This window comes from Camelina sativa, chromosome 11 (assembly GCF_030686135.1).
Source record: "Camelina sativa cultivar CO46 ecotype springtype chromosome 11, ASM3068613v1".
Lineage (NCBI taxonomy): Eukaryota > Viridiplantae > Streptophyta > Magnoliopsida > Brassicales > Brassicaceae > Camelina > Camelina sativa.
In genome coordinates, this window is record NC_141890.1 from 31,601,100 (window position 1) to 31,671,874 (window position 70,775).

Consider the following 70,775-nt stretch of genomic DNA (forward strand, 5'->3'; position numbering starts at 1 on the left):
TTTTTTTTGTGACAATCCAATGCATTTGATTAATTGTAAGAATTCGTATGAATTTGGAGTGTTTAGACAACACTTATACCTATTTTGTCCCAAAACAGGCTAAAACCGAGAAAACATTGATTCGAAGCAGTAAACAGCTTTGTTACTGTTTCTAGGGTCAGAATGTGTGACAATTCAATGCATTTGACTAATTGTAAGAGTTCGGGATGAATTTAGAGTGTTTAGACAACACTTAAATCCGTTTTATCCCAAAGCAAGTTTAAACCGAGAACACAGGCTAAAACCGAGAAATCATTGTTTTGAAGCAGTAAACAGCTTTTTTACTGTTTCTAGGGTCAAAATATGTAACAATCCAATGCATTTGACTAAGTATAAGAGTTTTGGTTGAATTTGGAGTGTTTAGACAACACTTATACCCATTTTGTCCCGGAACAGGCTAAAACCTAAAAAACATTGATTCGAAGCAGTAAACAACTTTCTTTTGTGTGTGACAATCCAATGCATTTGACTAATTGTAAGAATTCAGGATGAATTTGGAGTGTTTAGACAACACTTCTACCCATTTTGTCCCGAAACTGGCTAAAACCGAGAAAACATTGATTCGAAGCAGTAAACAGCTTTGTTTGGGTTTCTAAGATCAAAATGTGTAACAATCCAATGCATTTGACTAATTGTAAGAGTTCGGGATGAATTTGGAGTGTTTAGACAACACTTATACCCATTTTGTCCTGAAACTGGCTAAAACCGAGAAAACATTGATTCGAAGCAGTAAACAGCTTTGTTTGGGTTTCTAGGATCAAAATGTGTGACAATCCAATGCATTTGACTAATTGTAAGATTCGGGATGAATTTGGAGTGTTTAGACAACACTTATACCCATTTTGTCCCGAAACATGCTAAAACTGAGAAAACATTGATTCGAAGCACTAACCAGCTTTGTTACTGTTTCTAGTGTCAGAATGTCTGACAATCCATTGCATTTGACTAATTGTAAGAGTTTGGGATGAATTTGGAGTGTTTAGAGAACACTTAAACCTGTTTTATCCCAAAGCAAGCTTAAACCAAGAACACATGCTAAAACCGAGAAATCATTGGTTTGAAGCAGTAAACAGCTTTGTTACTGTTTCTAGGGTCAAAATATGTAACAATCCAATGCATTTGACTAATTATAAGAATTCGGGTTGAATTTGGAGTGTTTAGACAACACTTATACCGATTTTGTCCCAAAACAAACTTAAAACGAGAAAACAAGCTGAAACCGAGAAAACATTAATTTGAAGCAGCAAACAGCTTTGTTTGTGTTTCTAGGATCAAAATGTGTGACCATCCAATGCATTTGACTAATTGTAAGAGTTTGGGATGAATTTGGAGTGTTTTCACAACACTTAAACCCATTTTGTCCCGAAATAGGCTAAAACCGAGAAAATATTGATTCGAAGCAGTAAACAGCTTTTTTTTTGTGTGACAATCCAATGCATTTGATTAATTGTAAGAATTCGGGATGAATTTGGAGTGTTTAGACAACACTTATACCCATTTTGTCCCAAAACAGGCTAAAACCGAGAAAACATTGATTCGAAGCAGTAAACAGCTTTGTTACTGTTTCTAGGGTCAGAATGTGTGACAATTCAATGCATTTGACTAATTGTAAGAGTTCGGGATGAATTTGGAGTGTTTAGACAACACTTAAATCCGTTTTATCCCAAAGCAAGTTTAAACCGAGAACACAGGCTAAAACCGAGAAATCATTGTTTTGAAGCAGTAAACAGCTTTTTTACTGTTTCTAGGGTCAAAATATGTAAGAATCCAATGCATTTGACTAATTATAAGAGTTTTGGTTGAATTTGGAGTGTTTAGACAACACTTATACCCATTTTGTCCTAGAACAGGCTAAAACCGAGAAAACATTGATTCGAAGCAGTAAACAACTTTCTTTTGTGTGTGACAATCCAATGCATTTGACTAATTGTAAAAATTCGGGATGAATTTGGAGTGTTTAGACAACACTTATACCCATTTTGTCCCGAAACTGGCTAAAACCGAGAAAACATTGATTCGAAGCAGTAAACAGCTTTGTTTGGGTTTCTAAGATCAAAATGTGTGACAATCCAATGCATTTGACTAATTGTAAGATTCGGGATGAATTTGGAGTGTTTAGACAACACTTATACCCATTTTGTCCCGAAACCGGCTAAAACCGACAAAACATTGATTCGAAGCAGTAAAAAGCTTTGTTACTGTTTCTAGGGTCAGAATGTGTGACAATCCATTGCATTTGACTAATTGTAAGATTTTGGGATGAATTTGGAGTGTTTAGAGAACACTTAAACCTGTTTTATCCCAAAGCAAGCTTAAACCAAGAACACATGCTAAAACCGAGAAATCATTGTTTTGAAGCAGTAAACAGCTTTGTTACTGTTTCTAGGGTCAAAATATGTAACAATCCAATGCATTTGACTAATTATAACAGTTCGAGTTGAATTTGGAGTGTTTAGACAACACTTATACCCATTTTGTCCCAAAATAAACTTTAAACGAGAAAACAAGCTAAAACCGAGAAAACATTAATCCGAAGCAGTAAACAGCTTTGGTTGTGTTTCTAGGATCAAAATGTGTGAATATCCAATGCATTTGACTAATTGTAAGTGTTCGGGATGAATTTGGAGTGTTTTGACAACACTTAAACACATTTTGTCCCGAAACAGGCTAAAACCGAGAAAATATTGATTCAAAGCAGTAAACAGCTTTTTTGTGTGTGACAATCCAATGCATTTAATTAATTGTAAGAATTCGGGATGAATTTGGAGTGTTTAGACAACACTTATACCCATTTTGTCCCGACACAGGCTAAAACTGAGAAAACATTGATTCGAAGCACTAACCAGCTTTGTTACTGTTTCTAGTGTCAGAATGTCTGACAATCCATTGCATTTGACTAATTGTAAGAGTTTGGGATGAATTTGGAGTGTTTAGAGAACACTTAAACCTGTTTTATCCCAAAGCAAGCTTAAACCAAGAACACATGCTAAAACCGAGAAATCATTGGTTTGAAGCAGTAAACAGCTTTGTTACTGTTTCTAGGGTCAAAATATGTAACAATCCAATGCATTTGACTAATTATAAGAATTCGGGTTGAATTTGGAGTGTTTAGACAACACTTATACCGATTTTGTCCCAAAACAAACTTAAAACGAGAAAACAAGCTGAAACCGAGAAAACATTAATTTGAAGCAGCAAACAGCTTTGTTTGTGTTTCTAGGATCAAAATGTGTGACCATCCAATGCATTTGACTAATTGTAAGAGTTTGGGATGAATTTGGAGTGTTTTCACAACACTTAAACCCATTTTGTCCCGAAACAGGCTAAAACCGAGAAAATATTGATTCGAAGCAGTAAACAGCTTTTTTTTTTGTGTGACAATCCAATGCATTTGATTAATTGTAAGAATTCGGGATGAATTTGGAGTGTTTAGACAACACTTATACCCATTTTGTCCCAAAACAGGCTAAAACCGAGAAAACATTGATTCGAAGCAGTAAACAGCTTTGTTACTGTTTCTAGGGTCAGAATGTGTGACAATTCAATGCATTTGACTAATTGTAAGAGTTCGGGATGAATTTGGAGTGTTTAGACAACACTTAAATCCGTTTTATCCCAAAGCAAGTTTAAACCGAGAACACAGGCTAAAACCGAGAAATCATTGTTTTCAAGCAGTAAACAGCTTTTTTACTGTTTCTAGGGTCAAAATATGTAAGAATCCAATGCATTTGACTAATTATAAGAGTTTTGGTTGAATTTGGAGTGTTTAGACAACACTTATACCCATTTTGTCCTAGAACAGGCTAAAACAAAGAAAACATTGATTCGAAGCAGTAAACAACTTTCTTTTGTGTGTGACAATCCAATGCATTTGACTAATTGTAAAAATTCGGGATGAATTTGGAGTGTTTAGACAACACTTATACCCATTTTGTCCCGAAACTGGCTAAAACCGAGAAAACATTGATTCGAAGCAGTAAACAGCTTTGTTTGGGTTTCTAAGATCAAAATGTGTGACAATCCAATGCATTTGACTAATTGTAAGATTCGGGATGAATTTGGAGTGTTTAGACAACACTTATACCCATTTTGTCCCGAAACCGGCTAAAACCGACAAAACATTGATTCGAAGCAGTAAAAAGCTTTGTTACTGTTTCTAGGGTCAGAATGTGTGACAATCCATTGCATTTGACTAATTGTAAGATTTTGGGATGAATTTGGAGTGTTTAGAGAACACTTAAACCTGTTTTATCCCAAAGCAAGCTTAAACCAAGAACACATGCTAAAACCGAGAAATCATTGTTTTGAAGCAGTAAACAGCTTTGTTACTGTTTCTAGGGTCAAAATATGTAACAATCCAATGCATTTGACTAATTATAACAGTTCGAGTTGAATTTGGAGTGTTTAGACAACACTTATACCCATTTTGTCCCAAAATAAACTTTAAACGAGAAAACAAGCTAAAACCGAGAAAACATTAATCCGAAGCAGTAAACAGCTTTGGTTGTGTTTCTAGGATCAAAATGTGTGACTATCCAATGCATTTGACTAATTGTAAGTGTTCGGGATGAATTTGGAGTGTTTTGACAACACTTAAACCCATTTTGTCCCGAAACAGGCTAAAACCGAGAAAATATTGATTCAAAGCAGTAAACAGCTTTTTTGTGTGTGACAATCCAATGCATTTAATTAATTGTAAGAATTCGGGATGAATTTGGAGTGTTTAGACAACACTTATACCCATTTTGTCCTGAACCAGGCTAAAACCGAGAAAACATTGATTCGAAGCAGTAACCAGCTTTGTTACTGTTTCTAGGGTTAGAATGTGTGACAATCCAATGCATTTGACTAATTGTAAAAGTTTGGGAAGAATTTGGAGTGTTTAGACAACACTTAAATCCGTTTTATCCCAAAGCAAGCTTAAACCGAGAACACAGGCTAAAACCGAGAAATCATTGTTTTGAAGCAGTAAACTGCTTTTATTACTGTTTCTAGGGTCAAAATATGTAACAATCCAATGCATATGACTAATTATAAGAGTATTGGTTGAATTTGGAGTGTTTAGACAACACTTATACCCATTTTGTCCCGGAACAGGCTAAAACCGAAAAATCATTGATTCGAAGCAGTAAAGAACTTTCTTTTGTGTGTGACAATCCAATGCATTTGACTAATTGTAAGAATTCGGGATGAATTTGGAGTGTTTAGACAACACTTATACCCATTTTGTCCCGAAACCGGCTAAAACCTTCAAAACATTGATTCGAAGCAGTAAAAAGCTTTGTTACTGTTTCTAGGGTCAGAATGTGTGACAATACATTGCATTTGACTAATTGTAAGATTTTGGGATGAATTTGGAGTGTTTAGACAACACTTAAACCCGGTTTATCCCAAAGCATGCTTAAACCAAGAAAACAAGCTTAAACCGAGAAAACATTGATTCGAAGAAGTAATCAGCTTTTTTACTATTTCTAGGGTCAAAATATGAAACAATCCAATGCGTTTGACAAATTATAAGAGTGCGGGTTGAATTTGGAGTGTTTAGACAACACTTATACTCATGTTCTCCCAAAACAAGCTTAAAACGAGAAAACAAGCTAAACCCGAGAAAACATTAATTCGAAGCAGTAAACAGCTTTGTTTGTGTTTCGAGGATCAAAATGTGTGACAATCCAATCCATTTGACTAATTGTAAGTGTTCGGGATGAATTTGGAGTGTTTAGACAACACTTATATCCCTTTTGTCCCGAGACAGGCTAAAACCGAGAAAACATTGATTCGAAGCAGTATACAGCTTTGTTACTGTTTCCAGGGTCAGAATGTGTGACAATCCATTGCATTTGACTAATTGTAAGAATTTGGGATGAATTTGGAGTGTTTAGACAACACTTAAACCCGTTTTATCCCAAAAGAGGCTTAAATCGAGAAAACAAGCTAAAACCGAGATAACATTGATTCGAAGAAGTAATCAGCTTTTTTACTGTTTCTAGGGTCAAAATATGTAACAATCTAATGCATTTGACTAATTATAAGAGTTCGGGTTGAATTTGGAGTCTTTAGACAACACTTATACCCATTTTGTCCCAAAAAAGCTTAAAACGAGAAAACAAGCTAAAGCCGAGAAAACATTAATTCGAAGCAATAAACAGCTTTGTTTGTGTTTCTAGGATCGAAATTTGTGACAATCTAATGCATTTGACTAATTGTAAGAGTTTGGGATGAATTTGGAGTGTTTTGACAACACTTAAATCCATTTTGTCCCGAAACAGGCTAAAACCGAGAAATTATTGATTCGAAGCAGTAAACAGCTTTTTTTTGTGTGTGACAATCCAATGTATTTGACTAATTATAAGAGTTCGGGTTGAATTTAGAGTGTTTAGACAACACTTATACCCATTTTTTCCCAAAACAAACTTAAAACGAGAAAACAAGCTAAAACCGAGAAAACATTAATCTGAAGCAGTAAACAACTTTGGTTGTGTTTCTAGGATCAAAATGTGTGACTATCCAATGCATTTGACTAATTGTAAGTGTTCGGGATGAATTTAGAGTGTTTTGACAACACTTAAACCCATTTTGTCCCGAAACAGGCTAAAACCGAGAAAATATTGATTCAAAGCAGTAAACAGCTTTTTTGTGTGTGAGAATCCAATGCATTTAATTAATTGTAAGAATTCGGGATGAATTTGGAGTGTTTAGACAACACTTATACCCATTTTGTCCCGAAACAGGCTAAAACCGAGTAAACATTGATTCGAAGCAGTAACCAGCTTTGTTACTGTTTCTAGGGTCAAAATATGTAACAATCCAATGCATTTGACTAATTATAACAGTTCGAGTTGAATTTGGAGTGTTTAGACAACACTTATACCCATTTTGTCCCAAAACAAACTTAAAACGAGAAAATTAGCTAAAACCGAGAAAACATTAATCCGAAGCAGTAAACAGCTTTGGTTGTGTTTCTAGGATCAAAATGTGTGACTATCCAATGCATTTGACTAATTGTAAGTGTTCGGGATGAATTTGGAGTGTTTTGACAACACTTAAACCCATTTTGTCCCGAAACAGGCTAAAACCAAGAAAATATTGATTCAAAGCAGTAAACAGCTTTTTTGTGTGTGACAATCCAATGCATTTAATTAATTGTAAGAATTCGGGATGAATTTGGAGTGTTTAGACAACACTTATACCCATTTTGTCCCGAAACAGGCTAAAACCGAGAAAACAAGCTAAACCCGAGAAAACATTAATTCGAAGCAGTAAACAGCTTTGTTTGTGTTTCGAGGATCAAAATGTGTGACAATCCAATCCATTTGACTAATTGTAAGTGTTCGGGATGAATTTGGAGTGTTTAGACAACACTTATATCCCTTTTGTCCCGAGACAGGCTAAAACCGAGAAAACATTGATTCGAAGCAGTATACAGCTTTGTTACTGTTTCCAGGGTCAGAATGTGTGACAATCCATTGCATTTGACTAATTGTAAGAATTTGGGATGAATTTGGAGTGTTTAGACAACACTTAAACCCGTTTTATCCCAAAAGAGGCTTAAATCGAGAAAACAAGCTAAAACCGAGATAACATTGATTCAAAGAAGTAATCAGCTTTTTTACTGTTTCTAGGGTCAAAATATGTAACAATCCAATGCATTTGACTAATTATAAGAGTTCGAACTGAATTTGGAGTCTTTAGACAACACTTATACCCATTTTGTCCCAAAAAAGCTTAAAACGAGAAAACAAGCTAAAGCCAAGAAAACATTAATTCGAAGCAATAAACAGCTTTGTTTGTGTTTCTAGGATCAAAATTTGTGACAATCCAATGCATTTGACTAACTGTAAGAGTTTGGGATGAATTTGGAGTGTTTTGACAACACTTAAACCCATTTTGTCCCGAAACAGGCTAAAACCGAGAAATTATTGATTCGAAGCAGTAAACAGCTTTTTTGTGTGTGACAATCCAATGTATTTGACTAATTATAAGAGTTCTGGTTGAATTTGGAGTGTTTAGACAATACTTATACCCATTTTGTCCCGAAACAAGCTAAAACCGAGAAAACATTGATTCAAAGCAGTAAACAGCTTTGTTACTGTTTCTAGGGTCAGCATGTGTGACAATCCAATGCATTTGACTAATTGTAAGAGTTCGGGATGAATTTGGAGTGTTTAGACAACACTTAAATCCGTTTTATCCCAAAGCAAGCTTAAACCGAGAACACAGGCTAAAACCGAGAAATCATTGTTTTGAAGTAGTAAACAGCTTTGTTACTGTTTCTAGGGTCAAAATATGTACCAATCCAATGCATTTGACCAATTATAAGAGTTTTGGTTGAATTTGGAGTGGTTAGACAACACTTATACCCATTTTGTCCCAGAACAGGCTACAACCGAGAAATCATTGATTCGAAGCAGTAAACAACATTCTTTTATGTGTGACAATCCAATGCATTTGACTAATTGTAAGAATTCGGGATGAATTTGGAGTGTTTAGACAACACTTATACCCATTTTGTCCCGAAACAGGCTAAAACTGAGAAAACATTGATTCGAAGCACTAACCAGCTTTGTTACTGTTTCTAGTGTCAGAATGTCTTACAATCCATTGCATTTGACTAATTGTAAGAGTTTGGGATGAATTTGGAGTGTTTAGAGAACACTTAAACCCGTTTTATCCCAAAGAAAGCTTAAACCAAGAACACATGCTAAAACCGAGAAATCATTGTTTTGAAGCAGTAAACAGCTTTGTTACTGTTTCTAGGGTCAAAATATGTAACAATCCAATGCAGTTGACTAATTATAAGAATTCGGGTTGAATTTGGAGTGTTTAGACAACACCTATACCGATTTTGTCCCAAAACAAACTTAAAACGAGAAAACAAGCTAAAACCGAGAAAACATTAATTTGAAGCAGTAAACAGCTTTGTTTGTGTTTCTATGATCAAAATGTGTGACCATCCAATGCATTTGACTAATTGTAAGAGTTTGGGATGACTTTGGAGTGTTTTGACAACACTTAAACCCATTTTGTCCCGAAACAGGCTAAAACCGAGAAAATATTGATTCGAAGCAGTTAAAAGCTCTTTTTTGTGTGACAATACAATGCATTTGATTAATTGTAAGAATTCGGGATGAATTTGGAGTGTTTAGACAACACTTATACCCATTTTGTCCCAAAACAGGCTAAAACCGAGAAAACATTGATTCGAAGCAGTAAACAGCTTTGTTACTGTTTCTAGGGTCAGAATGTGTGACAATTCAATGCATTTGACTAATTGAAAGAGTTCGGGATGAATTTGGAGTGTTTAGACAACACTTAAATCCGTTTTATCCCAAAGCAAGTTTAAACAGAGAACAAAGGCTAAAACCGAGAAATCATTGTTTTGAAGCAGTAAACAGCTTTTTTACTGTTTCTAGGGTCAAAATATGTAACAATCCAATGCATTTGACTAATTATAAGAGTTTTGGTTGAATTTGGAGTGTTTAGACAACTCTTATACCCATTTTGTCTCGGAACAGGCTAAAACCTAAAAAACATTGATTCGAAGCAGTAAACAACGTTCTTTTGTGTGTGACAATCCAATGCATTTGACTAATTGTAAGAATTCGGGATGAATTTGGAGTGTTTAGACAACACTTCTACCCATTTTGTCCCGAAACTGGCTAAAACTGAGAAAACATTGATTCGAAGCAGTAAACAGCTTTGTTTGGGTTTCTAAGATCAAAACGTGTAACAATCCAATGCATTTGACTAATTGTAAGAGTTCGGGATGAATTTGGAGTGTTTAGACAACACTTATACCCATTTTGTCCCGTAACAGGCTAAAACCGAGAAAACATTGATTCGAAGCACTAACAAGCTTTGTTACTGTTTCTAGTGTCAGAATGTCTGACAATCCATTGCATTTGACTAATTGTAAGAGTTTGGGATGAATTTGGAGTGTTTAGAGAACACTTAAACCCGTTTTATCCCAAAGCAAGCTTAAACCGAGAACACATGCTAAAACCGAGAAATCATTGCTTTGAAGCAGTAAACAGCTTTGTTACTGCTTCTAGGGTCAAAATATGTAACAATCCAATGCATTTGACTAGTTATAAGAGTTCGAGTTGAATTTGGAGTGTTTAGACAACACTTATACCCATTTTGTGCCAAAACAAACTTAAAACGAGAAAACAAGCTAAAACCGAGAAAACATTAATTCGAAGCAGTAAACAGCTTTGTATGTGTTTCTAGGTTCAAAATGTGTGACTATCCAATGCATTTGACTAATTGTAAGTGTTCGGGATGAATTTGGAGTGTTTTGACAACACTTAAACCCATTTTGTCCCGAAACAGGCTAAAACCGAGAAATTATTGATTCGAAGCAGTAAACAGCTTTTTTTGTGTGTGACAATCCAATGTATTTGACTAATTATAAGAGTTCTGGTTGAATTTGGAGTGTTTAGACAATACTTATACCCATTTTGTCCCGAAACAAGCTAAAACCGAGAAAACATTGATTCGAAGCACTAACCAGCTTTGTTACTGTTTATAGGGTCATAATGGCTGATAATCCATTGCATTTGACTAATTGTAAGAGTTTGGGATGAATTGGGAGTGTTTAGACAACACTTAAACCCGTTTTTTCCCAAAACATGCTTAAACCGAGAAAACAAGCTAAAACCGAGAAAACATTGATTCGAAGAAGTAATCAGCTTTTTTACTGTTTCAAGGGTCAAAATATGTAACAATCCAATGCATATGACTAATTATAAGAGGTTTGGTTGAATTTGGAGTGTTTAGACAACACTTATAACCATTTTGTCCTTAAACAGGCTAAAAAGGAGAAAACAAGCGAAAACCAAGAAAAAACTTGATTTGAAGCAGTAAACAGCTTTGTTTGTGTTTCTAGGGTTAAAATATGTAACAATCCAATGCATTTGACTAATTGTAAGAATTTGGGATGAATTTGGAGTGTTTAGACAACACTTATACCCATTTTGTCCCGAAACCGGCTAAAACCGAGAAAAAATTGATTCGAAGCTCTAAACAGCTTTGTTACTGTTTCTAGGGTCAGAATGTGTGACAATCCATTGCATTTGACTAATTGTAAGATTTTGTTATGAATTTGGAGTGTTTAGACAACACTTAACCCCGTTTTATCCCAAAACATGTTTAAACCGAGAAAACAAGCTAAAACTGAGAAAACATTGATTCGAAGAAGTAATCAGCTTTTTTACTGTTTCTAGGGTCAAAATATGTAACAATCCAATGCATTTGACTAATTATAAGAGGTCGGGTTGAATTTGGAGTGTTTAGACAACACTTATACCCATTTTGTCCCAAAACAAGCTTAAAACGAGAACACAAGCTAAACCCGAGAAAACATTAATTCGAAGCAGTAAACAGCTTTGTTTGTGTTTCGAGGATCAAAATGTGTGACAATCCAATGCATTTGACTAATTGTAAGTGTTCGGGATGAATTTGGAGTGTTTAGACAACACTTTTATCCCTTTTGTCCCGAGACAGGCTAAAACCGAGAAAACATCGATTCGAAGCAGTATACAGCTTAGTTACTGTTTTTAGGGTCAGAATGTGTGACAATCCATTGCATTTGACTAATTGTAAGAGTTTGGGATGAATTTGGAGTGTTTAGACAACACTTAAACCCGTTTTATCCCAAAACAGGCTTAAACCAAGAAAACAAGCTAAAACCGAGATAACATTGATTCGAAGAAATAATCAGCTTTTTTACTGTTTCTAGGGTTAAAATATGTAACAATCCAATGCATTTGACTAATTATAAGAGTTCGGGTTGGATTTGGAGTGTTTAGAGAACACTTATAACCATTTTGTCCTTAAACAGGCTAAAAAGGAGAAAACAAGCGAAAACCAAGAAAACATTGATTCGAGGCAGTAAATAGCTTTGTTTGTGTTTCTAGAGTTAAAATATGTAACAATCCAATGCATATGACTAATTATAAGAGTTTTGGTTGAATTTGGAGTGTTTAAACAACACTTAAACCCATTTTGTCCGAAAACAGGTTAAAACCGAGAAAACATTGATTGGAAGCAGTAAACAGCTTTCTTTTGTGTGTGACAATCCAATGCATTTGACTAATTGTAAGAATTCGGGATGAATTTGGAGTGTTTAGATGACACTTATACCCATTTTGTACCGAAACAGGCTAAAACCGAGAAAACATCTATTCGAAGCAGTAAACAGCTTTGTTACTGTTTCTAGGGTCAGCATGTGTGACAATCCAATGCATTTGACTAATTGTAAGAGTTCGGGATGAATTTGGAGTGTTTAGACAACACGTAAACCCGTTTTATCCCAAAACATGCTTAAACCGAGAAAACAAGCTAAAACCGAGTAAACATTGATTCGAAGAAGTAATAAGCTTTTTTACTGTTTCAAGGGTCAAAATATGTAAGAATCCAATGCATTTGACTAATTATAAGAGTTCGGGTTGAATTTGAAGTGTTTAGACAACATTTATACCCGTTATGTCCCAAAACAAGTTTAAAACGAGAAAACAAGCTAAAACCAAGAAAAAATTGATTCAAAGCAGTAAACAGCTTTGTTTGGGTTTCTAGGATCAAAATGTGTGACAATCCAATGCATTTGACTAATTGTAAGAGTTGGGATGAATTTGGAGTGTTTAGACAACACTTATACCCATTTTGTCCCGAAACAGGCTAAAACCGAGAAAACATTGACTCGAAGCACTAACCAGCTTTGTTACTGTTTCGAGGGTCAGAATGTCTGACAATCCATTGCATTTGACTAATTGTAAGAGTTTGGCATGAATTTGGAGTGTTTAGAGAACACCTAAACCCGTTTTATCCCAAAGCAAGCTTAAACCGAGAACACATGCTAAAACCGAGAAATCATTGTTTTGAAGCAGTAAACAGCTTTGTTACTGTTTCTAGGGTCAAATTATGTAACAATCCAATGCATTTGGCTAATTATAAGAGTTCGGGTTGAATTTGGAGTGTTTAGACAACACTTATACCCATTTTGTCCCAAAACAAACTTAAAACGAGAAAAAAGGCTAAAACCGAGAAAACATTAATTCAAAGCAGTAAACAGCTTTGTTTGTGTTTCTAGGTTTAAAGTGTGTGACAATCCAATGCATTTGACTAATTGTCAGAGTTCGAGATGAATTTGGAGTGTTTTGACAACAGTTATACCCATTTTGTCCCAAAACAGGCTAAAACCGAAAAAATATTGATTCAAAGCAGTAAACAGCTTTGCTACTGTTTCTAGGGTCAGAATCTGTGACAATCCAATGCATTTGACTAATTGTAAGAGTTCAGGATGAATTTGGAGTGTTTAGACAACACTTATACCTATTTTGTGCCGAAACCGACTAAAACCGAGAAACATTGATTCGAAGCACTAACCAGCTTTGTTACTGTTTCTAGGGTCATAATGGCTGATAATCCATTGCATTTGACTAATTGTAAGAGTTTGGGATGAATTGGGAGTGTTTAGACAACACTTAAACCCGTTTTATCCCAAAACATGCTTAAACCGAGAAAACAAGCTATAACCGAGAAAACATTGATTCGAAGAAGTAATCAGCTTTTTTACTGTTTCAAGGGTCAAAATATGTAACAATCCAATGCATATGACTAATTATAGGAGGTTTGGTTGAATTTGGAGTGTTTAGACAACACTTATAACCATTTTGTCCTTAAACAGGCTAAAAAAGAGAAAACAAGCGAAAACCAAGAAAAAACTTGATTTGAAGCAGTAAACAGCTTTGTTTGTGTTTCTAGGGTTAAAATATGTAACAATCCAATGCATTTGACTAATTGTAAGAATTTGGGATGAATTTGGAGTGTTTAGACAACACTTATACCCATTTTGTCCTGAAACCGGCTAAAACCGAGAAAAAATTGATTCGAAGCACTAAACAGCTTTGTTACTGTTTCTAGGGTCAGAATATGTGAAAATCCAATGCATTTGACTAATTGTAAGAGTTTGGGATGAATTGGGAGTGTTTAGACAACACTTAAACCCGTTTTATCCCAAAACATGCTTAAACCGAGAAAACAAGCTAAAACCGAGAAAACATTGATTCGAAGAAGTAATCAGCTTTTTTACTGTTTCAAGGGTCAAAATATGTAACAATCCAATGCATTTGACTAATTATAAGAGTTCGGGTTGAATTTGGAGTGTTTAGACAACACTTATACCTGTTTTGTCCCAAAAGAGGCTTAAAACGAGAAAACAAGCTAAAACCAAGAAAACATTGATTCGAAGCAGTAAACAGCTTTGTTTGGGTTTCTAGGATCAAAATTTGTGACAATCCAATGCATTTGACTAATTGTAAGAGTTCGGGATGAATTTGGGGTGTTTAGACAACACTTATACCCATTTTGTCCCGAAACAGGCTAAAACCGAAAAAACATTGACTCGAAGCACTAACCAGATTTGTTACTGTTTCGAGGGTCAGAATGTCTGACAATCCATTGCATTTGACTAATTGTAAGAGTTTGGCATGAATTTGGAGTGTTTAGAGAACACTTAAACCCGTTTTATCCCAAAGCAAGCTTAAACCGAGAACACATGCTAAAACCGAGAAATCATTGTTTTGAAGCAGTAAACAGCTTTGTTACTGTTTCTAGGGTCAAATTATGTAACAATCCAATGCATTTGGCTAATTATAAGAGTTCGGGTTGAATTTGGAGTGTTTAGACAACACTTATACCCATTTTGTCCCAAAACAAACTTAAAACAAGAAAAAAGGCTAAAACCGAGAAAACATTAATTCAAAGCAGTAAACAGCTTTGTTTGTGTTTCTAGGTTTAAAGTGTGTGACAATCCAATGCATTTGACTAATTGTCAGAGTTCGAGATGAATTTGGAGTGTTTTGACAACAGTTATACCCATTTTGTCCCAAAACAGGCTAAAACCGAAAAAATATTGATTCAAAGCAGTAAACAGCTTTGTTACTGTTTCTAGGGTCAGAATCTGTGACAATCCAATGCATTTGACTAATTGTAAGAGTTCAGGATGAATTTGGAGTGTTTAGACAACACTTATACCCATTTTGTGCCGAAACCGGCTAAAACCGAGAAACATTGATTCGAAGCACTAACCAGCTTTGTTACTGTTTCTAGGGTCAGAATGGCTGATAATCCATTGCATTTGACTAATTGTAAGAGTTTGGGATGAATTGGGAGTGTTTAGACAACACTTAAACCCGTTTTATCCCAAAACATGCTTAAACCGAGAAAACAAGCTAAAACCTAGAAAACATTGATTCGAAGAAGTAATCAGCTTTTTTACTGTTTCAAGGGTCAAAATATGTAACCATCCAATGCATTTGACTAATTATAAGAGGTTTGGTTGAATTTGGAGTGTTTAGACAACACTTATAACCATTTTGTCCTTAAACATGCTAAAAAAGAGAAAACAAGCGAAAACCAAGAAAAAACTTGATTTGAAGCAGTAAACAGCTTTGTTTGTGTTTCTAGGGTTAAAATATGTAACAATCCAATGCATTTGACTAATTGTAAGAATTTGGGATGAATTTGGAGTGTTTAGACAACACTTATACCCATTTTGTCCCGAAGCCGGCTAAAACCGAGAAAAAATTGATTCGAAGCAGTAAACAGCTTTGTTACTGTTTCTAGGGTCAGAATCTGTGACAATCCATTGCATTTGACTAATTGTAAGATTTTGGGATGAATTTGGAGTGTTTAGATAACACTTAACCCCGTTTTATCCCAAAACATGTTTAAACCGAGAAAACAAGCTAAAACCGAGAAAACATTGATTCGAAGAAGTAATCAGCTTTTTTACTGTTACTAGGGTCAAAATATGTAACAATCCAATGCATTTGACTAATTATAAGAGGTCGGGTTGAATTTGGAGTGTTTAGACAACACTTATACCCATTTTGTCCCAAAACAAGCTTAAAACGAGAACACAAGCTAAACCCGAGAAAACATTAATTCGAAGCAGTAAACAGCTTTTTCTGTGTTTTGAGGATCAAAATGTGTGAGAATCCAATGCATTTGACTAATTGTAAGTGTTTGGGATGAATTTGGAGTGTTTAGACAACACTTATATCCCTTTTGTCCCGAGACAGGCTAAAACCGAGAAAACATCGATTCGAAGCAGTATACAGCTTTGTTACTATTTTTAGGGTCATAATGTGTGACAATCCATTGCATTTGACTAATTGTAAGAGTTTGGGATGAATTTGGAGTGTTTAGACAACACTTAAACCCGTTTTATCCCAAAACAGGCTTAAACCGAGAAACATTGATTCGAAGCACTAACCAGCTTTGTTACTGTTTCTAGGGTCAGAATGGCTGATAATTCATTGCATTTGACTAATTGTAAGAGTTTGGAATGAATTGGGAGTGACTAAATGATGTTCTTTTTGATAGAACTCCTTGTGAATTTCGGGTTTGAGAGTTGTGAGATGGTGTAGGCCTCCTTGTATTAGATGTTTGAGGAGCACCGTTTAATACTTGGACCAGTTAAATCTTTTTCTTCTTCACCCTGTTTTACATATTGACAATAGTGACATAATTAGTTTAATATATTGATAAACAATGCTTGAGAATAAAGAAAATAAACTTACTTTGGAATCGAGTGTTTTTTTTTTTTTTTTGTGTTTGGAAGTATTGTGTTTGTTCTTGAGTAGAGGTCTGTATTTATAGAACTAATGGAGATAGTTTGGTGAAATGGTATAATTCTAGAATATGCTTATTCGATAATAACGATGAGATACGGTAATATATTTTTTTTACATAAATTCTAACTCTTAAATCCGTGTTAGTTGCTAAAATTTAGAGGATAAGAATATTTTAGTTGATACAATTTTAAAAGGTAGGAATCATAAAATATATTTTCAGTTATTGTTTTCCTTTGATAGTAAGATTATGTTTGATATAAACTGATTTTGAGAAGATTTATTGCTATCTTTAAATCAGAGATCATCGTTATGATAAAGTGATAAAGTCATATTTGGAAAGTTTTTACAATGATTAAGTCACATGTTTTAAAATAATATAGATTTAATGGTGAATTGGAGATTATGAAAATAATACAGTCCGATTTGGATGCTATAAAATGATTTTGAGAAGTTTGTGGGAATTTTCATTGCCATCTTTGTTATAAGTATTTAATGGTGAATTGGAGATAATGGAAATGATACAATCTGATTTGGATAGTTTTTGAGATGAATAAGTTTCCGGTATTTAAATTAATTATGAGTTAGGTTTGTTCTTCAGATAATTTCGGGATTGCTTAATTATTTACGTGTTTTGTTATACTTATTTCCTAATTATTTTATGAAATTTTTATAGGTTTCTATGACATAATCTGTTTGGAAACGTCTAAGGCCATGAATGGAAGATGGTTTTTAAATGGTTTTTAGATTATAGATTTTGGTTTTTAATTTTTGGTTTTTGATTTTGAGATTTTAGTTTTTTGTAACAAAGTTATTTTTAAAATAATTACATAAAGAAACATAAAAAAATAAAAAGAATCGTAATTTTTCCTTAAAATCTGTAATTATGTGGATTCTAGTTTTTGTTAATATTTGTAAAGAAAAGCTAAAAACTAGTTTTCCTATTTTTTAGGAAATCTATTTAATGTAAAATCTTGAATGGAGAAAAAATTGGTTTTTGAAAAACAAAATCCAAAAACTATAGTAGAATCTACTTGACATTGAAGGCCTAAAGCTTAATCAAGCTCCGAATAGTGTTATACGTAGTTGATAAAATCCGTATAAGGTCCGCGTCTTTTGATTAATATTTTTACCAATTTGTCCTTCTGTGTTTTTTTTCTTCTTCTTTGTTTATGTAAATCGTAGGGGCATATAATAGAATACTTGTTTTGTTTTTTTGTTTTTATTTTTTTATGCCTAGGTGTAGTCCCCAATAGATTTTCTATAAACCTTAGAAGAAAATAAATAACAAAACGTTTTGATTTTTGAAAATATGATTCCATTCAAAGAAAAATCATTCAATGGGTTTCTCAGCTCACTTAATGAAAACAGAAATTGTATACAAAATTCTCTCTCTCCCTCTCTCAATGGGTTAATGGGCAAAATGATTATGTGATGCTGAGTTAGAGAGTGAGGGCGGTTCGAGCCATGGATAAAGCGCCGTCGTAGGATTGGTTTCCGCCGATAAAGCCACTCATGTGGACGAAGACACAACCGGGAATCTCAGCAGCTTTAGAGAGTTCTTCATCCCTAAGGCCTCTCCATTTCTCAGGCAGAGGCTTCCGGTTCTCAAACCTGTCTGGTGCAACCGCCACTGCTTGAACTCTCCACTGCTTTGCTCGTTCGTCCTGTTTTTTTTTTCACATTTCAGACCAGTTTTAAAGATCTATTATTTAATGACAGATGCTATCTTAGAAGGTTGGTGTACCTGGTAGATGACGTATTTGATGAGAGGCTCAATCTTCATTTCTTGCTCAAGCTCGAACAAATGAAGCTTCCACTGCTCACAAGAGAACCAGAGTTATAATCTTAAGACTCCAAATAGTACTGGCATCGATAAGCGGAATGGAGGTATTGAAACACTTACAGGGCAGAATTTATTCAATATCATGATCTCACCACTGGGGTCTGTCTTGAATCTTTCTTCAAGGCACTGAATCACAATTGATCGAGCCGGTAACCATGATCTTGCATGAAACTGGACACTCTACAACACAATGTAAAAGAAGCTATCGTAAGTTTTGTTTATGAAACATGTTATGTCTCTAGGAAACTACCATTGCAGTGGACATAGAAAGCAAGCACATATAGTGTTATATAAAAGAGAACTTACTTCGAGGAACTCTTTTCCAGCTAGAGCCATTGCACGCTGGAAAGCTTCATTCTCCTTCTCTTGTGACTGGTCAGGGTCAATCCAATCCAGATTTAATCTCCCAACCCTTGGGGAGAGATGTGTGTTGTTCACATATCTTGGAGGCTGGTCTGTATCATACCGATTTATTCCGTTGTCCACAGCATCAATTGCCTGTTAATATTAAGCAACATAAAGTCATCAAAACAAACAAGAATTGATATCCATATGAAGAATAACCAAATAATGGCACTTAGAGCAAGCCAACAATGATAAAAGGAAACTAAATTTTTCAGTTAAAAATGGAAAATATGCAATCACCTCCATGAAGCTCTTGTAGACAGCTAAAAACAACCGAAGAACATCAGGGTGGTCTTGATCAACATTAAGCTCCTTAGCTATGATCTCCTTACCAAAATGCTGAAGTATAACCAACAACAACAACAGTAAGAACTTAAAAATTGAAATCTTAGTGAGAATTACAGCAAGCAAACACCATGGTGTACTGTAGGTTGTTTATAACCTTGTAAACAAGACCAGCACTACTGAGCTTAGTGTTGAAGCCATGCCCAAACACTTCTTCAAAACCTTTCTGGTGATGATCATAACGGTCATGCTCCGGATCATAAACACCTCCAACATCAAGCACTGCATCAAGTTCTGCCAATATCTACATGTAACATACAACAAACGAGAATCTTATCCACCACCACCTCACAAATGACCATAAAAAAAAAACCCTAATTCCAAAATCTGAAGAAGGCAATTTCTAGCAACTAATCAACGACTAATTTCTTAAACAGTCTGAGGATTGTTTTTGTGATTGTTACCTTAGGTTCACGAGAACGGACGATATCGGCGCCGGAGAATTTATCGACGAGGCGAATCATGAAGCAGCCGAGAGCTTCGTCGCAGTGAAAGCTTCCATTATGAGTACCAACTTTCTTGACGGAAAGCTCTGAAGGAGAAGGGGAGGTAGCAGTGGAGTAAACCCTAACGACGCTTGAAGGAGCCATTGCTGCTACGAGAGGAGGAAGACGAAGTTGGAACAAGGACAAGTTTCTGATTAAACCTTTCGTTACCGGAAACATCTCACGAAATCTGATACAATGTCAAATGGGCCTCTTCCACCTTTTTATACGACGCTTAATAGAATAGGCCCATGGGCCGCTGATGTTTGTTTTGTTTTTTTTTTTTTTTAATTTGCATTTAATTTGCAAAGTCATCAAATTCAAATAAAGGTTAATTACGTTGGTGTATAAAAAATTCAAATGTGGAAAAAAAAATTGATTTTGTTTTCGTCAAATTCAAATAAAGGTTAATTTGCATTTTGTACATGCCCTCAACTTTAACCTGCAGGAAAAGAAGTACTAATCAAGTGAGTTGCTCTATCCATGCCTCTTTATTCTATGTCATGTTTCAAAATCCCATTAGGAGTCATCTCCGAAATAGAATCAGTCATTCAAAAATTCTGGTGGGAGAAAAATAATCAGGACAGAGGAATTTCTTGGATAGCATGGAAACGTTTGCAGCATTTGAAGGCGGATGGAGGTTTGGGTTTCAAAAACCTAGAGAAATTCAATGATGCTTTACTTGCGAAACGAGCTTGGAGATTAATTCAACATCCAAATACATTATTTTCTCGAATTTTTAAAGCTCGATATTTCAAAGATGACTGTGTATTAGATGCAAAACAGAGAGCTCATCAATCTTATGGCTGGTCATCCATATTAGCTGGTTTAGAAATTAGAAAACAAGGATCGCGTTATATTGTAGGAGATGGAGAAACAGTGCGTGTAAATAAGGATAACATCCAACCAACTCATCCACCACAACCAATATGCAGCAACCCACCAAACGAATCTTTTACGTTATCAAACCTCATTTCATCACACAATGGATACCGATCTTGGGACAGCGACAAGATAAATCGAGATATCGATCCTGCAGACCAGAGAGTGCTTCTCAACACTTATCTTCCTTAGAAACAAGGGTCAGATAAATTAATATGGCACTATACCAAATCAGGTGAATATACAGTTCGTTCGGGATACTGGTTCTCTATGAACAATCCCAATAATCCATGCGAACTACCACCGAAACCACATGGTTCAGTAAGCTTGAAAAGACAAATATGGAAACTTAATATTCTACCGAAGATTAAACATTTCCTATGGCGATTACTCTCTAAATCTCTGCCTACAGTTACTCGTTTAATATCTAGGGGAATGAATTTAGACCTTGTTTGTCCAAGATGTCTTCAGAATGATGAAACAATTGATCATTTACTCTTTTTATGTCCTTATGCTGAGTCAATTTGGCAATTAGCAAACATTCCTATCCATATTTTATATTCTCCCTCTATTAACTGTGAATCTTTTTTAGAGGCTATTTTCACACTCCAAAATGATCAAGACCTCCCAACACATACAAAGCTTCTCCTTTTTTGGGTGCTTTGGCATATTTGGAAAACAAGGAATAAATTTATTTTTGAAGAAATATCGGAAGCTCCTGAACATATAGCATTACGAGCAAAAGCAGATGTAAGAGAATGGTGTCGACTTGAGCATGATTCATATCGGGTTAACTCAAACATTCAACAACCAAAGTCAATGCACTGGACAAGACCAACACAACCTTTCCTCAAATGTAACTATGATGCGAGTTATGATCCCATATCTCACAGGCGGCCAAAAGTGGCTGGATACTACGCAACAATTCAGGAATTTCTAATGGTTGGAGAGCATCGGACTTGGGACAGGCTTCTTCACCTTTGGAAGCTGAAGGCAAAGCTCTTCTATCAGCACTACAACAAACTTGGATCCAGGGAATAAGAAATGTTGTATTTGAAGGCGACTGTGAGACACTAACAAAAATGCTGAACAACTCAGTTTATATAGCTTCAATAGAAGGAGTTTATAAGGATATTTTTTATTGGTCACAATTCTTTGAGCAAATTAAATTTGTTTACACTCCAAGATCATATAATAATACAGTCCATGTATTAGCAAAGCTAGGTTGTACAACAAACAGTTTCTATTATGCTTGTTTTCATCCCCAGTCTAATTATCAGATTTCCTTAAAAACGATTACAATTTTTCATCAATATAAATCTTTTTTAACGAAAAAAAAATAATAATTAAATAGAAGAGGCCGACTGGACCCATTAAAATAAAAAAAAAAGGAAGAAGCCCATTGTCTAGAATAAAGAAGAAGAAACGAAGTAACCAACGGCCACGATTACTCCAACACAAGACCAAATCTGATTGGCTGACATTATAGATCGTCGTAAGATGATTGGTCCACGTAATCTCCGATGACATGAGTTATAATTTCTTCGTCTTGCCATAAAAAGCGACTACTTCACCATCACCTTCGGCCACTACTGGACCCTATTTAAAGGCATTCCCAACTTCTTCTGCGAAGCCTTAAATCAGAGAAAAAGGAAAAGCTCTGTTCAAAACTAAGTTTATACGATCGAAACAAGGAGAGAGTGAGATCAAAAGCTTAAAGTTTTCGATATGGCTCGCTCGTTCGGAGCAAACGGCGCTGCTGTGCTGGCGATCATCTTCTTCGGTGAGTGGTGTCTTCTTATTCGATTTAGATCTCTTTAGTCTGTGTAATTCGTAAAAAATCTCCTCTGCATTGTTCCGTGATCGTATTACTGGATGTGATTGTGCTTGTTTTACAATGTTGAATTGCGATCTCTAAGGTTAGATCTCGTTTACAGAGATAGTTTAAGATGTTTACTTAGAGATTCGTTTCGTGGATGACGAGATTAGGTTGTGGTTTGTGAGTAGTATCTTTGTGAAATTGGAATTGGGAGAGTTACTGTTTTGATTTTGTTAGTGTATTGAGCGGTTGGAGTTTTTTTTTTTTTTACGTTTCAGGATGTTTATTTGCGTTTTCCACTGCAAAAGAAGAGGCCACCAAGTTGGGATCAGTCATAGGGATTGATCTTGGTACCACTTACTCTTGTGTCGGTGTTTACAAAAATGGCCACGTTGAAATTATTGCCAACGACCAAGGAAACCGTATTACACCTTCCTGGGTTGGTTTCACTGACTCTGAGAGGCTCATTGGTGAGGCTGCTAAGAATCAGGCGGCTGTTAATCCAGAGAGGACTATCTTCGACGTCAAGAGATTGATCGGCCGAAAGTAAATACATGAGACCTCTTTCTCTTGCGTGGTTTATGTATGTTTCACTTGCATGAGATATTGATTTTTTGTTTTTTTTTTTTTTTTTTTTTTTTTTTTTTTTTTTTTTTAATTTATGGCAGATTTGAGGACAAGGAGGTCCAAAAGGACAGGAAACTTGTACCTTACCAGATTGTGAACAAGGACGGTAAGCCTTACATTCAAGTCAAGATCAAGGATGGTGAGACTAAGGTTTTCAGTCCTGAGGAGATCAGTGCTATGATTCTGACTAAGATGAAGGAGACAGCCGAAGCATACCTTGGAAAGAAAATCAAGGACGCGGTTGTTACCGTGCCAGGTTAGCTTGTTGTTAATTCGCCGTCATTATATGTGCTGGAGACATAGACTTATCTGGATTGGTGATTGATTGTTCATTTGGTGTTGAAATATGCGCAGCTTACTTCAACGATGCTCAAAGGCAAGCTACCAAGGATGCTGGTGTTATTGCTGGGCTCAATGTTGCTAGAATCATCAATGAGCCTACTGCTGCTGCTATTGCCTATGGTCTGGATAAAAAGGGTGGTGAGAAGAACATCCTTGTCTTTGATCTTGGTGGTGGTACCTTTGATGTCAGTGTATTGACCATTGATAATGGAGTGTTCGAGGTTCTCTCCACGAATGGTGACACTCACTTGGGAGGTAATATACTTGTGACCACGAAGGATTCGTTTTTAATCACATTTCGTTTAATAACGGAGGAGTGTTGTGCAATTGGAATCGCCCAAATATTCTAAACAAAACATAATCAATGACTTGTGTCAAAGTATAGACAGAGTGTCAGACATTGAGGGATTGCTTTAGTGTGATGTTGGTGCTGACCTTTTGTTGTTACGATCTGCGCAGGTGAGGACTTTGACCACAGGATCATGGAGTACTTCATCAAGTTGATCAAGAAGAAGCACCAGAAGGACATCAGCAAGGACAACAAGGCTCTTGGTAAGCTCCGAAGGGAATGTGAGAGGGCAAAGAGAGCTCTTAGTAGCCAGCACCAAGTCCGTGTAGAGATTGAGTCACTCTTTGATGGTGTTGATTTCTCTGAGCCACTCACCAGAGCTCGTTTCGAGGAGCTGAACAATGACTTGTTCAGGAAGACCATGGGACCTGTGAAGAAGGCCATGGATGATGCTGGTCTACAGAAGAGCCAGATCGATGAGATCGTCCTTGTTGGTGGAAGCACCAGGATCCCAAAGGTTCAGCAACTATTGAAGGACTTCTTTGAAGGTAAAGAGCCAAACAAGGGTGTGAACCCAGATGAGGCTGTTGCTTATGGTGCTGCTGTTCAGGGTGGTATTTTGAGTGGAGAAGGCGGTGATGAGACCAAAGATATTCTTCTTCTTGATGTGGCACCACTCACTTTGGGTATTGAGACTGTTGGAGGAGTGATGACCAAGCTGATCCCGAGAAACACAGTTATTCCAACCAAGAAATCTCAGGTTTTCACAACGTACCAAGACCAGCAGACAACTGTCTCAATTCAGGTCTTTGAAGGTGAAAGAAGTCTCACCAAGGACTGCAGGCTGCTCGGGAAATTCGACCTCAACGGAATCCCACCAGCCCCAAGGTTTGCTCTCTCTTCTTTTAACCTTTTGTAACTGTAAAATCAGTCTCATTTGAACTTTAAAATAGTCATCATTCTTCTTTTTGACAGAGGAACCCCTCAAATCGAGGTCACATTCGAAGTGGACGCCAATGGTATCCTGAACGTGAAAGCAGAGGACAAGGCGAGTGGTAAATCAGAAAAGATTACAATCACAAACGAGAAGGGTCGTCTGAGCCAAGAAGAGATTGACCGGATGGTGAAGGAGGCAGAGGAGTTTGCAGAGGAAGACAAGAAGGTGAAGGAGAGGATCGACGCCAGGAATGCGTTGGAGACGTACGTGTACAACATGAAAAACCAAGTGAACGACAAGGACAAGCTTGCAGACAAATTGGAAGGGGATGAGAAGGAGAAGATCGAAGCAGCAACCAAAGAAGCCTTGGAGTGGCTCGACGAGAACCAAAACTCTGAGAAAGAAGAGTACGATGAGAAGCTCAAGGAGGTAGAAGCAGTGTGTAACCCAATCATCACGGCAGTATACCAGAGATCAGGCGGAGCACCAGGTGCAGGAGGAGAATCAACGACTGAGGAGGAAGATGAGTCTCATGATGAACTCTAGATGTCTTTTTTTATCATTGATTTGTTAAAACCATTAGAGACAAGTTTTGAGTATGAAAGAAACAAAAGTCGTTTTTTGTTTTTGTTTTTTTGTATGTTTTTGGTTTTTCATTTTAGGAAAGGGGAGTGATTAAGTAGCGTCCCTTCTTTAGTCTCCCCGGACGTTCTCTTTATGTTCCCTTTACTTCTTCATAACAAATACTTTTTTCCCATCCAAAATAAGATACATTGTTACCGATCAGTGGTGAACCGATTTTTATAGAGAAGACTCTTAGCAGTGGCTGACCAATCTTCAGATGCATAACGACATGAGAAAAATAAGTGATCTCGAGTCTCAGTGGGAGTGGAACAGAAAACACAAGTCACATTTGAGCCATTATTCCAAGCCTACATACGGTCGTGAGGGTCGTCTATAGATGGATGGTTATGCATGGCAAGCCAAGTACAAAAGGATTGTTTTGGTGTCGAGTGAGCGAACCAAACTATTTTGTGCCAAGCTCTCTTAACTTTTTTTAAAAATTATGCAATCACTAGAATCTTAATTCTACATTAATCACAGTCAAATAACAGAGTATCAAAAGTCGTTAAATATTTCAATTGATCACATAATAAACACATCAGAAGAATTTGCAAAATACCTCCGTTCATTACAGCGGTGAAGTCTTCATGAACGGTTTTTTAGATGAATGATGAAAGCTTAACTTTTAAGGTCGGAATATCAATCTCTCTTTTCGCCTACAATCTTTTTTTTAGTGTTAAGTCTTTTCGGAAATCCTTTATGATAGACTAAAGGCTTGTATTTATAGGTGCAGAGAGCAGAGAGGACGAAGCTCCACTTTAAAGGTTTCTTTCGGAATAATCTCAATCGTCCATCAACGCAACGAAGACATGTAATATAAGTGGAAGCATAAGAGTTAAACACATTATGTAATCGTGATATACCATCATGTATGCTCATGTTTATACAATATTTTTTTGTCGTGATTTCATAATATTGGTCACCTTTCATGACACTTGTCATAAAATACTTTGAGGGGGTATTGAACTTATACTTGCCAAAATACAACTCTCCCAATTCTTCATAAGATACTAGCTAGGTACTACAGCTTTCCTATAAATATACTGTTAATGTTTAGTTTTATGGGTATTTTCATAACCATTGATAACACACCAAAAAAAGATGACACACTATACAATAGTACCAATTAGAAGCAAATACAAAGAGAGACCCACTTAGCTCATGTTCCTAATGTGCATATCTTAAGGCTAAGTGAGCTCCAAACAAAATCAAAGAATTAATACTGCACTAACACTGCCACAACTCTCAAATCTACACGCGCTGCTTCGGGATCTTTAGACCCGAATTGGTAAACCGTAGTTATGGAACACTCTGATCCTACCGTCCCAAGTTGCTGTCACAATCACAAGCCCCCACAGGTGAGGCGAAGAGGTATTAACGTTCTGGCACACACTCCTTAAGAGCCTCAACTTGGATCTACTGCTGACTGTAGCTGAAACCACTGCTGCAGCCGCACCTGCTACTACTACTCCAAGCTTCTCTTCTGGCCACGTTGTTGCTCCTTTGTTTGGAGATAAATAGTCCATGGGAGCCGGGAAATGAGCAAACGTTTTTTCCAAATCTGCTATAAAATTGTCCTCCTTCCCCTGCTGGCCTAGCCAAGGTATAGCCACAGACACATTGTGTGAGAGAAACCCCTCGTAAGATCTTATGGTTTTTGGTTTCTGAGAAGAAGCCTTCTTGTTGGGTTGAGAGTAGTCCCAAACATGAATGCCTGAGTCTTCTATTGTTGAGACAATGTGTTTCCCATCAGATGTGAATGAAGCAAATGTTGGACTCGTCAGTGTTGTTCCAAGACTTGAAGCTGAAAAAATATATATCCACCATAAATAAACTCACAACAGCAACACCTACATATATTGAACGAAAGAAAAACCTTTTTTAAGCTTGCAGATTGTATCCACTCCGCAGATTATTCGGATTTGAGAATCGGCAGAAGTAACCATCAGTTTGTCCGAATCACCAGGGAAAAACTGAAAACCAGTGATTCTTTTGCTAGGAGCCTTCTTCTTCCCATGTAAACTGATCTCTCTGTCCAGTTGCAGCTGGTTATCTGAAGTTCATAAAGATGATTCAGATATCAAAACACACAAATGATTTTAGTTGAGTGTTTGGTAATCCGAAAAGTTAAAAAAAAAACGTACCAATTGTATGGTAAAAGCGACATTCTCCAGTCATAGAACCTACTACCGCACCCTTAGCATCAGGTCGGTAGCACAAAGCTGTAACGATCTCTCTTATATCTGTGTAGTCAACAACTCGGAAACGGGACACATCCCATATTCGGACTTTTCCATCAATCGATCCACTTATAAAGTAATTGTCATCCACAGGATTGAATGCCACACAAGTCACTGTCACAAAGGAAGAGAGAACGTGCGTAAGAAGACATACCGTAAACAGAATTGAAGAAGGCAGATAGAGAAAGAAACTCACCAAAGCTCTTATGAGAGAAAACTCTGATGCATTCATCAGAAGAACCAACTCGCCACAATCGAACAGTCTCGTCCACTGAAGATGACAGTAGAAACTGCAGTGCACAATCACAAGTTGTTAATTAGTTCCATCATCTCATCTTCTTACCATTGAAAGAGAAAACAGAATCGGAGAGTAATTTACCCCTTTCTCCGACCAAGAAAGATCCAAGATTTCACCCTTATGTCCTTGGAACTCGTGCTGAGGGGTTTCAGATATACTGAAGACTTTTGAGGGCAACACAGCGCAAGTCGATTCTGACTTCTTCCTCAACAACCCTCTGCTGCTCCTTTCAACCTTGTCAGTCTCAGTCTTGAGAGGCTCAATCTGGGACTTGTCATTCATTCCAAAGTAGACGCAACTAGAGCTTGAATCAGACTCCACCACTTCAAAGTCGTTGTCTCTTCTCTCGTCTTCAGTTATGTTCCACACTCGCACAACACAGTCTTCGCCAGCACTAGCTAAATACTTCCCATCATGTGAAAACTTCATCACCACGACGGATCCGTCATGCGCAGAGAACTCTTGTCCGATACAAAGAGACGAAAGCTCCTTGAACTGCTTTTTAAAAGACTGAACTCGAGTTAGTTGCCTCCGTACCGATGATCCCATTGACTCACCATCAGTGTAGTCTTCATTTTTGTCGAGAATATGAGTTAACACACCTAACTTCTTTAACCAACCTTTAGCTCCTCCCTTCTTAGGCGAATCTTCATAACGACTCATGGGAGAGTTCTGAAAATCTCCATAGCTACCAGACCTACTCGAACCAGATTCACTCGATCCCTCAGCAATGCTGCTACTGTTGCTGGAATAATCTCTCGTCAGAAAAATCTGATCATCAATGATCTTGGCACGATTCTGAAACGAACCTCTGAAACTAAATGCCTCAGCCAAAGAAGAAGTTGACAATGATGAAACAGAGGATCTAGAGGATATAGATTCATTCCTCAGCAACTTCTCCTCCTCATCCTCCTCCTCGTGATCAGTTTCAGACACAGAGTTTAAATGTTTCGAAACCGGGACATGGTCGGAACAAGAATCTCCCAGACGATCAAGGTCAAGACCAAGATCAAGGTCAAAGTTTCTTTTTTTGAAACTAAAACCCATAGATTGAAAAAACTTTTGGCGACGGTTATCAACACTCTCAGGATTCATAGTCCAGAGATCTAAATCACCAGTTGCTTGAACAAAATCATCGGCGGCGACTTCAGAGTTACAATCAGAAACAGATGAAACCTCTTCACGGGCATCAGCGAACAAGTCTTCCTCTTCCTCGTTCCCTCGGGTACCCATCATATATAGCTTCTGTCCCAAAACACACAAAATTCACAAAAAAAAAAAGTCAAACTTTCGAAGACAAAGAATGTTGGAAAAGTAGAGAAATTTGCTACAATGGTTTTCGAATTGAAACTAATCTAGACGCTTAACACCAAAAGGGGGAAGTGGTCAGATGATAAAATCATGACAAATCAAATATGATCCGGCAAAAAAAAAGAAAGGAGATTGCTTTGGAGTAAAGTAAAAGAATAAGACAACAGAGAAGAAGACGAATAGTTTATGGGAAGAGATGAGATAGATTTACTTACATTCTATTACCAGATTCAAATATTTTGCTCTCTATTCTTATAAAAAAAACACTAGTGTTGTCTTTTTGTCTGCATCGAAACGAACGGGTTTTAAAATAAAAAAAAAAAACCCCCAAAACCTTGCGTCGATACGAGGAGTCACAACTCCTCCTTGCGAGAGAGAGAGAGAGAGAGAGAGAGAGAGAGAGAGAGAGAGAGAGAGAGAGGGGTTCAAAACACACAAAAAAAACAAAAAAAAAAAAGGTTTGATTTTTAAGAGGAGAGGAATTTGTAAAGTTGAGAGTTTGTTTCTTCCATTATTATACGAAGAAGAAGAAGAGAGGAAGAAGAGAGAAAGGAAAGGGTACGAATCAATTAAATTGAACAAAGATCCTTTCCTTCTTTTGTCTTTTTCTTCTCTCTTCATTTCCTTTTTCTAACTCTTAGTTTTGAAATGGTCAAAACTCAAAACATTGTTTACACTTACTTAGTCAACTTTTAATCTTCTAATCCTACTTTTATTTCAATAACCATATGCTGAATTTTCTTTCTTTAATCTACTTTTACTTTTCTTTTCTACATTTGATTTGAGCAGGCCGGCTCATAAATAGCAAAAGAAAAACACTATGATCCCTCTTCAAATTTTAAGATATGGACTCTATTGGATTTATGATAAATGAAATTATAACATCTTGATTTAAGAAAATTGATGTTTTTCATTTGTTTTTTTTTTTTTTTTCCACATTTTGATTTGGTCGTTGTTTGTGTTTCGTTGTTGCCTGAGTCAATAGCCTCATATATGTGACTCACCTACCTACTCACTAAACAATTAGAAACGAGGTGATGATAATATCACAACAAATGGATTAAATTCCCCATTGTTTTATTTTGGTTTTTGATAAGGTCATTAACAATAAACTTGAAAAAAGACCTTATCAATAAATAAAAATGAAACAAGAGAAAATGACACACTAACGATAAACTAATTATTTATCAATTTTTCTTTTGTCAATTTCCCTTTTGAGCTTAATACATTACCTCACGTGTGCTAAAATGTCTTTGTTAGATTTTATTCTAAATATGACAGTATTACAGTTTACAGTTTACACATACTTTTAGATTTATGGTTTTTTTCGTACTTAATTTAGATTATGTGTTGTTTTGTCAAAAAAAAAAAAAAAAAAAAAAATTAGATTATGTGTTGAAGGACCTTAAAATTCCCAATTTAAAAATAATAGAAGTGCTTTGTTTGAGCAAATTTTTAATCAGTTCTACTTCTAAATAAGAACAGTTGCGTCGGTCATCGTTGATCACTTCATTAAATCCGATATTAGATAACCTCAAATCAATATTCGATGAACTGATTGTTCTTTGCTTTCATGTTTTTATCTTTTTCTTTGCCATGAGACCAAATTGTAGGTTTTACTTCACTGTAAAATCCTAAGCCTTTATTACATACAACTGATGTGTCAGGGCAAGACTCTAATTCACTTCAAACTATGACCTCTCTTTAGTGCTACATTAACATTGAGGACCACCACCCATCACGTTGAACCCATCATAATGAACACCGACGATCAGTGTTATACTTGCTAGGAATAAAGACCGACCGTTACTAGTAAACCATAAATACATAATTGCTTTGATTTCACATTAATAAAGAATCTATATATCAAAAAACAGTGAATATAAATTTCTCTTCCCCAACTATTGATTCAAACCCTAAGATTGCTCACTAAACAACTTCTGTTGTAACCAGTTTTGGGATTACACAAAATAAGAAACTAGGAGACCACAAACGAGATCAAATATGAATTAAATAGAAGCCCCAAAACAAAGAGTAGAAAAGGTTAGATTATGCGATGGGATGGAGACCACATAACACATTTTTTCTCTTGTTGGGATTCAACGTCTGTATAAGGGTACAGACATGTTGAATGACTGATGGCATTTGTCATTGGATTCCACATTCCAACTACTACTCTGACTCGCATAATACACATACCTTTATCTTTGTATTCTCCAAGTTTTCATTGGTCTCCATTGATTCCAAATATGCGGACCTTGTGCATGTGTGGGAATTTTGCGACCACCATGACAAATACGGCCAGTGTGTTGAGAAAGAGCATCGGGTGCTGATAGTCTGTTGTGTGAGAGGCTATCAAGTACCTACATGCAAAAGTTTTGATCAGATTTTCAGTTCACAAAGATCCAATCGTCATGGATAACAATTTGAGGTATTCAACAACATTCTTTAAGAGAGATTCAGCAAATCTCACAACAGGCCTTACGTCTCGTATGAATGGCCTAGACCTAAAATCCACATCTAATGTTCTAGGAGGGCACTAGCTAAAGAAGCCTTTTATAGCAAACTGATGATATCAATCATAATAGGGAACTTCGATCCAACCCTAATCAGTGAAACGGATTAGAACACAGAAAGTGACACTTTTGAAGCGCACTACTCAACAAACAGAAATTCAAAACGAAGAGACTCATAGGGCCTTCTGTAAATGCAAGAATAATTTATTGCCATGCCTAAATGTAAACTGTATAGTAGTAATGCCAATCAGATTGTCAAAAAACAACCGCTTTACCAAAAAAAAAAAAAAATCGAATTGCAATTAAACAGGCAGGGGTAAGTAAATTAAGCTCGTTGAGAGCATCTCTACATAACCAGAGGTAAAATGAGCACAGAAACAAAACAAAAAGCATCACTTTTTCAAGTATGGCAAATTAAAAGATCAGAGCATCTCCTACACAAACTAAACTGCAAAAATACCTGCAACCATTATGAACCCTAATGGGGAAACAAGAAGATCCTCGAGAGATGAAAGGGAAAGGGAACTTACAAGACAACAGGAACAACGGTGAGAAACTTGCGATTACGTGTAAGCTGCTTGCCATTATCAATCTGTTCCCACCAAGTCAACCTATTATAGATTCCTTGATCATCCCCAAACGGTGTTCCCTTCTTCCAATGGAACGAATGATACGTGACCTAGAAATTACAAATTTCAAATCTTATATAAATCAACCCAAAAAAAAAAAAAATTGGAAATCAAGAAATCAACAGATCGGAGGAGGAGATTGGGGGAAAATACGGTGAAATGAGCGAGGTGAACGATGGTCCAAGCGATGCCAGGAGAACAATGGAAGACGGAGAGAACGAGGAGCCAAGAGAAGAAGAGGATGAGAATATAAGTAGTCCAAACACCAGGATACGTGAACCACTCCGTGTTCCGATTCACATCCGTCGTCGGAAGTGCTCTAACGTACATCGCCGGAGATTTGGAAGATCAGAGGAGGAGGAAGAGATCGGAGATGATGAATTGAATCGTACAAAGGAGGAGTAACAAGTTTTGTTTCTTTTTTCTTTTCTTTTGGGCTCTTTCTGGGCTTTTTATTTTCTTCGATTTTTGTTTTTTTTTTTTTCATATAAAAAAAATTAAAAAAAGCATTAAATTAAAATAGGAAGGTGGTTGGATGGCTCACCGATGTTAGCCTCACCGCGTCGCTCGATAAACCACGACGACGACTCATTGCTTTGCTTTAAAATAAATAAATAAATACATAAAAAATTGGACTTCTCTTTCTTAATTGGCATCGATCGGATGTATATTAATTAGATATCCGAATTGTTCAATTAAGTACACTTTTTACATTTTCGAATTTTTTTTTAATTGATTATTGAACGAACTAGTTATATTTTTTATATAGAAAAAAATAGCTGAAATACTTTCAAATCCCTTTTGTTACAAAATTTCTATTCCCTATTTTTGTGAAAATATATCGAATAAAATATTTAAATTATCTGTTTTGGCATTTTCATTTTGATTTTTAAATTGAACATGTTTTATTCATTTTTCTTAGAGAAACTAAGACCACCATTAGTGGAGTTATCCACCATAGTTACTCTCATATTAATTAAGTATATAATTAATACTAAATTAAGTAAAGTAATTCTAAGAGAAACTTAAGCAAAATCACTTAGAGAACCCAAAATAAGGTTGCTCAAACATTTAAATAATAATTTTTTAATTTATGTTTATTAATTATCAAACTTTAATTATATAAAATGACAAAACAATTATTAAAAAATTTTATATTACATAAAATAGAAAACAATTAAATTTTACAAACTTTAGAATATTAAACATATTTTACAAAATTCGGAATAGTAAACATAATTTATAAAATTCGAAATACTAAACATATTAAACAAAATTCGGAATAAGATTTATTGTGCGGTTGCCCCAAATTTTTGCCAGATATGTTCAATCAAGTCTTTCTCCAAACGATCATGCATTTGTGTATCATGAAGGTCATTCCGAATGCCCATCATATTATTTATAGTTGTTGGCATATCTGTAGAATACGATAAATCGACTCGGGAAATTTCGTTTCCTTCTCCGTAATAGAATTCTGTTGGATAGTAGAAATTGTATTCATGTCGTTCGTCTTCCACTATCATGTTATGAAGGATGATACATGCTCTCATTATTTTCCCTATTTTTCCTTTATCCCAAAAAAGTGTGGGATTCTTCACGATTGCAAATCGAGCTTGCAAGACTCCAAATGCACGCTCTACATCTTTACGACATGCTTCTTAATTTTGAGCAAAGAGTTTTGCTTTTCGACCACGTGGAAGTGTAATGGATTGGATGAAAGTTGTCCATTTGGGATAAGATACCGTCAGTTAGGTAGTACGCCATTTTGTATTGCCTTCCATTGACAACGTATGTAACTCTCGAAGCTCGGCCCTCTAGGATATCATCAAACACCAGTGAGCGGTCCAAAACATTGATATCATTTAACGTACCTGGTGGTCCGAAAAATGCGTGCCAAATCCATAAATCTTGTGAAGCCACAGCCTCTAGTACGATTGTCGGTTTTCCAGATCCACGTGAATATTGTCCTTTCCATGCAGTGGGACAATTCTTCCACTCCCAATGCATACAATCTATGCTCCCTACCATTCCGGGGAAACCCTGTTGTTCTCCAATATTCATCAATCATTGGAGGTCTTCAGCTGTAGGTCTTCTGAGATACTCGTCTCCAAACAGATTTATAACTCCCTCAACAAAATGTAGAAGGCATTTGTGGGCGGTTGTTTCAGTGAGTCGTAAATATTCATCCACCGCATCTGCTGAACATCCGTACGCCATGATACGAATAGCCGACATACATTTTTGAAGTGCAGAAAGGCCGAGCCTTCCAGTAGCATCTCGCCTTTTTCTGAAGTATGGGACTCCATTCTCAATAGCATTAACAATACGAATAAACAATGGTTTGTTCATTCTAAAACGACGACGGAACATAGCTTGAGTGTAAGTCGGATTATCACTAAAATAATCATTCCATAGCCGAGCGTGACCTTCTTCGTGGTCTCTATTAATGTGGACTCTTCGGATAATTGGAGCTGATGGTACATCTGGGTGAGTGTAGTTGTATTGGATATCCTCCACTATACTATCAACTTCATCCTCTACAATATCATCAACTTCTTGATCGGAACTCCAATTAGACATCTTTTGACAATTTGGGTTTAGTAGAAGGCTTATGGGAAGTTTAATTTATTTTGTAATGGAGAAGGATTTTTCTTTAGTATAGGAGGAGAAGTGAAGATAGGAGGAAAGAGAGTTTGTTTGCGGGTGTAATGGAGTAAATGTTGTTGCGAATGAAGAAGAAAAAGTTGTCCAATATATAGACTTAACACTAGAGACACAAGCAAACAAACTACTTTAGTGGGTGTACATACAACCCTTACAAAAGGCAAAGTCGTGACTGTCCTTGCAAAACAAATAAAACTGTGACTGTCCTTGCCAAACAAATACAACTAAATCATACAAACATCAAAAGCCATACAATCCTTACAAACATCATAAGCCATTTAGACATAACCCTTCACATTAACAAAACATCCCAAATCTGTGACATGTTCCACAACAAGACAGCTTCTTCTCTTCACGTGACTGTCCACAGCTACATTTGATGACCCGAAACCTGAAACAAAAGAATACAAGTAGAGTTAAGCACAACAAAACGTACTAACATGAGAGACATAGAATGGTGACAACATGAGAAAGACACACAAGAGTTAAACATAACAAATGAAAAGAATTGAAACCTAAATGTTTGTCAACATTTGATCTACTAGTTTGTCTCTAAGTAGCACTTCAGCTGGTGTTAGTTCACTCTTGTTAAGCAGGCTGTCTAGCAATCTTATCTTGTCGTGCCTCTCTTTAGCCGCTTGTTCTTGATCCTTCATTGCAATGATCTTATCTAACTTACGGACAGAACCATCCTCAACATCAATACTAACAATCGGTTTCTTCCCTTTGTTCTTAGTAGCTTTAACCCCCGGAGGCCTCTTCTCAGATCCATCATTGCACGTAGTAGTAGTCTCAGATGCAAGCTTAGTCCGCTTGTGGTTACATTCTTCTGTGATCCATTTCTGATCGTGCTTCAGCTCCCTCCACCAATGTCCAAGCATAAATGGCTTCTTCATGTCGTTATTGTAAAGCTCATACGCCATTCTCATCACGTCATCTTCTGATTCTCTACTTTTCCTTCTTGCACTTGCTTGTGCGTAACATCCCACAAACTTGTTGACTTGGTGGTTTATCTTGTTCCACCTAGCCTTACATTGTGAAGGCCCTCTTGCGTTTGAACCGGCTGATCCATCATTTGCTTTGTAATAGTCTGCAACTCTCTTCCAGAAACTTGTTAACCGCTGCTCATTACTTACAACTGGATCCTTGCTTGTGTTCAACCAAGCACTTATGAGGTTGAAATCTTCCTTTGCACTCCACCGCTTCCTACTTCCTCTGCCGCCGTTTTCTTCAGTCTCTTCAACTGTAACCTCTATACAGTCTTCAGTTTCGGATGTTGGGCTAAAGTTAAGAGGCTGAGAAGAGAATGTTGAGCTAAAATGAGGGGGCTGAGAAGAGAATGTTGAGGTAAAGTGGGGTGGCTGAGAAGAGAATGGGTTGCTAAATTGAATAGGCTGAGAGGATTTAGCAGAATGTGGAGGGTTAGGATTATCTGAAACGTTGGGATCTATTTGAGAATTCAAAAGATCAACATAATTTTCTGATGACAAACGAGAGGGTTTATATTGAACTCAAGGTTAGGTTAGCTTTTTAACTGAAGATTAGATAAAAAAAGTAAAGTTTAATTGAGGTAAAAGGCTAATGAGTGTTTAGTTGACAAGAGATATACTTTTCAGTATATCTCTATGAGTAGACAACTGAATAACTTTTCAGTAAATCTACTTGTGTACAAATTTTCCAAAAGGTGATGTTTAAAGTCAATACTAAATTCAAATTCAATCATGTTTCTCAATAAACCAGTGTAATTATGCTTTTTATTCAAACTAGAAACAAATTTCACCTTCCAAAATAATTGTGCGAAAGAACAACAATCGGGTTCCCAAAATATTTTAAAACACTTGAGCAAAAAAAGAAAACAGGACACGGCAAAACATCCCAAATCATACCTTTAGCACAATTATTTATAAAAAACATCAAACTAGAACAAGAACTCACAGTTTTATCAAAACAGAACAAGAACAGTTAATATGTAAACCGAACTAGAACAAGAACAACAAAACCAACTCATTCATCCCAATCACATCTCAGAAAAAAACTAACAACAACATATGAGAGTTATAGGACCATACCTTATCAATTTTGACTATCCAACCGGTAAAACACTTCATGAACACCACTCTTCATCATTTAACCTCTATATCCAGTTCATGAGAACCTCGCAGAAAACAAGACAATCTTGTTAAACATCAAACTACACTTACACTCTACCAATAAAAAGACACACGGGTAACAGAAACACAAAACACAAAACAAGAACATACAAAGCTATAACACAAAAGCTATAACACAAAACAAGAACATAATAAGCCACTCATTCATAAAAAGCTATCAGACAATAATCATTAATTAAACTGAAACCCTAAATCATACAAACATATTTCAAAACCAAGATTAACATCAAATTAATCTCACGCTCGATGCCTAATAAGTCAAATCGACAACAAAGATGAACAATTCTAACAAGCAATCGAATTACTATGAAACCCTAACAATTCAAGATCACCGGAGATGAATTACAAAAACACAAAAAACATAGATCAGAAGACGAACTGTATCTCTCCAATTTGTTAGACGGTGGACCTCGCCGGACATCCGTCGTTGTCCCACCACTCCTCCGCCATCGTTGTCCCACCACTATGGAACCTTCGCCGTCGCCAAATCGTGAGAACCGAAGTGACAAACCCTAATAGGCTGGGTTACGCCAATACAGTCTCCAATCACCCTCCGTTTATCCCAAAAACCATCGAGATTAGCTGGATAAATCAACGATTTGATGTTAATCGGTTGATTTTTCCGGTGGAGAAGAATCGTGATTTATCCCCCACGAACGAGAGAGAAGAAAAAGAAGAGAGATGTCGAGAAAGAATGAAAAAATATGAGAAAAAGAAATTAACTTTTATATTTATCAGTTCACCAATCACTAAATGACACGTATCGTTGCTCAAGGGATTACTCCCAAACCTTCCCATAGAACCGATACTCGGCGTATTGGACTCAAATATTGGTTTTATAATATAATTTTAGGCCCCAAAATTAAGAGTAACCCATTAAATTACTGGAGTAATGATGCTGTAACAATTCCTTTTTTTTTTTTGTTCTCTCTCTCATCACATACTCTGTTTGACCAACTAATTCAATAAAAGCAATTGGATATTTTAACACAAAAATATATTATTCAACGACAAATGATTGTATTCACCAAAACAAAATAACGACAAATGATTGTTTTTTAATTTGGGCAAAACGACAAAATGATTTATATCTCGTATTAATGTTCTACCATTCAAGATTCATTAAAATTGAATTATAATTATATCTATTATCCAATTAATAATATAAAAACCTTAATAATAAAAGTAGTAAAATACATTATAGCATGTGTTAGTGATCATAGAGAATTTAAAAGTTTCGGGATATATGTTTAGTAATTTTTTTTTTTGGTCAAAATATGTTTAGTAATTATGTGGATTAGCCCGTATAAAGTTAAACTCTCTCAGGCACTTCTAACAAAGTTCTATTTATCAAGTTATTATCCAGATTTCACATATTTTTTGTTAACATAAGTGTTTTGTCTAATAGTATTTACCCTCATTATGGTAAACAACATCGAAAAAGACCTATAAATGAAACTCACCAAAGCAGATCTTACTACTCTTCTTCTATGCTGCTTTTTGGTATGTCTTCCTAAGCATTTTTCCTAAGTTCTATGGAACAAGTTATTATCCAAATTACATTCTGGACATTTATTTTAACAAAAAGTAGGTGAGATCTGGATAATAGTTTGTTCCATGCAGATTCGGTAGAAGTGATTGGAAATTTTTGAAAACTTTGTAACAATTATTATCTAGATTTCATCATATTCAATACTGCTGCAGACTGCAGAGATATGATTTTCTGCGCAGATCCATCTGAAAGTACAATGAGAAAACATAGACTAAACCATGAAAAAAATAATAATCTAATGGAGAACACCGGCTACAAGTATCTTAGCAGCTTCAATAGCAACTGCTCCCCGAAACACCACTAGTGAAAACATAGTGTTTGATAAGGATCACCTCGCTAGTCCAGCTCAAACTGCTGATCCTGTAGTCACTACAAAGAAAACAAGTGAGCCTAGTAAAAGAGGTAGAGGGTGACACAAAAATATATTATTCAATGACAAAATGATGTAGATCTTTGTATTAATGTTCTACCATTCAAGATTTATTAAATATGAATTATAGTTATATCTATTATCCATTATCCGATTAGTAATTTAAAAAACCTTAATCTATAATATTATTTTTGAAGTACATTTTGTGTTATGTCCTTAAAGTTTTGGTTATTTAATTTGTTTTATTTACAACATTAACCCCTAATTATTTTCCTAAAATAACAATTCCTAGTAACTCATTTAATGGAACTATTTAAATCGACATAATTTGATACATTTATTGCCATAAATAGCTTGACAACATCTATACATTTCGATTTTGTCAAAAACAACTCTACACATTAAATTTCTAATCCCATAAAAATCTTCAAACCTATTTTAATAGATCTTTAGAGACTGTATGATCTCTTAAATTTAAATGACACAACCGAGTTTGAGTAACAAATGATTACAATCATAATAATTATTATAATGTTAATAAAGTTCATAAAAACGAGAACCCAACTTTAGAAACTCAATAATCGGGTATATTTAACTTTAGCATCAAGAAAAATATTTAATATAATATATACCGTGTTAAGAAACTGAATATTAGTATGCGATAATGTTATCAACTCAAATAGGAAAACACTAAAATCTCTCTTTTATTGCTACGGATCGTAAACTCCTTGCTCATCAAGAATTTTCCATATATAAATATCAACTTCACAAACAAAACACAACACACAACCAAAACCACTAATATGACGGTTTTGAAACACGGGTTAAACCACTAATATGACGGTTTGTTATATAGCGGGACATGTTATTAACATGACGATTTGAATTAACATTAGTATAAATATAAAATATTATTAATTCGGTTTTGAAACACGGGTTAAATCTTCCTTTAATTATTTGGTCAATACCACTAATATAAGAATAATAGACATATTAAATCAAGGTAATTTAACTAAAATTTTGTAAAACAATTAAATCATTGGTAAAATTGTGACTTAATCCGAAAATAGCTTATAAATTACATATTTATGTATTTATTTCCCTTATTATTGTTCTAATAATTGACAATCCAAACAAAATTATTATTTAATTAAACAAAACAAACTAAATATAAAAAAACAAAAAATTAAAATATTTTTATTTTTAAAAAAATTGTCTTGCGGTGTATCACGAATTAAAATCTTGTAAAAATAGTAAAGTACATAATCGATGGTATATATATGGTAATGATCCAAGGAATTTTAAAATTCCACAATTTTCCTGATTTTAATTGACAAAAAAATAAAAAAATCTTTACAATACAGTAACATATTTCAGATGATTTTTTAGAAAAAAAAAAAAGAAAAAGAAGAAAAAAACGATTAACAAAACTTTTTAATATATAAGAAATTAGTACTCCAAAGTCCACAAAACCTGAAAAATGACAAATATATATATATATATATATATATAAAGGGCCTGAAATAAATGAAAATAGAATGCCAAATCTATTAATTACTCCCTTTGTCCCACGAAAATTGATGTTTAGAATTTTTTACACATTTTAAGAAAACAATGATTATTGAATTTAAATATATATTTTTCTTTGACTAAAGAGATATTATTTAATTTTAAACTAATAACAATTTAAAATTTTAAATATTTTTAATAATTAGTTATTGAAATTTACAAAATATTAATCTTTATTGGATAAAAAATATATCAAAACATCAATTTTTGTGGGATAGAGGGATTTGTGGGATAGAGGGAGCAGCAGTTGAGAAGAGAAGAAAGAGAGCGTTATTGGTTCGATAAAGACAGATAATTTGACTTTCCCGATTTATTTGGTGGCCGCCTTACCCCTTTTTTTTTTTTTTTTTTTAATTATTCCCTTTCGATTTCATCATCATCCCCTTGTTCTTCTTTCTTCTTCTTCATCCTTGTTGATTTCGCCATCCATCTCATCGCAATAATAAAACTCTCTCTAGATTCTTGCAAAAATCATGGAGGATCATCATCATTATCAATGGAAGAAGGATTATTTGGTCTGATAAAAGAGACCGAGAAGGATAATCACGACGGAGGGAGGGGGTGGAGAGATCGGAGAAATGAAGGGGATGATTCCTTCCGCCGCGAAACTCCGTTTCCGATCTTCTTCAATCGATTCGTATTGCTTCGCTCATGAGGCTTTCTCCGATTGTATCATCATCATCTCCGTCTTCTCCGTCCATTTCTTATAGCCCATTTTTTTCTTCTTCCTGTAATAATAATAATCTCCCTTCCTCGATCTTTTGCTTCCTTTCAATTTCACCATTGTAATCTCACCTCAAAACCTCCTCTCCGCTCCCTACTTTTGTTCAATTGGTTTGTTTGTTTTGTTTGTGCATACACATACATATATGGCTTCTGGTTCTGGATTTTTAGGTCAGATATCGTCCATGGAAGAGGCTGATTTCGCCGAGAAAGATCCTTCTGGCCGTTACATCAGGGTACCTCACCTTTTTTTTTTTTTTTTTTTTTTTTTTTTTTTATCCTCTCTGATTCTCTATGAAACTTCGTTTGATTCATGTGTACAAATTTGCATTCAATCTAATTTTTTTGAATTATGAGGAAAATGATCAGAACGTTTTGACCTAGTTTGAATGACTTCTCTTTGAATTAGCTAATAGCAATGTGTGTTTCGTTTACTGATATATTGCGTTTCAACTTTTAATCTGTGTTACACATACATTTTGGAACAATCAACTTTAAGTATCATGTTGCATTGTTGTTTTGTATAGTATATATGGTGGAAAAACAAAAGAGTGATTCATCTATTCGTTTTTTTTTTTTGTTTCCATTCTTCAGTATGATGATGTCCTGGGGAGGGGAGCTTTCAAGACTGTGTATGGTTCCTACACCCTATGCTTTTGTGTTTTTTGTTCCAAAGGAAAACTTGTTTGTTAACTCCCCCATCCATATATATATATATATATACCAGATATAAGGCGTTTGACGAAGTAGACGGGATTGAAGTTGCTTGGAACCTAGTTAGCATTGAGGATGTAATGCAGATGCCTGGTCAACTTGAAAGGCTCTATTCTGAAGTTCATCTACTAAAAGCTCTTAAACATGAAAACATCATCAAACTCTTCTACTCTTGGGTTGACGAAAAGAACAAGACTATTAACATGATCACTGAGCTTTTCACCTCTGGTAGTCTCCGGCTGTAAGTATCTATCTCCTCCTCACTTTCTCTTCTCTTATTATGATCCTTCGCTTTTTTGTTTTCTTCTCATTACCATTTCTTTCGATGCGCCAAGATACCGTAAGAAGCATAGGAAGGTCGATCCCAAGGCCATCAAGAACTGGGCAAGGCAGATTCTTAAAGGCTTGAACTATTTGCATTCTCAGACTCCTCCTGTTATTCACCGGGATCTTAAGTGTGACAATATATTTGTCAATGGAAATACTGGAGAGGTCAAAATTGGAGATCTCGGACTCGCAACTGTTCTGCAGCAACCCACTGCACGAAGTGTGATAGGTAGTAATACACCAAAAAAATATATATCCTCCTTCCTAGACCCTTGAAAATCTACTGTAGCTGAAATTTTTTGAGCGTATTCAGGTACTCCTGAATTCATGGCTCCTGAGCTGTATGAAGAGGAATACAATGAGCTTGTGGACATCTATTCTTTTGGCATGTGTATGTTGGAGATGGTAACCTGTGAATATCCATACAACGAGTGCAGAAACCAGGCTCAAATTTATAAGAAGGTCACCTCGGTAAGTCTTCCACGATCTTGACTTTTCATCACAATTATTTGTTGAAGCTGGGCTCCCCTTTGATGAAACTTTGCATTTGCAGGGTATAAAGCCGCAATCTCTCAACAAAGTTGATGATCCTCAAGTTAGGCAATTTATAGAGAAATGTCTTCTTCCTGCCTCTTTAAGACCAACTGCTCTAGATCTCTCCAAGGACCCGTTTCTTGCAAGAGATGGGTGCAAGGACTCTGCTCTTCTTGCTTCATCAAGCACAGCATCTAAACCTGTGAGACCACCACAGCATGAACATCTTCCCATGGATGTGGATCATAACGAGAATAGGAGTGTCTCCAGTGGCTCCTCTCGTAAAAGCAATGAAGACTACTCATGGTGCCAAACCATTGAACTTCAGAGGTTTGCAGAGGATAAGGAGTTCAGGTTGAGAGGAGAGAGGAGTGATGATGTCACGGCAGCAATGCTTCTGCGTATTGCTGGCTCATCTGGTTCGTTTGCTATAACAAATACCTTCTATCCAGACTCAGTCTTGTCACAGTTTTCATTTGCTGAATCAATTGAATGTCCTAATACAGGTAAATGTAGAATCGTACACTTTGCATTCTATCTGCATTCAGACACAGCTAAGGCAATCGCTGAGGAAATGGTTGAGGAACTGCATCTAACAAGCGAAGAAGTTGTTGTAATTGCTGACATGATAGATGACTTGATGATGCAACTTAACTCTGACCGAACCTCGTCGCATCATGATCAAAACTCTCCACATGTAGCCATTGACGATCATGAAGCAGCAAATCAGCAAACTGTGAACTCGAAAGATGAAGAAGCTGCAGGACAATCAATGAAGTCAGACATATCCGCAGACTATTACTTACCCTTCTCTTCAAACGACGCAAACGCTGCCATGGAGGCTGGTCGAGATGCAGAGTCGATGAACTCGTTTCTGGATTCTTGCTCAATGATGTCAACCATCTACAATCTTTCCATTTCAGACAATGACTACCCAGAAGACCTCAAGACTGAACTGAACTTGATCGAGTCACAGTTTAATCAATCCTTCCAAGATCTACTGAAACTGAAAGAGGATGCTATAGAGAACGCAAAGCGGAAATGGATTACGAAAAAGCAAAAAGCTGTGATCATCTCCTGATTTTGATATTTACTCTTCTTTTGGTGTCTTCTCTTCCCCTGAGATTAGTGTTACATTACATTTGGTGTTTGGATATATTTGATTTGATGTAAAGAATTTTTTTTACTTGACAAACTAAAAAAAAAAAAAAAAAAAAAAAACTGTTAAAGAAGCTAACATTTATTTAAAAGGTAGACAGATTTTGCACATAATTGTTCCAGAGATTAGATGCGATCTCATCTCTTAGCCTTAAACTATCTCCAACTTCGTCTGGTGGAAACCCATGTTCATGCCCCTCTTCTAAAGCCGCCACTCCTCTATCTCCTCCTGCTTCCGGCATAGTCTCTTCTTCAAACATTCTAAACACCATATTCATCTGGTTTCTCCAAGCGGACGTAGTTGTGCAGTGCACAAGCCGCAATCACTAGCTTCACTTGTGTTTGCAGAGGATACGGTGGAGCTGATGTCAGAATCGGAAACCGTTCTTTCAAAGCTCCAAAAGTCCTGCGAATAGCTCGATGCAACAACTTGTGTCGCTCATTGAACATTTCCTTTGCTTCTTCTTCTCCTGAGTTGGTTGAAACACCGTGATACGGCGCGAGAAAGCCAGGAAGATTCGGGTACTTGTGATCTACAATGTAGTATTTGCCTTGAGGGACTCCTAACTTGTTACGCCGAGACAAAGCTGCAGTGAGAACTTGTTGATCAGAAGCTGAACCTTCCCAACCAGCTAACACGTAACGGAACCTAAGATCGAAGGAAGAGGCTGCAAGAACGTTTTGGGTAAGAAGTCCATTGCAGTTCCGAAACGGACCTTGCTCGTCGACTCCAACCATAACAGGTATATGAAAGCTATCAACAACGCCAACACAGTCTTTGAAATAAGGATAGAATCTAGGATCATCATCCTCTAAGGTATCAGAATCCGGATTGGATTGAAACAAATCAACGGAGATTGCAATAACTGCATTCAGAACATTGTTGAAGTGGCGGCTGATGGTTTCACCAGAGTAACAGAAGAGTTCTTGAACAGCTCGAGTTCGAAGATTATGACCAATGATGAACAGAAAGATTGTTAACTGTTCCTCGATCTTGATACGGTTAGTGTGACGCAATAAGCCTCTGGTCTGAAAGAGATCACAGACCTTATAGAAGACAGGCTTGTCCATTCGGAAATTATCAAAACATTGTTCGTTTGGACCATTGAGGATTTGGTATACGAACTTGTTACCATCGGGGATTGGAGTAAACAGCTTCTTCTTTGTCTCCTTCGCCTGAGATCGCCATAGATGCTTCTTTAGCGACGCAGCTAAACAATCTCGATCTCGGAACTATCTGAAAGCGATGATAAGAGAGAGAATAAAAATGTTCGACGATATGTCCTTTTTTTTTTTTTTTGGGGGGGGGGGGGGGGTAAATATCAATTTATAAACTGATTTATAAACTGATAAATATCAATTTATAAACTGATTTTCTTTTTCTTTGGTCAAATAAACTTTTTTTTTCCTACAAATTATGAAACTTAAATATTCAAATGTTTTTTTGACGAAAGTTAATATATTTTGTAATTAAAACTAGGTTTGGACCGGCACGTACGTGCGGGGTCATATTTATCAATATAATTCAAATTTAAATTGGTTTAGTTTTAGTAAATTTGCGAATATTTGAAATAGTTATGATTTCACTACAAAGTTTTAATCCAAGTATGCCCGGATCAAACTTGAACCAAATTAGTAACTGTTAGATTTTTATTAAACCCGTATACTATTAAATCAAATAAAAAATAACAAAAAATCAAACTTTTCAAATGGGATAACCTAAATAATCAAGCTGTGCAAACACACCTCGATAGGTATATCCCGCAACAAATTTAATATTTTTTTGACCCATATAAAACCCGTTTCGTGAAACCCACATGAGTAATGTGGGACACACCTATAGATGTGTGTTTGCCCAACTTGATAATTTAGGGTATTCCATATATTTTTTTCCTAATTTATATAAAATATTTAAAGGGATTGGGTAAGAGATTCAAACGTCGTATTTCCATTTGGATATCATCATAAAGTAGATATTTACCCTTTTCCAAGTTGACACTTAATCAAATTAGTTAGGTTTTGAGAACTGAATATAGTTAAAAAAAAAACACATTCGGGAGATTCTTGATGTAGGACATTTTCGATATAAGACAAACTTTTATTCCCGATTGGAAAAGGATGGAACAGAAGCAAAAATTACCGAAGTCCCGCATTTTGCAAAAACACAAAGATAAATTATAGTATATTTATATATTATATAATATAATAAAAATATTACAAAATTAATTGAATTTTTTATTCTTGTTATTTTATGTATGGTTCATCTATATTGGAGCACACTTTAATTTTAATGTCTTTAATTGTTATTTTGAACATTGTTAGGCTATATAATTTGGACAAAAAAAAACATGTTACATATAAGAATGTAAGCAATAATTTATGGTAAGTCTAATATGTTAATTTATAGTTATTAATTTATCAAATTATAAGCTGATCCATAAAAACAATTTGGGACCAAGAAAAATAATATTGTTTATCGATTATTAATTTTTTTTTTAGAAAGATTCATTTATATGGTTTTAAAATGTTGAATAAATTCATAGATAAGTTTAAAAATAAAACATTGATCCTTTTCAGAAAACTGTTTGGCAAATTTGTCAATTATCATCACACAATTTATTATAAATTTCCAAATTATAAATTACGGGGTGGACATTATTATGAAAAAACCAAATGACTTAAAACAAAAAAAAAGGAGCAATGACAATGTTGAGTAGTAAAAGGGACAAAAAAAAATGGAAAATAGATGGCTAACTACATGAAGTATAGGTGAATACATGGTCACACATACTAATTATATTATTGTATACTAAACTACACGAAGTATATGTATTACATGGTCACATGCATGAACTATATAACGTCATGTGTTCAACACCATAGACATACAATCTGGTATACTGATTGATTAATTCCGGTGAAGACTGGTGTTGACTCCGACATTGACCAAAAAAATATTAAATCATTTATGGTTTTTATTAATTAAAAAATATTCTATTCAATATCTAATTATTTTTATATATTTCCAAAATATATTTTAAATGTAAACTAGAGAACCCAAACCTTAAAAAAATTATAAGAGTTTTGGTTGAATTTGGAGTGTTTAGACAACACTTATACCCATTTTGTCCCGAAACAGGCTAAAACCGAGAAAAAATTGATTCGAAGCAGTAAACAGCTTTCTTTTGTGTGTGACAATCCAATGCATTTGACTAATTTTAAGAATTCGGGATGAATTTGGAGTGTTTAGACAACCCTTATACCCATTTTGTCCCGAAACAGGCTAAAACCGAGAAAACATTGATTCGAAGCAGTAAACAGCTTTGTTACTGTTTCTAGGGTCAGAATGTGTAACAATCCAATGCATTTGACTAATTATAAGAGTTCGGGATGAATTTGGAGTGTTTAGACAACACTTATAACCATTTTGTCCTTGAACAGGCTAAAAAAGAGAAAACAGGCCAAAACCAAGAAAACATTGATTCGAAGCAGTAAATAGCTTTGTTTGTGTTTCTAGGGTTAAAATATGTAACAGTCCAATGCATTTGACTAATTATAAGAGTTTTGGTTGAATTTGGAGTGTTTAGACAACACTTATACCCATTTTGTCCCGAAACAGGCTAAAACCGTGAAAACATTGATTCGAAGCAGTAAACAGCTTTCTTTTGTGTGTGACAATCAGATGCATTTGACTAATTGTAAGAATTCAGGAAGAATTTTTGGAGTGTTTAGACAAGAGTTGTACCCATTTTGTCCCGAAACAGGCTAAAACCGAGAAAACATTGATTCGAAGCAGTAAAATACTTTGTTACTGTTTCTAGGTTCAGAATGTGTGACAATCCAATGCATTTGACTAATTGTAAGAGTTTGAGATGAATTTGGAGTGTTTAGACAACACTTAAACCCGTTTTATCCCAAAACAGGCTTAAACCGAGAAAACAAGCTAAAACCAAGAAAACATTGATTCAAAGAAGTAATCAGGTTTTTTACTGTTTCTAGGGTCAAAATATGTAACAATCCAATGCATTTGACTAATTATAATAGTTCGGGTTGAATTTGGAGTGTTTAGACAACACTTATACCCATTTTGTCCCAAAACAAGCTTAAAACGAGAAAAAGGCTAAAACCGAGAAAACATTGATTCGAACCAGTAAACAGCTTTGTTTGGGGTTTCTAGGATCAAAATGTGTGACAATCCAATGCATTTGACTAATTGTAAGAGTTCGGGATGAATTTGGAGTGTTTCGACAACACTTATACCCATTTTGTCCTGAAACAGGCTAAAACCGAGAAAATATTGATTCGAAGAAGTAAACAGCTTTGTTACTGTTTTGAGGGTCAGAATGTGTGACAATCCAATGCATTTGACAAAATTTAAGAGTTCGGGATGAATTTGGAGTGTTTAGATAACACTTAAACCCGTTTTATCCCAAAGCAAGCTTAAACCGAGAATACAGACTAAAACCAAGAAATCATTGTTTTGAAGTAGTAAACAGCTTTGTTACTGTTTCTAGGGTTAAAATACGTAACAATCCAACGCATTTTTGACTAATTATAAGAGTGTGGTTGAATTTGGAGTGTTTAGACAACACTTATAACCATTTTGTCCCTAAACAGGCTAAAAATGAGAAAACAGGCGAAAACCATGAAAACATTGATTCGAAGCAGTAAATAGCTTTGTTTGTGTTTATAGGGTTAAAATATGTAGCAATCCAATGTATTTGACTAATTATAAGAGTTCTGGTTGAATTTGGAGTGTTTAGACAACACTTATACCCATTTTTTCCCGAAACAAGCTAAAACTGAGAAAACATTGATTCGAAGCAGTAAACAGCTTTGTCACTGTTTCTAGGGTCAGAATGCGTGAAAATCCAATGAATTTGACTGATTGTAAGAGTTTGGGATTAATTTGGAGTGTATAGACCACTAAAACCCGATTTATCCCAAAACAGGTTTAAACCGAGAAAACAGGCTAAAACCGAGAAAACATTGTGTTGAAGCAGTAAACAGCTTTGTTACTGTTTCTATGGTCAAAATATGTAACAATCCAATGCATTTGACTAATTATAAGAGTTCGGATTGAATTTGGAGTGTTTAGACAACACCTATACCCATTTTGTCCCAAAACAAGCTTAAAAAGAGAAAACAGGCGAAAACCGAGAAAACATAGATTTGAAGCAGTAAACAGCTTTTTTGTGTTTCAAGGGTCAAAATATGTAACAATCCAATGCATTTAACAAATAATAAGGGCACATGTTGAATTTGGAGTTTTTAGACAACACTTATACCCATTTTGTCCCGAAAAAAACTAAAACCAATAAAACATTGATTTAAAGCAGTAAACAACTTTGTCACTGTTTCTAGGGTCAGAATGTGTGAAAATCCAATGCATTTGACTAATTGTAAGAGTTTGGGATGAATTTGGAGTGTTTAGACTACACTTGAACCCGTTTTATCCCAAAACAGGTTTAAACCGAGAAAACAGGATAAAACCGAGAAAACATTGTGTTGAAGCAGTAAACAGCTTTGTTACTGTTTCTATGGTCAAAATATGTAACAATCCAATGCATTTGACTAATTATATGAGTTCGGATTGAATTTGGAGTGTTTAGACAACACTTATACCCATTTTGTCCCAAAACAGGCTTAAAAAGAGAAAACAGGCGAAAACCGAGAAAACATTGATTCGAAGCAGTAAACAGTTTTTTTGTGTTTCAAGGCTCAAAATATGTAACAATCCAATGCATTTTACAAATTATAAGGGCTCGGGTTGAATTTGGAGTTTTTAGACAACACTTACACCAATTTTGTCCCAAAACAGGCTGAAGCCGAGAAAAAAATAATTCGAAGCAGTAAACAGCTTTGTTTGTGTTTCTAGGATCTAAATGTGGGAGAATCCAATGCATTTGACTAATTATAAGAGTTCGGGATGAATTTGGAGTGTTTAGACAACACTTATACCCATTTTGTCCCGAAACATGCTAAAACCGAGAAAACATTGATTCGAAGCAGTAAACAGCTTTTTTTTTGTGTGTGAAAATCCAATGCATTTGAGTAATTGTAGGAATTCAGGATGAATTTGGAGTGTTTAGACAACACTTATACCCATTTTGTCCCGAAACAGGCTAAAACCGAGAAAACATTGATTCGAAGAAGTAAACAGCTTTGTTACTGTTTCTAGGGTCAGAATGTGTGACAATCCAATGCATTTGACAAATTTTAAGAGTTCGGGATGAATTTGGAGTGTTTAGACAACACTTAAACCCATTTTATCCCAAAGCAAGCTTAAACCGAGAACACAGGCTAAAACCGAGAAATCATAGTTTTGAAGCAGTAAACAGCTTTGTTACTGTTTCTAGGGTCAAAATATGTAACAATCCAACGCATGTGACTAATTATAAGAGTTGGGTTGAATTTGGAGTGTTTAGACAACACTTATAACCATTTTGTCCCTAAACATGCTAAAAAAGAGAAAACAGGCGAAAACCAAGAAAACATTGATTCGAAGCAGTAAATAGCTTTGTTTGTGTTTCTAAGGTTAAAATATGTTGCAATCCAATGAATTTGACTAATTATAAGAGTTCAGGTTGAATTTGGAGTGTTTAGACAACACTTATACCCATTTTGTCCCGAAACAAGCTAAAACCAAGAAAACACTGTTTCAAAGCAGTAAACAGCTTTGTCACTGTTTTTAGGGTCAGAATGTGTGACAATCCAATGCATTTAACTAATTGTAAGAGTTCGGGATGAATTTGGAGTGTTTAGACAATACTTAAACCCATTTTGTCCCGAAACATGCTAAAACCGAGAAACCATTGATTTGAAGCAGTAAACAGCTTTTTTTGTGTGTGACAATCCAATGCATTTGACTAATTGTAAGAATTCGGGATGAATTTGGAGTGTTTAGACAACACTTATACCCATTTTGTCCCGAAACAGGCTAAAACCGAGAAAAAATTCATTCGAAGTAGTAAACAGCTTTTTTTTGTGTGTGACAATCCAATGCATTTGACTAATTGTAAGAATTCATGATGAATTTGGAGTGTTTAGACAACACTTATACCCATTTTGTCCCGAAACAGGCTAAAACCGAGAAAACATTGATTCGAAGAAGTAAACAGCTTTGTTACTGTTTCTAGGGTCAGAATGTGTGACAATCCAATGCATTTGACAATTTTTAAGAGTTCGGAATGAATTTGGAGTGTTTAGATAACACTTAAACCCGTTTTATCCTAAAGCAAGCTTAAACCGAGAACACAGGCTAAAACCGAGAAATCATTGTTTTGATGCAGTAAAGAGCTTTGGTACTGTTTCTAGGGTTAAAATTTTGTAACAATCCAACGCATTTGACTAATTATAAGAGTTGGGTTGAATTTGGAGTGTTTAGACAACACTTATAACCATTTTGTCCTTAAATAGGCTAAAAAAGAGAAAACAGGCGAAAACCATGAAAACATTGATTCGAAGCAGTAAATAACTTTTTTGTGTTTCTAGGGTTAAAATATGTAGCAATCCAATGTATTTGACTAATTATAAGAGTTCTGGTTGAATTTGGAGTGTTTAGACAACACTTATACCCATTTTGTCCTGAAGCACGCTAAAACCAAGAAAACATTGATTCGAAGCAGTAAACAGCTTTGTCACTGTTTCTAGGGTCAGAATGTGTGAAAATCCAATGCATTTGACTAATTGTAAGAGTTTGGGATGAATTTGGAGTGTTTAGACTACACTTAAACCCGTTTTATCCCAAACCAAGTTTAAACCGAGAAAACAGGCTAAAACTGAGAAAACATTGTGTTGAAGCAGTAAACAGCTTTGTTACTGTTTCTATGGTCAAAATATGTAACAATCCAATGCATTTGACTAATTATAAGAGTTCAGATTGAATTTGGAGTGTTTAGACAACACCTATGCCCATTTAGTCCCAAAACAGGCTTAATAAGTGAAAACAAGCGAAAACCAAGAAAACATTGATTCGAAGCAGTAAATAGCTTTGCTTGTGTTTCTAGGGTTAAAATATGTAGCAATCCAATGTATTTGACTAATTATAAGAGTTCTGGTTGAATTTGGAGTGTTTAGACAACACTTATATCTATTTTGCCCCGAAATATGCTAAAACCGAGAAAACATTGATTCGAAGCAGTAAACAGCTTTTTTTGTGTGTGACAATCCAATGCATTTGACTAATTGTAAGAATTCGGGATGCATTTGGAGTGTTTAGACAATACTTATACCCATTTTGTCCCGAAACAGGCAAAAACCGAGAAAAAATTGATTCGAAGCAGTAAACTGCTTTTTTTTTTGTGTGATTGTAACGCCCCCGAACCGTACTATGACCACGCAGGCCATGGTACAGCCACGGAACGCTACAATGGGAATTGCACCGGGTCAATCCGGTCGAGGGACGGAAGCTGCAGACTTCCCGACCGGTTCATCCTAGTACAACTCCACCCGCAGCCGAGACTACTTAGGCTTTGCAACCCTTGCGACCTGGTGCGTTGTGTCAGCCCGGACAAGGCCGAGTATCATTTGCAACTTGCCATGCCTTTGCAAAATCGAATGTATATTACTTCAATAGTTCTTTGCATTTGAAAACAAAAACATTAAAGCAATATACAAAAGATAGTCGGGTAATGTTTATAAAAACATAGGGTTTTGCAAGAAACACAAGAAAAACCCTATCCGGTACCCTAAAGCTTGCTCCGGCTCTAGACTCACTTAGGCTTCCCTGCAAGACAAAAGCAATATCATGAGTAATCTAAGATTACTCAGTGAGCCTGGGTACCCCTTTCATCCTAAACAGGATACTACTTCCCAACCCGACTACCCCAAGCAAGTTAACAAACAAGCAAGGCAAGTCATCAAGGCTACACAGCAGAAGCTATAGCGGAAGCAAAACAACAACAAGGCAAACAAGCCTACAATAACAAGTCTAAGCAACACTATGCAAGACTAAGCTATCAACATGCAAGACGAAGCTATCAACATGCAAGCCAACAACAAAACAATAACCAACAAGCGAGAAAGAAATAGAACGACACGACTCTACTCGGACGATCTAAACTCGCTAACCACAGAGAAAGACGACTAAAGGAACAAGGATCTCTTGGACACTTTAGACTCTTAACCACACCACACGAAAAGGTAAGGATAGCTAGAATAGTACAAGGGACTCTTGACATCCTAGACTCCTTCACCTAGGGCCCTTCGATAATCTGTTCCGTTCCTCCACACTACCCATGCTAAAACCTTCCCGGTAACTAGCATGAGCTCCCATGCTGAAACCACCCAGGTAACCAGCATGAGATCCACCAAAGTTACATCGTCATGTAACGGTCACGCTAATAGCTAGTTAGCCGTGACTGTGTCTCGCGTAAGTGGTTTTAAACTTCTTGCGAGACACCCACATACATACGGAACCAGAAATATCGACTACACTTCTTCTAGCTAAGACTCAAGAAACGAATTCAAGAGACTTTGCTAAAACACACTTACCACCGAAACAAGCAAGAAAGTCGAGCCATCAAGCAAGAACAATCATGCTACACAACATGCGATAAACAACAAGAACGAGAATGAAAATTCAAAGATCTTATGATTAAAATATGCATGCAAATGCTTAAAATCACTTAAGCAAATACTCAACCATCCGCATGCCAAAATGATCTGATTTAACTAAGTAAATCTCATTTAAAATGCGCATGCAACAAAATTCGGTTTTAAACTTAAAAATCATTAAGTTTACTTAGCATCAAGCTAACCTCAACCGAAAATATGCAAATAAAATTGCAAACATCCTATCTCCTTTCATGCATGCAACCGGTTTATTAAGCAGGTTATGCTAATAAAACTCGCTAAGTCACATGATGCATGAAAACCTTCTCACCAAATTTTAAGTCCACCGTTTCCTTAAAATGCAACCGGATTAACACTTAACCCATTCTTAGGTGAGATCAATGCATGTACTTACTTGCGCATGGTGATTTCATCATAAATCCTACCATGAATGCATGCAATCGATTTTAAACCGAAATGAACATGCAACTACTCTACATGCCTTACCACCAAACTCACATGCACATGGTTACCTTCTCATAAAGCCTACCATGATCCACATGCAACAGAATTAAACTAATTCTACATGCATGCATTACCGCAGCACTCACGTTCACATGGTTATCCTACCATGAACCGCATGCAACAAAATTAAACATGCATTACCGCAGCACTCACCCCTTATGCCGATGATGGAAACTCGGATTTCACTGCACCACTTGATCAGATCTCTCTTCTTAGCTCCAACCGCTAAGCACCCCTTGGTGAGGGTCATTACATTCTCCCCCCCCCTTATAAGAATTCGTCCCCGAATTCTCCAACCATCTCCTCCTTTTTTGGGGATGTTGTTACTCCTTGTCATCGGTGCCCTTATTTTGTGATCACTATCACCTTAAAATCTCCATCGAAGACAGTCTTGAAAGTATAAACTTCCTTTTTCTTCTTCTTGGTCCTTTTTCTTTTCTGCCATGGCTCCTCCATTTTATTCTTACTCCACGTACACCATTCGCTGATGCTTTTGGAAGGCTTCTTCATCTCCAGCATTCACTTACTCCTCCATAATTCTCCAAACTTTCAAGCATTAAAGGTCTCTTCTTAATGCTAATACTGGTCCGCTCCTTCGAATTCTCGAACTTAAAGCTTTTCTTTCTTCAGCATTTGTCCGCTTTCTTCTTTTGGCTCTTATATCTCTACTCCTTAGAGATCTTTGCCCTTTTTTTTTCCAATTTCTTTAGCTCCACTTAGCTTTCTCAAACTCCGCTTTTTCTGATGATTTCATCATCCTTCGGCCATACTTGGATCAATAGAAACTTTACTAGTCTCCGATGCTACTCACATCTGATCCTCCCTTGGTTGACTTCGCAAATCAACTCCTTTTTAATTCTTTTCCTCTCAAGGCTTGGGTATACCTTACACTCCTTATTCGCCATTTAGCATACGATGCTCTCTCCTTTGCCCTTACTTAGTTTAGAGAAATATTACTTTTCTCTGCCTTGGTTTAACATAGAAATGTTTTCTTCGCCATTCATTAACTTCTTGCGTTCTCTTTGTCTAATCATAGACAGCTCGCCTTTTACTCTTATTATCTCCTTGCACCCTCTTATGCATTTAGCTCTTGGAACATGCATTACTTCTGCACTTCCTTGCCTGCTCTTAGCCCCTTTTTGATTTACTTTGCCAATTTCTATTGGTTTGTAAAGCTCTTTTGCTCCTCCTATATCTTAGGATTTGCTTTAACTCCTCCAGGTTCTCAAACCGATTCCTCTTCTTCGATCAAAACCCCTCAGATTTCCTTGATCTTCTTCTCTTTATCTGATCAAGCTTCGTGGTGTCTTACGTGAATCCGCATCGATCGCGCATAAATGATGCAGGTTAATTATATGAAAATAATCAACAATGCAACCTATAAAACTCAAGCAAATCAAGCAAGTAATTAAACAAGCAACGATTAGCAAGCAACACAGAAACAACCACACAACACGGCTAAAGAACTCCAAAGGTACTTTCACAAACAAGGAAAAGATACGAGTTCTACACCACACAAAGCCGCTAACTTGAAAGGGTTCGAATCCTAGGCAACACAACAAAGGTTAGCCCTAAAGGATTACAAAAGATAAACTTTCTGACCCTTACACAATACCCAAAAGAAAACTTCCCTTTTCTTAAACCCAACCACTTCACTGGTTCCTAAGCCTGGTACACACTTCACAGGTGCACACACACAACCTAGGCGGTTCATCAGGCGACGGCTCAGCGGGAGACTCGGTTGCGGTAGAGGCGGCAGACGATGAGGTTCTAGCTGGGTTGGTCGAACTCCCTTCGATACGGTCAATTTGCTCCAACGGGTTCTCCCCCGTTCCCACATCTTGACTGGATGGGTACAAATTTTCTTGCACAACCCGATATGGACAGCCATCTGGCAAATGTCTACTTTCTCCACACACGGTACACCTACTTGGTTCTGAGAACATCGGACGATCTGGTCCAGTTCTCCAGCAATTATTGTTCAAGTGTCCTGGCTCTCCACAAGCCTCACACCTCCTCCAATATCTCATGCGGTCAGGGTTCAGACAACGATAGGAAAAGTGCCCTCACAAACCGCACCAATCACACTCAGCATTCTCCAGTGCTGTCATACGCCTCAACTCCATCCTCCAACAATTACGGGTCCAATGCCCAACTCCTTCGCACAGCTCACAGTACGGTTGGTTCCGCATATGAACTTGGTTTGGGTACGTCACTCTCTTCCGGGCAGTGGCTCTTACTCTCAGCCGGCCTCTCGGTTGAAAGGTCACTGGCCGTGCGTCTAGGTGCTCCCTCAAATGAAAGTCTCGATAAGACATCCTTTGCCTCTTTGCACTTGAGCTACTCTCTCCCGTTTCAAATCCGTTTTGTTCCCGGTTCAACCTTCTTAACTCCGCCGTCCTGGCGATCCTTCTCAAATCTGAGTCTATAGGTTCCTCCTCTCGTTCCGGCAACACCATCCTCAAAGGTATGGCACGAATGGGACTGTTGCGCCTCGGCACAATCTGATTCGGCTCCGCCATGTCTGGTACGACTTGGTCTTGTATAACATGACTTGAACTGGCTCTCGGCCTCACGTCCTCTCTAGACTCCGCGTCTACATTGACTCCTCGATCTTGACTTCTCGGTATTAGATCCTGGTCACTCCTTGATTCCACTACAAAAGTCGGAATCCCCTCATCATCACTTGATAAAATATCAATCACCTCCACAACTCTTTCTTGTCTTGCCCTTGGTTCCTCGGGCCTACGGTCACCTTGGTCTGGTCTCTCCTCTTCCTTAACCTTTGGTATGATTAGCTCACCATCTCCCTCGTCTACTTTCTCCGGCGAGTGCAACTCGTCCAACATCAGTAGAATCCTGGCAAGGGTCTCCGGTCTCTCCTCCACCGGTCGCTCAGTACTGGTACTCCCCATCTCGGGTGTTACCCCATTCCTACCAGCAGCAACATCACCTCCGGGCGTATACACGTCCGTCAAGAAATCTAGGATCCTCCCGACTGTATCCGGGTACTCCCTCATACGATCCTCCAGATTCGCGTTGTCATCTCGATCCTCCACTAGATCCAACAACAAGCTTTGTAATTTATTGGCAATCTCCACCTCTGCCTCTCCATAATCTCCAATAGGAACTGTCTCAAACTTCCCTTGTTCGTCCATTCTAACTTGAAGACGACTTGGTTCTCCAATTTCCAACACAATGGTACGATCATCCCGATCCTCTTCCACTTCTTCTAACTCCTCCGGACATTCGGACGGGTCAGTCTCCACCGATACATTATCTTCCTCCCCAAGCAAACTTCGATCTACACACCATGTGTTCGGATTGATGGGTTCATGATCACTCTCTGATTCAGTCGACAAATACCCATTGTGGTGTTCAAACCCCTCATGTCTTGGCCCCTCATCTCCCGAACCATCCCCGCGACCTGAATCACCTGAAGACATCTAAAGCCCACAAGAAACAAGGTAAGATTTTTAGCGTGGACTACGGCTTTTCTTAAGCTAGTTAAGCAAACTACCAGATAAAATTTGTGTTTCTGCGACTCATTTACTCGATAAAACATTGAAATGCACAAGTGCGCGCGAGTTCAAAAACACCGCTCTGATACCACCCGTTGTAACGCCCCCAAACCGTACTATGAACACGCAGGCCATGGTACAGCCACGGAACGCTACGATGGGAATTGCACCGGGTCAATCTGGTCGAGGGACGGAAGCTGCAGACTTCCCGACCGGTTCATCCTAGTACAACTCCACCCGCAGCCGACACTACTTAGGCTTTGCAACCCTTGCGGTCTGGTGCGTTGTGTCAGCCCGGACAAGGCCGAGTATCATTTGCAACTTGCCATGCCTTTGCAAAATCGAATGTATATTACTTCAATAGTTCTTTGCATTTGAAAACAAAAACATTAAAGCAATATACAAAAGATAGTCGGGTAATGTTTATAAAAACATAGGGTTTTGCAAGAAACACAAGAAAAACCCTATCCGGTACCCTAAAGCTTGCTTCGGCTCTAGACTCACTTAGGCTTCCCTGCAAGACAAAAGCAATATCATGAGTAATCTAAGATTACTCAGTGAGCCTGGGTACCCCTTTCATCCTAAACAGGATACTACTTCCCAACCCGACTACCCCAAGCAAGTTAACAAACAAGCAAGGCAAGTCATCAAAGCTACACAACAGAAGCTATAGCGGAAGCAAAACAACAACAAGGAAAACAAGCCTACAATAACAAGTCTAAGCAACACTATGCAAGACTAAGCTATCAACATGCAAGACGAAGCTATCAACATGCAAGCCAACAACAAAACAATAACCAACAAGCGAGAAAGAAATAGAACGACACGACTCTAGTCGGACGATCTAAACTCGCTAACCACAGAGAAAGACGATTAAAGGAACAAGGATCTCTTGGACACTTTAGACTCCTAACCACACCACACGAAAAGGTAAGGATAGCTAGAATAGTACAAGGGACTCTTGACATCCTAGACTCCTTCACCTAGGGCCCTTCGATAATCTGTTCCGTTCCTCCACACTACCCATGCTAAAACCTTCCAGGTAACTAGCATGAGCTCCCATGCTGAAACCACCCAGGTAACCAGCATGAGATCCACCAAAGTTACATCGTCATGTAACGGTCACGCTAATAGCTAGTTAGCCGTGACTGTGTCTCGCGTAAGTGGTTTTAAACTTCTTGCGAGACACCCACATACATACGGAACCAGAAATATCGACTACACTTCTTCTAGCTAAGACTCAAGAAACGAATTCAAGAGACTTTGCTAAAACACACTTACCACCGAAACAAGCAAGAAAGTCGAGCCATCAAGCAAGAACAATCATGCTACACAACATGCGATAATCAACAAGAACGAGAATGAAAATTCAAAGATCTTATGATTAAAATATGCATGCAAATGCTTAAAATCACTTAAGCAAATACTCAACCATCCGCATGCCAAAATGATCTGATTTAACTAAGTAAATCTCATTTAAAATGCGCATGCAACGAAATTCGGTTTTAAACTTAAAGATCATTAAGTTTACTTAGCATCAAGCTAACCTCAACCGAAAATATGCAAATAAAATTGCAAACATCCTATCTCCTTTCATGCATGCAACCGGTTTATTAAGCAGGTTATGCTAATAAAACTCGCTAAGTCACATGATGCATGAAAACCTTCTCACCAAATTTTAAGTCCACCGTTTCCTTAAAATGCAACCGGATTAACACTTAACCCATTCTTAGGTGAGATCAATGCATGTACTTACTTGCGCATGGTGATTTCATCATAAATCCTACCATGAATGCATGCAATCGATTTTAAACCGAAATGAACATGCAACTACTCTACATGCCTTACCACCAAACTCACATGCACATGGTTACCTTCTCATAAAGCCTACCATGATCCACATGCAACAGAATTAAACTAATTCTACATGCATGCATTACCGCAGCACTCACGTTCACATGGTTATCCTACCATGAACCGCACGCAACAAAATTAAACATGCATTACCGCAGCACTCACCCCTTATGTCGATGATGGATACTCGGATTTCACTGCACCACTTGATCAAATCTCTCTTCTTAGCTCCAACCGCTAAGCACCCCTTGGTGAGGGTCATTACAGTGATAATCCAATGCATTTGACTAATTGTAAGAATTCATGATGAATTTGGAGTGTTTAGACAACACTTATACCCATTTTGTCCCGAAACAGGCTAAAACCGAGAAAACATTGATTCGAAGAAGTAAACAGTTTTGATACTGTTTCTAGGGTCAGAGTGTGTGACAATCCAATGCATTTGACAAATTTTAAGAGTTCGAGATGAATTTGGAGTGTTTGGATAAAACTTAAACCCGTTTTATTCGAGAACACATGCTAAAACCGAGAACACAAGCTTAAACCGAGAACACAGACTAAAACCGAGAAATCATTGTTTTGAAGCATTAAACAGCTTTGTTACTGTTTCTAGGGTCAAAATATGTAACAATCCAACGCATTTGACTAATTATAAGAGTTGGGTTGAATTCGGAGTGTTTAGACAACACTTATAACCATTTTGTCCCTAAACAGGCTAAAAAAGAGAAAAACAGGCGAAAATCATGAAAACATTGATTCAAAGCAGTAAATATCTTTGTTTGTGTTTCTAGGGTTAAAATATGGAGCAATCCAATGTATTTGACTAATTATAAGAGTTCTGGTTGAATTTGGAGTGTTTAGACAACACTTATACCCATTTTGTCCCTAAACAGGCTAAAAAAGAGCAAAACAGGCGAAAACCACGAAAACATTGATTTGAAGCAGTAAATATCTTTGTTTGTGTTTCTAGAGTTAAAATATGTATTAATCCAATGTATTTGACTAATTATAAGAGTTCTGGTTGAATTTGGAGTGTTTAGACAACACTTACACCCATTTTGTCCCGAAACATGCTAAAACCGAGAAAACATTGATTCGAAGCAGTAAACAGCTTTTTTTGTGTGTGATAATCCAATGCATTTGAGTAATTGTAGGAATTCAGGATGAATTTGGAGTGTTTAAACAACACTTATACCCATTTTGTCCCGAAACTGGCTAAAACCGAGAAAACGTTGATTCGAAGAAGTAAACAGCTTTGTTATTGTTTCTAGGGTCAGAATGTGTGACAATCCAATGCATTTGACAAATTTTAAGAGTTTGGGATGAATCTGGAGTGTTTAGATAACACTTAAACCCGTTTTATCCCAAAACAAGCTTAAACCGAGAACACAGGCTAAAACCAAGAAATCATTGTTTTGAAGCAGTAAACAGATTTTTTACGGTTTCAAGGGTCAAAATATGTAACAATCCATCGGATGTGACTAATTATAAGAGTTGGGTTGAATTTGGAGTGTTTAGACAACACTTATAACCATTTTGTCCCTAAACAGGCTAAAAAAGAGAAAACAGGCGAAAACCATGAAAACATTGATTCGAAGCAGTAAATATCTTTGTTTCTGTTTTTAGGGTTAAAATATGTAGAAATCCAATGTATTTGACTAATTATAAGAGTTCTGGTTGAATTTGGATTGTTTAGACAACACTTATACCCATTTTGTCCTGAAGCAAGCTAAAACCGAGAAAACATTGATTTGAAGCAGTAAACAGCTTTGTCACTGTTTCTAGGGTCAGAATGTGTGAAACTCCAATGCATTTGACTAATTGTAAAAGTTCAGGATGAATTTGGAGTGTTTAGACTACACTTGAACCCGTTTTATCCCAAAACAAGTTTAAACCGAGAAAACAGGCTAAAACCGAGAAAACATTGTGTTAAAGCAGTAAACAGCTTTGTTACTGTTTCTAGGGTCCAAATATGTAACAATCCAACGCATGTGACTATTTATAAGAGTTGGGTTGAATTTGGAGTGTGTAGACAACACTTATAACCATTTTGTCCCTAAACAGGCTAAAAAAGAGAAAACAGGCGAAAACCAAGAAAACATTGATTCGAAGCAGTAAATAGCTTTGTTTGTGTTTCTAGGGTTAAAATATGTAGCAATCCAATGTATTTGACTAATTATAAGAGTTCTGGTTGAATTTGGAGTGTTTAGACAACACTTATACCCATTTTGTCCCGAAACATGCTAAAACCGAGAAAACATTGATTCAAAGAAGTAAACAGCTTTTTTTGTGTGTGACAATCCAATGCATTTGACTAATTGTAAGAATTCGGGATGAATTTGGAGTGTTTAGACAACACTTATACCCATTTTGTCCCGAAACATGCTAAAACCGAGAAAACATTGATTCGAAGCAGTAAACAGCTTATTTTGTGTGTGAAAATCCAATGCATTTGAGTAATTGTAGGAATTCAGGATGAATTTGGAGTGTTTAGACAACACTTATACCCATTTTGTCCCGAAACAGGCTAAAACCGAGAAAACATTGATTCGAAGAAGCAAACAGCTTTGATACTGTTTCTAGGGTCAGAATGTGTGACAATCCAATGCATTTGACAAATTTTAAGAGTTCAGGATGAATTTGGAATGTTTAGATAACACTTAAACCTGTTTTATCCCAAAGCAAGCTTAAACCGAGAACACAGGCTAAAACCGAGATATCATTGTTTTGAAGCAGTAAACAGATTTGTTACTGTTTCTAGGGTCAAAATATGTAACAATCCAACGCATTTGACTAATTATAAGAGTTGGGTTGAATTCGGAGTGTTTAGACAACACTTATAACCATTTTGTCCCTAAACAGGCTCAAAAGGAGAAAAACAAGCGAAAATCATGAAAACATTGATTCAAAGCAGTAAATATCTTTGTTTGTGTTTCTAGGGTTAAAATATGGAGCAATCCAATGTATTTGACTAATTATAAGAGTTCTTGTTGAATTTGGAGTGTTTAGACAACACTTATACCCATTTTGTCCCTAAACAGGCTAAAAAGGAGCAAAACAGGCGAAAACCATGAAAACATTGATTTGAAGCAGTAAATATCTTTGTTTGTGTTTCTAGAGTTAAAATATGTATTAATCCAATGTATTTGACTAATTATAAGAGTTCTGGTTGAATTTGGAGTGTTTAGACAACACTTACACCCATTTTGTCCCGAAACATGCTAAAACCGAGAAAACATTGATTCGAAGCAGTAAACAGTTTTTTTTTTGTGTGACAATCCAATGCATTTGAGTAATTGTAGGAATTCAGGATGAATTTGGAGTGTTTAAACAACACATATACCCATTTTGTCCCGAAACTGGCTAAAACCGAGAAAACGTTGATTCGAAGAAGTAAACAGCTTTGTTATTGTTTCTAGGGTCAGAATGTGTGACAATCCAATGCATTTGACAAATTTTAAGAGTTTGGAATGAATCGGAGTGTTTAGATAACACTTAAACCCGTTTTATCCCAAAACAAGCTTAAACCGAGAACACAGGCTAAAACCAAGAAATCATTGTTTTGAAGCAGTAAACAGATTTTTTACGGTTCAAGGGTCAAAATATGTAACAATCCATCGCATGTGACTAATTATAAGAGTTGGGTTGAATTTGAAGTGTTTAGACAACACTTATAACCATTTTGTCCCTAAACAGGCTAAAAAAGAGAAAACAGGCGAAAACCATGAAAACATTGATTCGAAGCAGTAAATATCTTTGTTTCTATTTTTAGGGTTAAAATATGTAGAAATCAAATGTATTTGACTAATTATAAGAGTTCTGGTTGAATTTGGAGTGTTTAGACAACACTTATACCCATTTTGTCCTGAAGCAAGCTAAAACCGAGAAAACATTGATTACAGTAAACAGCTTTGTCACTGTTTCTAGGGTCAGAATGTGTGAAAATCCAATGCATTTGACTAATTGTAAGAGTTCAGGATGAATTTGGAGTGTTTAGACTACACTTGAACCCGTTTTATCCCAAAACAAGTTTAAACCGAGAAAACAGGCTAAAACCGAGAAAACATTGAGTTAAAGCAGTAAACAGCTTTGTTACTGTTCCTAGGGTCCAAATATGTAACAATCCAACGCATGTGACTATTTATAAGAGTTGGGTTGAATTTGGAGTGTGTAGACAACACTTATAACCATTTTGTCCCTAAACAGGCTAAAAAAGAGAAAACAGGCGAAAACCAAGAAAACATTGATTTGAAGCAGTAAATATCTTTGTTTGTGTTTCTAGAGTTAAAATATGTATTAATCCAATGTATTTGACTAATTATAAGAGTTCTGGTTGAATTTGGAGTGTTTAGACAACACTTACACCCATTTTGTCCCGAAACATGCTAAAACCGAGAAAACATTGATTCGAAGCAGTAAACAGCTTTTTTTGTGTGTGACAATCCAATGCATTTGAGTAATTGTAAGAATTCAGGATGAATTTGGAGTGTTTAAACAACACTTATACCCATTTTGTCCCGAAACTGGCTAAACAGGCTAAAAAGTATTTATAAGAGTTTGGAGTGTTTTGATAACACTTAAACCTGTTTTATCCCAAAGCAAGCTTAAACCGAGAACACAGGCTAAAACCGAGAAATCATTGTTTTGAAGCAGTAAACAGCTTTGTTACTGTTTCTAGGGTCAAAATATGTAACAATCCAACGCATTTGACTAATTATAAGAGTTGGGTTGAATTCGGAGTGTTTAGACAACACTTATAACCATTTTGTCCCTAAACAGGCTAAAAAGGAGAAAAACAAGCGAAAATCATGAAAACATTGATTCAAAGCAGTAAATATCTTTGTTTGTGTTTCTAGGGTTAAAATATGGAGCAATCCAATGTATTTGACTAATTATAAGAGTTCTTGTTGAATTTGGAGTGTTTAGACAACACTTATACCCATTTTGTCCCTAAACAGGCTAAAAAGGAGCAAAACAGGCAAAAACCATGAAAACATTGATTTGAAGCAGTAAATATCTTTGTTTGTGTTTCTAGAGTTAAAATATGTATTAATCCAATGTATTTGACTAATTATAAGAGTTCTGGTTGAATTTGGAGTGTTTAGACAATACTTACACCCATTTTGTCCTGAAACATGCTAAAACCGAGAAAACATTGATTCGAAGCAGTAAACAGTTTTTTTTGTGTGTGACAATCCAATGCATTTGAGTAATTGTAGGAATTCAGGATGAATTTGGAGTGTTTAAACAACACTTATACCCATTTTGTCCCGAAACTGGCTAAAACCGAGAAAACGTTGCTTCGAAGAAGTAAACAGCTTTGTCACTGTTTCTAGGGTCAGAATGTGTGAAAATCCAATGCATTTGACTAATTGTAAGAGTTCAGGATGAATTTGGAGTGTTTAGACTACACTTGAACCCGTTTTATCCCAAAACAAGTTTAAACCGAGAAAACAGGCTAAAACCGAGAAAACATTGTGTTAAAGCAGTAAACAGCTTTGTTACTATTTCTAGGGTCCAAATATGTAACAATCCAACGCATGTGACTATTTATAAGAGTTGGGTTGAATTTGGAGTGTGTAGACAACACTTATAACCATTTTGTCCCTAAACAGGCTAATAAAGAGAAAACAGGCGAAAACCAAGAAAACATTGATTCAAAGCAGTAAATAGCTTTGTTTGTGTTTCTAGGGTTAAAATATATAGCAATCCAATGTATTTGACTAATTATAAGAGTTCTGGTTGAATTTGGAGTGTTTAGACAACACTTATACCCATTTTGTCCCGAAACATGCTAAAACCGAGAAAACAACGATTCAAAGAAGTAAACAGCTTTTTTTGTGTGTGACAATCCAATGCATTTGACTAATTGTAAGAATTCGGGATGAATTTGGAGTGTTTAGACAACACTTATACCCATTTTGTCCCGAAACATGCTTAAACCGAGAAAACATTGATTCGAAGCAGTAAACAGCTTATTTTTTGTGTGAAAATCCAATGCATTTGAGTAATTGTACGAATTCCGGATGAATTTGGAGTGTTTAGATAACACTTATACCCATTTTGTCCCGAAACATGCTAAAACCGAGAAAACATTGATTCGAAGAAGCAAACAGCTTTGATACTGTTTCTAGGGTCAGAATGTGTGATAATCCAATGCATTTGACAAATTTTAAGAGTTCAGGATGAATTTGGAGTGTTTTGATAACACTTAAACCTGTTTTATCCCAAAGCAAGCTTAAACCGAGAACACAGGCTAAAACCGAGAAATCATTGTTTTGAAGCAGTAAACAGCTTTGTTACTGTTTCTAGGGTCAAAATATGTAACAATCCAACGCATTTGACTAATTATAAGAGTTGGGTTGAATTCGGAGTGTTTAGACAACACTTATAACCATTTTGTCCCTAAACAGGCTAAAAAGGAGAAAAACAAGCGAAAATCATGAAAACATTGATTCAAAGCAGTAAATATCTTTGTTTGTGTTTCTAGGGTTAAAATATGGAGCAATCCAATGTATTTGACTAATTATAAGAGTTCTTGTTGAATTTGGAGTGTTTAGACAACACTTATACCCATTTTGTCCCTAAACAGGCTAAAAAGGAGCAAAACAGGCGAAAACCATGAAAACATTGATTTGAAGCAGTAAATATCTTTGTTTGTGTTTCTAAAGTTAAAATATGTATTAATCCAATGTATTTGACTAATTATAAGAGTTCTGGTTGAATTTGGAGTGTTTAGACAATACTTACACCCATTTTGTCCTGAAACATGCTAAAACCGAGAAAACATTGATTCGAAGCAGTAAACAGTTTTTTTTGTGTGTGACAATCCAATGCATTTGAGTAATTGTAGGAATTCAGGATGAATTTGGAGTGTTTAAACAACACTTATACCCATTTTGTCCCGAAACTGGCTAAAACCGAGAAAACGTTGCTTCGAAGAAGTAAACAGCTTTGTTATTGTTTCTAGTGTCAGAATGTGTGACAATCCAATGCATTTGACAAATTTTAAAAGTTCGGGATGAATCTGGAGTGTTTAGATAACACTTAAACCCGTTTTATCCCAAAACAAGCTTAAACCGAGAACACAGGCTAAAACTGAGAAATCATTGTTTTGAAGCAGTAAACAGATTTGTTACTGTTTCAAGGGTCAAAATATGTAACAATCCATCGCATGTGACTAATTATAAGAGTTGGGTTGAATTTGGAGTGTTTAGACAACACTTATAACCATTTTGTCCCTAAACAGGCTAAAAAAGAGAAAACAGGCGAAAACCATGAAAACATTGATTCGAAGCAGTAAATATCTTTGTTTCTGTTTTTAGGGTTAAAATATGTAGAAATCCAATGTATTTGACTAATTATAAGAGTTCTGGTTGAATTTGGAGTGTTTAGACAACACTTATACCCATTTTGTCCTAAAGCAAGCTAAAACCGAGAAAACATTGATTCGAAGTAGTAAACAGCTTTGTCACTGTTTCTAGGGTCAGAATGTGTGAAAATCCAATGCATTTGACTAATTGTAAGAGTTCAGGATGAATTTGGAGTGTTTAGACTACACTTGAACCCGTTTTATCCCAAAACAAGTTTAAACCGAGAAAACAGGCTAAAACCGAGAAAACATTGTGTTAAAGCAGTAAACAGCTTTGTTACTGTTTCTAGGGTCCAAATATGTAACAATCCAACGCATGTGACTAATTATAAGAGTTGGGTTGAATTTGGAGTGTGTAGACAACACTTATAACCATTTGTCCCTAAACAGGCTAAAAAAGAGAAAACAGGCGAAGTCCAAGAAAACATTGATTCGAAGCAGTAAATAGCTTTGTTTGTGTTTCTAGGGTTAAAATATGTAGCAATCCAATGTATTTGACTAATTATAAGAGTTCTGGTTGAATTTGGAGTGTTTAGACAACACTTATACCCATTTTGTCCCGAAACATGCTAAAACCGAGAAAATATTGATTCAAAGCAGTATACAGCTTTTTTTGTGTGTGACAATCCAATGCATTTGACTAATTGTAAGAATTCAGGATGAATTTGGAGTGTTTAGACAACACTTATACCCATTTTGTCCCGAAACATGCTAAAACCGAGAAAACATTGATTCGAAGCAGTAAACAGCTTATTTTGTGTGTGAAAATCCAATGCATTTGAGTAATTGTAGGAATTTAGGATGAATTTGGAGTGTTTATACAACACTTATACCCATTTTGTCCCGAAACAGGCTAAAACCGAGAAAACATTGATTCGAAGAAGCAAACAGCTTTGATACTGTTTCTAGGGTCAGAATGTGTGACAATCCAATGCATTTGACAAATTTTAAGAGTTCAGGATGAATTTGGAGTGTTTACATAACACTTAAACCTGTTTTATCCCAACGCAAGCTTAAACCGAGAACACAGGCTAAAACCGAGAAATCATTGTTTTGAAGCAGTAAAGAGCTTTGTTACTGTTTCTAGGGTCAAAATATGTAACAATCCAACGCATTTGACTAATTATAAGAGTTGGGTTGAATTCGGAGTGTTTAGACAACACTTATAACCATTTTGTCCCTAAACAGGCTAAAAAGGAGAAAAACAGGCAAAAATCATGAAAACATTGATTCAAAACAGTAAATATCTTTGTTTGTGTTTCTAGGGTTAGAATATGGAGCAATCCAATGTATTTGACTAATTATAAGAGTTCTAGTTGAATTTGGAGTGTTTAGACAACACTTATACCCATTTTGTCCCTAAACAGGCTAAAAAGGAGCAAAACAGGCGAAAACCATGAAAACATTGATTCGAAGCAGTAAATATCTTTGTTTGTGTTTCTAGAGTTAAAATATGTATTAATCCAATGTATTTGACTAATTATAAGAGTTCTGGTTGAATTTGGAGTGTTTAGACAACACTTACACCCATTTTGTCCCGAAACATGCTAAAACCGAGAAAACATTGATTCGAAGCAGTAAACAGTTTTTTTTGTATGTGACAATCCAATGCATTTGAGTAATTGTAGGAATTCAGGATGAATTTGGAGTGTTTAAACAACACTTATACCCATTTTGTCCCGAAACTGGCTAAAACCGAGAAAACGTTGCTTCGAAGAAGTAAACAGCTTTGTTATTGTTTCTAGGGTCACAATGTGTGACAATCCAATGCATTTGACAAATTTTAAGAGTTCGGGATGAATCTGGAGTATTTAGATAACACTTAAACCCGTTTTATCCCAAAACCAGCTTAAACCGAGAACACAGGCTAAAACCGAGAAATCATTGTTTTGAAGCAATAAACAGATTTGTTACTGTTTCAAGGGTCAAAATATGTAACAATCCATCGCATGTGACTAATTATAAGAGTTGGGTTGAATTTGGAGTGTTTAGACAACACTTATAACCATTTTGTCCCTAAACAGGCTAAAAAAGAGAAAACAGGCGAAAACCATGAAAACATTGATTCGAAGCAGTAAATATCTTTGTTTCTGTTTTTAGGGTTAAAATATGTAGAAATCCAATGTATTTGACTAATTATAAGAGTTCTGGTTGAATTTGGAGTGTTTAGACAACACTTATACCCATTTTGTCCTGAAGCAAGCTAAAACCGAGAAAACATTGATTACAGTAAACAGCTTTGTCACTGTTTCTAGGGTCAGAATGTGTGAAAATCCAATGCATTAGACTAATTGTAAGAGTTCAGGATGAATTTGGAGTGTTTAGATTACACTTGAACCCGTTTTATCCCAAAACAAGTTTAAACCGAGAAAACAGGCTAAAACCGAGAAAACATTGTGTTAAAGCAGTAAACACTTTGTTACTGTTCCTAGGGTCCAAATATGTAACAATCCAACGCATGTGACTAATTATAAGAGTTGGGTTGAATTTGGAGTGTGTAGACAACACTTATAACCATTTTGTCCCTAAACAGGCTAAAAAAGAGAAAACAGGCGAAAACCAAGAAAACATTGATTCGAAGCAGTAAATAGCTTTGTTTGTGTTTCTAGGGTTAAAATATGTAGCAATCCAATGTATTTGACTAATTATAAGAGTTCTGGTTGAATTTGGAGTGTTTAGACAACACTTATACCCATTTTGTCCCGAAACATGCTAAAACCGAGAAAACATTGATTCAAAGCAGTAAACAGCTTTTTTTGTGTGTGACAATCCAATGCATTTGACTAATTGTAAGAATTCGGGATGAATTTGGAGTGTTTAGACAACACTTATACCCATTTTGTCCCGAAACATGCTAAAACCGAGAAAACATTGATTCGAAGCAGTAAACAGCTTATTTTGTGTGTGAAAATCCAATGCATTTGAGTAATTGTAGGAATTCAGGATGAATTTGGAGTGTTTAGACAACACTTATACCCATTTTGTCCCGAAACAGACTAAAACCGAGAAAACATTGATTCGAAGAAGCAAACAGCTTTGATACTGTTTCTAGGGTCAGAATGTGTGACAATCCAATGCATTTGACAAATTTTAAGAGTTCAGGATGAATTTGGAGTGTTTACATAACACTTAAACCTGTTTTATCCCAAAGCAAGCTTAAACCGAGAACACAGGCTAAAACCGAGAAATCATTGTTTTGAAGCAGTAAACAGATTTGTTACTGTTTCAAGGGTCAAAATATGTAACAATCCATCGCATGTGACTAATTATAAGAGTTGGGTTGAATTTGGAGTGTTTAGACAACACTTATAACCATTTTGTCCCTAAACAGGCTAAAAAAGAGAAAACAGGCGAAAACCATGAAAACATTGATTCGAAGCAGTAAATATCTTTGTTTCTGTTTTTAGGGTTAAAATATGTAGAAATCCAATGTATTTGACTAATTATAAGAGTTCTGGTTGAATTTGGAGTGTTTAGACAACACTTATACCCATTTTGTCCTGAAGCAAGCTAAAACCGAGAAAACACTGATTACAGTAAACAGCTTTGTCACTGTTTCTAGGGTCAGAATGTGTGAAAATCCAATGCATTAGACTAATTGTAAGAGTTCAGGATGAATTTGGAGTGTTTAGACTACACTTGAACCCGTTTTATCCCAAAACAAGTTTAAACCGAGAAAACAGGCTAAAACCGAGAAAACATTGTGTTAAAGCAGTAAACACTTTGTTACTGTTCCTAGGGTCCAAATATGTAACAATCCAACGCATGTGACTAATTATAAGAGTTGGGTTGAATTTGGAGTGTGTAGACAACACTTATAACCATTTTGTCCCTAAACAGGCTAAAAAGGAGAAAACAGGCGAAAACCAAGAAAACATTGATTCGAAGCAGTAAA

General features: G+C 36.2%; 7 protein-coding genes and 1 pseudogene across 9 annotated transcripts; 2 read left to right on the forward strand and 6 right to left on the reverse strand.

Moving 5' to 3' along the window:
* Nucleotides 1-17,977: 17,977 nt before the first annotated feature.
* On the reverse strand, nt 17,978-20,006 carry LOC147934673 (uncharacterized). The gene is made up of 7 exons (XM_087476282.1): nt 19,677-20,006; nt 19,370-19,516; nt 19,168-19,266; nt 18,829-19,020; nt 18,583-18,702; nt 18,424-18,495; nt 17,978-18,343 (listed from the first exon to the last, which is right to left on the reverse strand). Exons 1-7 carry the CDS (start codon nt 19,935-19,937, stop codon nt 18,119-18,121), a joined length of 1,116 nt encoding a protein of 371 aa, XP_087332408.1. The 5' UTR covers nt 19,938-20,006; the 3' UTR covers nt 17,978-18,118.
* A 2,037-nt stretch (nt 20,007-22,043) lies between these two features.
* LOC147934674 (heat shock 70 kDa protein BIP2-like) lies at nt 22,044-25,417 on the forward strand. The gene is made up of 6 exons (XM_087476618.1): nt 22,044-22,422; nt 22,737-23,004; nt 23,127-23,341; nt 23,440-23,682; nt 23,887-24,604; nt 24,692-25,417. Exons 1-6 carry the CDS (start codon nt 22,368-22,370, stop codon nt 25,197-25,199), a joined length of 2,007 nt encoding a protein of 668 aa, XP_087332744.1. The 5' UTR covers nt 22,044-22,367; the 3' UTR covers nt 25,200-25,417.
* A 917-nt stretch (nt 25,418-26,334) lies between these two features.
* On the reverse strand, nt 26,335-29,879 carry LOC147934675 (uncharacterized). Of its 2 annotated transcripts, none has more exons than XM_087476616.1 (6): nt 29,342-29,879; nt 27,897-29,060; nt 27,714-27,807; nt 27,422-27,631; nt 27,154-27,330; nt 26,335-27,081 (listed from the first exon to the last, which is right to left on the reverse strand). In XM_087476616.1, the coding sequence occupies exons 2-6, from the start codon at nt 29,049-29,051 to the stop codon at nt 26,552-26,554; spliced, it is 2,166 nt and encodes a 721-aa protein (XP_087332742.1). In that variant the 5' UTR covers nt 29,052-29,060; nt 29,342-29,879; the 3' UTR covers nt 26,335-26,551. The 2 variants fall into 2 exon arrangements, with proteins under 2 accessions (XP_087332742.1, XP_087332743.1); XM_087476617.1 differs by having other exon boundaries at nt 27,897-29,057; nt 29,342-29,813.
* Nucleotides 29,880-30,950: 1,071 nt separating this feature from the next.
* Nucleotides 30,951-32,912, reverse strand: LOC147934676 (uncharacterized). The gene is made up of 3 exons (XM_087476619.1): nt 32,425-32,912; nt 32,173-32,321; nt 30,951-31,489 (listed from the first exon to the last, which is right to left on the reverse strand). Exons 1-3 carry the CDS (start codon nt 32,599-32,601, stop codon nt 31,351-31,353), a joined length of 465 nt encoding a protein of 154 aa, XP_087332745.1. The 5' UTR covers nt 32,602-32,912; the 3' UTR covers nt 30,951-31,350.
* A 648-nt stretch (nt 32,913-33,560) lies between these two features.
* Nucleotides 33,561-34,332, reverse strand: LOC147934677 (uncharacterized). The gene is made up of 2 exons (XM_087472736.1): nt 34,014-34,332; nt 33,561-33,787 (listed from the first exon to the last, which is right to left on the reverse strand). The coding sequence occupies exons 1-2, from the start codon at nt 34,330-34,332 to the stop codon at nt 33,561-33,563; spliced, it is 546 nt and encodes a 181-aa protein (XP_087328862.1).
* A 3-nt stretch (nt 34,333-34,335) lies between these two features.
* Nucleotides 34,336-34,851, reverse strand: LOC147934678 (uncharacterized). Its single transcript, XM_087472738.1, has one exon. The coding sequence runs from the start codon at nt 34,849-34,851 to the stop codon at nt 34,336-34,338; it is 516 nt and encodes a 171-aa protein (XP_087328864.1).
* A 5,982-nt stretch (nt 34,852-40,833) lies between these two features.
* Nucleotides 40,834-44,145, forward strand: LOC147934679 (serine/threonine-protein kinase WNK8-like). The gene is made up of 8 exons (XM_087476620.1): nt 40,834-41,327; nt 41,492-41,556; nt 41,915-41,952; nt 42,048-42,275; nt 42,370-42,590; nt 42,675-42,832; nt 42,915-43,314; nt 43,402-44,145. The coding sequence occupies exons 1-8, from the start codon at nt 41,249-41,251 to the stop codon at nt 43,974-43,976; spliced, it is 1,764 nt and encodes a 587-aa protein (XP_087332746.1). The 5' UTR covers nt 40,834-41,248; the 3' UTR covers nt 43,977-44,145.
* Nucleotides 44,118-45,332, reverse strand: LOC147934680 (uncharacterized; annotated as a pseudogene). Its single transcript, XR_015573179.1, has one exon. The product of XR_015573179.1 is annotated as an uncharacterized LOC147934680 (transcript).
* Nucleotides 45,333-70,775: the final 25,443 nt, after the last annotated feature.

What these genes read in the sequence shown, in the direction of transcription:
- LOC147934673 (XM_087476282.1), bottom strand. Translation starts at nt 19,937, where the DNA reads ATGTTTCCGGTAACGAAAGGTTTAATCAGAAACTTGTCCTTGTTCCAA. An exon ending in TCCGTTCTCGTGAACCTAAG is followed by an intron (nt 19,517 to 19,676) that starts GTAACAATCACA and finishes TGTTACATGTAG; the next exon opens with ATATTGGCAGAACTTGATGC. An exon ending in TATTGAATAAATTCTGCCCT is followed by an intron (nt 18,496 to 18,582) that starts GTAAGTGTTTCA and finishes TCTTGTGAGCAG; the next exon opens with TGGAAGCTTCATTTGTTCGA.
- LOC147934674 (XM_087476618.1), top strand. Translation starts at nt 22,368, where the DNA reads ATGGCTCGCTCGTTCGGAGCAAACGGCGCTGCTGTGCTGGCGATCATC. An exon ending in GCTGGCGATCATCTTCTTCG is followed by an intron (nt 22,423 to 22,736) that starts GTGAGTGGTGTC and finishes TTTACGTTTCAG; the next exon opens with GATGTTTATTTGCGTTTTCC. An exon ending in AAGAGATTGATCGGCCGAAA is followed by an intron (nt 23,005 to 23,126) that starts GTAAATACATGA and finishes AATTTATGGCAG; the next exon opens with ATTTGAGGACAAGGAGGTCC.
- LOC147934675 (XM_087476616.1), bottom strand. Translation starts at nt 29,051, where the DNA reads ATGATGGGTACCCGAGGGAACGAGGAAGAGGAAGACTTGTTCGCTGAT. An exon ending in TTTCTCTCATAAGAGCTTTG is followed by an intron (nt 27,632 to 27,713) that starts GTGAGTTTCTTT and finishes CCTTTGTGACAG; the next exon opens with TGACTTGTGTGGCATTCAAT. An exon ending in AATCTGCAAGCTTAAAAAAG is followed by an intron (nt 27,082 to 27,153) that starts GTTTTTCTTTCG and finishes ATATTTTTTCAG; the next exon opens with CTTCAAGTCTTGGAACAACA.
- LOC147934676 (XM_087476619.1), bottom strand. Translation starts at nt 32,601, where the DNA reads ATGTACGTTAGAGCACTTCCGACGACGGATGTGAATCGGAACACGGAG. An exon ending in TTCACCTCGCTCATTTCACC is followed by an intron (nt 32,322 to 32,424) that starts GTATTTTCCCCC and finishes TGTAATTTCTAG; the next exon opens with GTCACGTATCATTCGTTCCA. An exon ending in ACCGTTGTTCCTGTTGTCTT is followed by an intron (nt 31,490 to 32,172) that starts GTAAGTTCCCTT and finishes TTTTGCATGTAG; the next exon opens with GTACTTGATAGCCTCTCACA.
- LOC147934677 (XM_087472736.1), bottom strand. Translation starts at nt 34,332, where the DNA reads ATGAATATTGGAGAACAACAGGGTTTCCCCGGAATGGTAGGGAGCATA. An exon ending in GGCGTACTACCTAACTGACG is followed by an intron (nt 33,788 to 34,013) that starts GTATCTTATCCC and finishes ATAACATGATAG; the next exon opens with TGGAAGACGAACGACATGAA.
- LOC147934678 (XM_087472738.1), bottom strand. Translation starts at nt 34,851, where the DNA reads ATGTCTAATTGGAGTTCCGATCAAGAAGTTGATGATATTGTAGAGGAT.
- LOC147934679 (XM_087476620.1), top strand. Translation starts at nt 41,249, where the DNA reads ATGAGGCTTTCTCCGATTGTATCATCATCATCTCCGTCTTCTCCGTCC. An exon ending in AGGGGAGCTTTCAAGACTGT is followed by an intron (nt 41,953 to 42,047) that starts GTATGGTTCCTA and finishes TATATATACCAG; the next exon opens with ATATAAGGCGTTTGACGAAG. An exon ending in TTTATAAGAAGGTCACCTCG is followed by an intron (nt 42,833 to 42,914) that starts GTAAGTCTTCCA and finishes TTGCATTTGCAG; the next exon opens with GGTATAAAGCCGCAATCTCT.